Raw genomic sequence first — 72,089 nt, 5'->3', positions numbered from 1 at the left:
GTCCTTGATAGGATGGTCTAATTGAGAGACGTAACATCTGGGTCTGAGTAACTCAGCAGTCTAGTTGCCCCAGATGGCTAGCCCAGTGGAATTTGGAGGACATCTGTTTTTTAATAGCTGCAGTGAGTCTCCCATCCAAGAAAAAAAGAAAAAAAAAACCTATCCACTTGCCTCCTGTTTGGCATCCTTCCTGTTCCCACATTAGGTTTCTTCCCGTGTGAAGACTGGATGCTGGAGTAATTCTGGGTTAGTCAGGGTAACCAAGATTTTGACAGGCCCCATTGGTTCTAGGGTCACCAGCCAGATGGCCAAATCTGCAGTCCTGTTTCCTTAGGCCACGGACATAGGCTGTGGCACATGCATACTGACTGTCCATACACACAGTGATCGCTTTGTACTTGCCCCAGCAAAGTGCCTGGGTCACTTCCAGGCAATCGTTCAGGGTCAGTACATTGTGGCGGCTGGGTGCTGCCAGGACTAGCACGCAAATGGTTCACCTAGCTTCACAAACTCAGGCATACACAAGTGTCAATACCCAACTGCTTCCAGAAACTCCCCCCTTGTTCTTTGTCTTAGGCACAGGGATCTGTAGGCTCACCAAGCTCCGGCTCTGGGAGGATGTTCGTCTGCCTCCAAATTATACCCCAAGCAGGTGACACGGAGAACACATGAATGGGATTTCTTGACTGAGACCCAGTCCCCTGGAGATTGTGGTGCCTCTGGCAGGCCATTTTACACTCCTACTCTGTTTCTGAAGCTGTGAGGAGGCCATCCACATTCTCTAACAGTGTGCTTTCTGGGTAACTTTGCCGGAAAGTCAGGAGGTCAACACTTAAGGTCTCATCAAAGAATGTAGGAGAGTTTTTGAACTCCTGCGACAACCTAGTCCATGTCAGTTGGCCCAGAAATCCTCCCTCAGAATCTGTCCATTCAAAGGCAAAAATGGACTGGACAACAGGAGGCAAACGAACTTTAAGTCCAGCACAGTATATATACATGTTTCTCTGGAGAAGGGAACTCAGGAGCATGTAGGGATTAGGGACCATGGGGTGAATAATTTCATCCCACTTGGCCTCTCTAAGATCCTGCACTGGTTGGTAGCCCTGGGTACCTGGCTTTAGGACTGGAGTAATGGGGTGGGGGGATCCAAGGAGAATGACAGGGATGAGGATTCCTGCTTTCTGTAGCCTATTAAAGTCTTTGGTAATTGCCTGCTTGGTTTCCCAGCTAATAAGATACTGTTTGACCCATATTGGGGTAGCAATGCTTACTAATTGAATGATAATTGACTCTTAGTGGTGGCCAATCTTGGTGGGTAATTCTCAGACTAGACACTGGAATACTGCTGCGGCAAGTCCTGCAGACATCCCAAAGTTTGGGTGCTATTTTCATGTTCCCGCAGTCATTAAGTCCCGAAGAAGTCACACAGAGGTCTACATTAACTATAAACTTATTGGCCTAGTAGCTCAGACTTCTTATTAACTCTTATAACTTATATTATCCCATTATTCTTGTCTATGTTAGCCATGTGGCTCGTAGCATATTCTGCGAAGCAGTCACATCTTGCTTCTTCTGTGACTGGGACACAACTGCGAACTAGGACTTCCTTCTTTCCAAAATTCTCCTGTTCTCATTAACATACCTCTACTTCCTGTCTGGTTGTCCCGCCTATACTTCCTGTCTGGTTACTGGCCAATCAGCATTTATTTAAAATATAATTGACTGAATACAGACCATTGTCCCACACCATTTACCTGTAGTTTTTGTAATAAATCTCTGCCAGTCAGGGAATGGTGGCAGTCTTGTGTGACTAAGAAAGAGCTTGTCATGGTACCTTATCCCATGTCCACCATCTGGGAGGTCAGCCAGAGACAGAGTCACCTGTCCCATTGCCCCTTGGATGGCTGTCCATTGAGACATCACTGGTCCAAGCAGCTTTGAACTGAACGAGCTGTGCTCCTGTCAAACAAAAATTTAACAGATTTGCTCTTTACTGTTACCCTGGGTACTCAGTGGGGTGGAACCCCAGCCATGTCAGTTCTGGCCCAAATGAAGAACAGGGTGTCACTTTCCAGTGTCCTTTTTACTTTCAGTGAGTGTATTAGTCCTTCTCTGCCCTCTTCTTTTTCTGGCATTCCTGGCTGGCCCTTCTGGGATCTCTCTTATGGTCCTCCCTGAGTGCTGCCAACTACTGCTTGGGTCAATCTTTTATTCTGCTTTTCTTCTACAGAGTCACAGTTGTTATAAACCTTTTAAGCAATATCCAATAATTTGGACCTATTCATACCCCCTCAATGGTCTATCTACTGGAGTTTCTTTCTAATATCTGGGACAAGCTGTATATCAAAAGCAGTACTGGTTGCTCACTGGTTTTCTGGGGCATCTGAGTCTATGGGGGTAAATATCCATGAAGTCACAAAGGCTCTCAAGGAAGCCAGCGGGTGATTCTTGGGGCTACTGTATAACCTCATTCACCATAAGATGTATTGGTGCATTTTCTAGCAACTTCAATCCTCTTACTAGGGCCTGGTGAGAACTGTCCAGAGCCTCCTTACCTTGGTCAGTGTCAGGGTTTCAGTCAGGTTAAACTGAAGAGAAAATCCACTCTATCCAGGCTGCACTGTCCAGCAGCGACCCCTTGCCCAGCTTGGGGTGACTTTTCTACTCTCAAGCTGAATTCTCTCTTGCTCCTCACTGTGAGGAGGGTGGCCAGGAGTCTAACAATCTTTCCAGGTCAGCTGTTGGTTGTAAAAGACTGTCTCTAGGAGACTAATGAGAGCCTGAGATTTTCTAGAGAAATGTGGGTTCTGAGCTTTCCAATTATACAGATCATTGATTGAAAAGGAATATAAACCATGGAAGGAGAAGGGAAAGTGTTGCAGGAGGTCCTTCCGCTCCTCCAGCCAATAGCCGCTGAGATACCAGCCCATTGGGGCATGGTCTCTCTCCCTTTAAAAAAGCAGCCACTTCCCTCCTCGCTCTCTTACTTCCTGCTCCGCTTCCGGAGACTAGACTCCCTTCCTGATTGCGCAGAGGGCTGTTGTCTGGGACGGTGATCTGTAAGTTTTTTCCCCTTTAAATAAATAACCATTATATTAATCATAATTCCAAACTAATGTGGGATTGTTTGTGACTTATGCCTTTGCCTTCATATGGCACCCAACGTTTGGTTTTAGGACCCCCTCCTTCCCCCTCTCGGCTTCCTGCCGCCAGTTCAGCTGCAGCCTGTGCCTTGCGGCCTGTGCTTTGTGCGTGGAGCCAACAGTTTAATATAAATTATCACACAGTGACTTTTCTTACTGCAGTTCTTTATATTTTCCCTTTAGACACCTCAGATTGACTTCAAGTCCCCACACATCCTATCATTTGCCTTCCCATGTGGATTTAAACTCCACAGGCCTACATAGTCTCTGCCCACGTGGTTTGCTCTTTTCTGAGTCATTTTTAAATCTCCCTTGCAAGCACAGCTCTTAAGTGGCGCGAACCCTGCAACCCATCAGGGTGACTCTGTCACGTGGAGGCATACACGGCTTCCGGGTTACTCTTCTTTACCCCTGGATTCTGGGTTTACGGTTCTGTGTACGGAATTGATTTAATTACATTTACTTTGTTGAGCAACTTGCATTTCCCAGTTTTTAACAAATACTAGGCGGACATTGAAACAGGACCCTGTTTTCATTGCGACTTGGCAACAGCGCCACCTGCTGGATAATAGGTAATATGGCAGTTTTCGTTTCCAACAGGAATTTTACTGTTTTGGTTACCAATACAATGGGTTATATCATGCAAGGTTTATATGACTATGGGGATAACTCAATTTCTGGTTACTAGGTTTCAGTATTCTTTTGCATATTCTATCATTTAGGAAGAATATAGCACTCCTAAAAACCATACAATCTTTACTAGAAACTCATGCAGGTCAGGAGATTCAGGATTCAAAAGCTTTGGAATCACAGGTACAGAATGGAGACCAAAAAATTGATACCTCAGTGAAATCACTAGAAACACATGCAGGTCAGGAGATTCAGGATGTAAGAGAGAGAATAATAAAAAGACTTGAAATGATTGAAGAAATTATTGGAGCTGGTGAACAGAGTAAGAAGGCACAAGGACAGGATACAATGCCACTACCAGCTATTAGAACTGGCTTACCCAGGGTTTTAGCGACATACCCTGTAATTCATTCTGACAAAGCGTCAACTTCTAAAGGCTCAAAGGGAGTCAGAGAAGCTAGATGGATACCAATAGCAATGAATGATCTAAAAGAAATTAAGCAAACTATTGTTACTTTTGGCTTGCACTCTGCATATGTTAAGGAAATGATAAGGACTTGGGCTTCTAATGCTAGAGCTACCCCCCATGATTTCCATCAGTTAGTGTCTGCAGTTTTAGATAATGGACCTTCCTTGATGTTTGGAATCTATTTCAGAGAAGAATCCAAACATATGGAACAGCAAGGAAGAGCAAAATGTGTGGAGGTTTCCCAAGATCAAATTCTTGGTGCAGGAGAATATGCTGATCCACAGGTCCAAGCTCTTTATGATGATGAAGTACTGTGTCTATGTCACCAAGCAGCTTTAAATGCTTGGAATAGGCTACAAGATCCAGCAAAAAGGGTTGAATCATATACCAGAATTAGGCAGGGACAGAGAGAACCCTTTATTGACTTTTTGCAAAGATTAATTAAGGCTCTGGACATAGGGGTAACAGACCCAGAAGCTAGACGACTACTTCTTGAATCTCTAGCTTTTGAGAATACAAACATAGAATGCAAAAAGATAATTGGGCCTTTAAAGTTTAGATCAGCACCTATGGATGAATGGATTCAGCATACAATGAATATTGAGACGTTTAGCTATAATGATGAATCTTGGGTAGGAGAAGTGATTTCCAAAGCAATGAGGAGACATCAAACTGCCAGGTGTTTTAATTCTGGTAAATTAGGACATCTGAAAAGGGTTGCAGGCAAAGAATTTCTAGGAATAATATCTCTTCTGGGAATGACAAAAATAGGAGACCTCGGCCTTCAGGTATATGTAGGAGATGCGGTAAAGGCCGGCATTGGTCCAATGAATGCAGGTCAACAACAGACAGACAGGGCAACCCGATATCATCGGGAAACTCCTTGAGGGGCCTCTCGCAGGCCCCCAAGCCAACAGTGGCCCAGTCATTCCCAGTCACAGTGGAGAATGTGCCTCACCAAGAAAATTAAAAGCTCCAATTTCTGCTGTAAAAAGTAATACTGGTCTAAATGATGAATTACGCATGGAGGATGAGTCAAAAAACCCAGTAGGACAGAGTAAACATATATTTTGGCAGACTTCTATTAAGGATCAAAGACCAAAGCTAAGAGTCTGTATAAATGGCACTTTTATTGAAGGCTTATTAGACACAGGTGCGGATGTAAGTATCATTACTCCAGAATCTTGGCATCCGAATTGGCCTCTTCAAGAGGTAGATGTTCAGTTCCTGGGAATTGGAACCCTATCTCATGTAAAACAAAGCACAAGATGGGTTGAATGCATAGGGCCTGAAGGGCAAATAGGAAGACTAAGGCCATATATAGCCAATATTGCAATAAATTTATGGGGCCGTGACCTGCTACAGCAATGGAATACCCAGATTAACATTCCTGTAGTTCCAGGAACTCATAATTCTGGGAAGGATATGATGAGGTATTATGGAAAAGGGTAGTTGCAGCTTGCTTGTTGGCAGGGACCTTGAAACGCCACAGAGTTGTGGTGATAAACATGGCTATAACCGGTGCCTCTGCCATGAGGCTGGAAAGCTAAGGAATGGGCTGGATCTAGCTGGCAAAGCCACGGCTTTAATCCTACCCATATTGGTCAGTAATTTAAAGGCTCATGTGGTCAGAAAAAGAGAGATATACAGTAAAGAGAGATTCAAAGACAAAGAAAATTTCTAAATGATTTACAGTGTGTTTAAAAATATATGCAGGCTAAAAGTTAAAGTTCTTAAAAACAAAAATAAGGAAGAAAGAGAGTAGTTGGGTGTGGTAGTACACACCTTTAATCCCAACACTTGGGAGGCAGAGGGAGATTGACCTCTGTGACTTCAAGGTGTGGTAGCACACGCCTTTAATCCCAATGCCTGGAAGACAGAGACGGAAGGATCTCTGAGAGTTCAAGGACAGTCTGGTCTACAGAGTTATTCCAGGACAAATATATACAGAGAACCTGTCTCAAAAAGCAAAAAGTTAAAAGTAAATATAAACGAAATAAGGGTTAAAATAAAGCTGCACAAAGATGGAAAATACACAGAAAATCTTGATACTGTATGCTATTATGCTCTGTTTGAATTGTTTAAATGCTGAGGAAGGAGCAACAGATGCTAAAAGATATTTGTTTATAAATGCTGCTGAACTAATCCAACATAGATATTTTCAAAATACCTTGACTTTAAAATTTGGATCTAAGGACATGATGCTTTGGAAAGGAGTTTCTTCTTTTGTTTTCACAGAGGATGAGATCCTGTGGATTGCTTCCATCTCAGTATGGTATGATGGACCGCACCCTCCTGAAGGGTTGCTGTGAACACCTTCAAAAAATTATTTCACTCGACTGCTGACTGAGATAAATCTAGCACACAGGTTATACCATGAAAGACCTAAATAACAGCGCCCCCATTCAGCAGGAAGCAGTTTGGAGAGAAATAACTGCACCCATGTTCCCATATATTGTTTATAAATGTTCTTTTACATTTAAAGGGGGATATGATAGAGATATGAATAATTTGCATTAGTATAGATTTTGCTTTATTGATAGAGATTTAAGGTCAATTTTGTTATATGTATATGTATTTCTGATCTTGATTAAGGTATTGCGATTATGTAGTTCATGTAAAAATGTAATGTATATAGGTTGTTAATGGATAATTATCAATAATAGTCAATCTTGTAGTCATGTTAGTTAGATTTTCTAGATGTACATAGATATATTTTAGATAGGCATTCTTCATATCTTTCAAAGATTTAAAAATATGGCATTTTAAGTGTTTTAATAACTTAGGGTTTTTCTGACAATGAGACACGTCTGCTCCTGGCAGCACCAATCTACTTCAAGAAGAAGATGGGCATCGAAGAGACACCTTATAGAGTTTGATAGCCATTTGGGCAAGAAACTGCTCTTGCCTGGACTATTACATAAACTGGACACAGAGAACCCACAGAGAGAGGACTGCTGAACTTGCCTAAAGGCTGAAGATGGATGCCCCAATGGTACAGAGGAACTTTGGATGACTGTCCAGGCAGCGAGATGTCTCTGTGACTTCTAGAGTTTTGGAAGTTTCTTACTTCTTGTTCGCTTAGGTAATATTGTATCTTTCTGGAGTCTTTGATGGAGTTGAAGAATAGTTAGTTATAGTTATAGTTTTCCTTAGTTATGATAAAGATAAAATAGATGTAAATATTGTAATTTTTACTTGATAACTGTTTTGTTATATGTAATTTTGCTATGTTAAAGTTAAAGCCTTCCTTTTTTTTCTGTTTAAACAGAAAAAGGGGAAATGATGGAGGAAGGTCATTGGTTAAAAAATAAACTGCTTGGCCCTCATAGGTTAGAACATAGGTGGGTGGAGTAAACAGAACATAATGCTGGGAGGAAGAGGAAGTGAGCTCAGACTTGATAGCTCTCCTCTCTGGGGCAGATGCGATGAAGCTCCGACCCAGGATGGACATAGGCTAGAATCTTCCCGGTAAGCACACCTTGGGGTGCTACACACATTATTAGAAATGGGCTAGTCCAGGTGCAAGAGTTAGCTGAGAAGAGGCTAGATATATTGGGCCAAGCAGTGTTTAAAAGAATACAGTTTGTGTGTTGTTATTTCGGGGCATAAGCTAGCCAGGCGACCAGGAGCTGGGGTGGCAGGAACACAGCCCGCAGCTCCCACTACAGGAAAGGGGAGGAACGTGTTGGTTTAGGGTTCACTGGGGGTGCCTCCCTTAAAAGGAGGATGGGGGAACCTCTGCCCCAGGGAGGTTCCTCCTAGAGCCCCCAGAGTCAGAATCACTCCATGTGTGTGGAGGAGAGAAGGGCCTTGAGATAGAAGAAACTACCTTCATGACAGTATGGCCAGGGGATCTAGTTTTCCTTCCTTGGGAATGACCCAGGGCAGCACTGAGACAGGGAGAGTCAGTTTCTTCTGGAGGACTGAGATATCAGACAGAGGTTTGGGTTTCTCTGGGCAGCCTGGCCAAACCAAGAGGATTCAGGAGCCCAGTGAAAGGACACAAATCCTAAGCCAGGGGAGTGGGTCTTGCATCAGAGAAAACCACTGATCAACATAGGGAAACTGATAAGAGTGGCTGGGATCTCCAGCCACCACTTTCCAGACCACCTGTGCCATCTGTAGGTCCAGAGAACCTTCACTGGGCCACCCAATTTATAAAGAAGAGGGTCAATCAATTTCACAACAAGTCCAGAGTTCTCCAGGTGAAAAACAGATGCCACAAAATGTCCTTGTCCACAAAGCCCTCCATGCACGTCAGCAGTGTCTGGGGCTGCTCACTCCCTCTCCTATAGCCCACAGAACTGACAGAGGCACATTGATGACAATAAAGACAACCAGGGATGGACACAACCCAGGCTTAAACCAAGGAGTCCAGCGACATCTCTCATGGATCTCATTCAAGCATAGCCTTTCCTAAGTGACCCATGCAGGAGGTGCCATAAACAGACCTAACTTGTCAAGAGTTTCTGGAGTTTCCTGTTGGAAGCCTCAAGGTCAACAAGAGCAGAAGCGGGAAGAGGTTCTGGGGTGCACACCTGCTAGGAACTGTTCTTCCCAGTGCTATTGGTCCAGGGGATCTGAGGCCCCCAGTCTCTCTGGGAATTTTGTGTTGTGCGGTAACTTCATCAGAGAACACATGAACACACTTAAAGTCTTTGCTCTCATTGGTCAGCAGCTTCACAGGAAACTCGCTCAAATCATGGAGCCCCAAACCTTGCCCTTCTTGTCTTTTTATGCACAAAATTCACATCCTACTTGGACACACTTCAATTAGCAAGTTCTATTAAAATAATCAGAGCTATAGAAGTCAAGAGAGCAAGGTTAGTACATTTAGGGACTTTCCCAAAACTCTGGATTGTTGTAGAATATTATTTTAAAATGTGTTACTTTTGTTTCTGTTCTGGAACATTTATCTAATGATGCAAAGATGTGTTTGATTAAACAAGATATCTTCTGTAGTGTGGAGGCCGAAAAAATACAGGCCCATTTCCACCTTGTCTGAAATCAGAGAGTTTGGAGATTTGACAAGCATGGTTGTGCGTCCTAACTCAGGAGGTGATTGCTTGGTTCTTTTTTTTTTTTTTTTTTTTTTTTTTTTTTTTTTTTTTTTTTGGTGGAAGAACAGCAACCTTTATTTTGCCCAGCAACCTTGCTTGGTTCTTTTGAAGCTAAGATAGCTGGGTGCCATCCTGATGGGTGGTCAGGATATGCAAATGTACTTCTGCTCCTTTATTTTGTTACTATGAGGTCACCTTGGGAAGGGCATTCTTCAGAGTACTGACTTAGAGCACCTTAGTTACTTAGACAACAGAATGCTAATGATTTGATGTCTCAGAGTTGACTGTGTGAGTTACCCTGTTGTATCACGTTAATAAAAATAAATTTGTTGGGCTGGAGAAATGGCTCAGTGGATAAGAACACACTGCCTGCTCTTCCAGAGGTCCTGAGTTCAATTCCCAGCACAACCATCTGTAATGAGATCTGGTGCTCTCCTCTGGCATGTGGGCATACATGGATGCAGAATGTTGTATACATAATAAATAAATAAATATTTTTAAAAAATAAATTTGTTACATTCTCCCCCAGTTTACGTTGGGTATAAAATCTGTGGAAAAATAAACGTGGGCGAATTTCAGGGTTTCAGTAATCCCTGGAATACCCTCCCAGTACTGTCTTTTGGCTTCTGTCTTGTTATTCTATGCATCTTTGTATTCTTTACTTACATTACTTCAATTCCCACGCCTCTACCCTGTAAGAAGTATTTTTGTCGAGGCTGGCTCTGAACACTGTAGACTGCCGATTTGTCTTGCTGACCGTATCCTTTGCTTACAGAAGCTTCTCAGTTTCAGGAGGTCCCATTTATTAATTATTGCTCTCAGTGTCTGTGCTGCTGGGGTTATATTTAGAAAGTGGTTCCCTGTGCCAATGCATTCAAGTGTACTTCCCACTTTCTCTTCTATAAAGTTCGGTGTGGTTGGTTTTATGTTTAGGCCTTTGATCCATTTGGACTTGAGTTTTGTGTATGGCAATAGATATGGATCTATTTTCATTCTTCTACATGCTGATATCTAGTTATGTCAGCACCATTTGTTGAATATGCTTTCTTTCTTCCATTTTATATTTTTTTTTGCTTCTTTGTTAAAAATCAGATGCTTGTAGATGTGTGGATTAATATCCAGGTCTTCTGTTCGGTTCCATTGGTCCTCCTGTCTGTTCTTATGCCAATACCCGGCTGTTTTCAGTACTGTAGCTCTGTAGTAGAGTTTGAAGTCAGGGATTGTGATGCCTCCAGAAGTTCCTTTATTGTACAGGATTGTTTAGGCTATTCTGAGTTTTTTGCTTTTCCATATGGAGTTAAGTATTGTTCTTTCAAGGTCTGTGAAGAATTTTGCTGGGATTTTGATGGGGATTGCATTGAATCTGTAGATTGCTTTTGGTAAGATTGCCATTTTTACTATGTGAATTCTACCTAACCAAGAGCATGGGAGATCTTTCCATTTTCTGGTGTCTTCTTCAATTTCTTCTTCAAAGATTAAAGTTCTTTTTTGGCTAGAGTTACTCTGAGATATTTTATGCTATTTGTGGCTATTGTGAAGGATGATGTCTCTCTGATTTCTTTCTCAGCCCATTTATCATCTGTGTAAAGAAAGGCTTCTGATTTTTTTGAGTTAATCTTGTATCCTGCTATATTACTGAAGGTGTTTGTGAGTTGTAGAAGTTCCTTGGTAGAATTTTTGGGGCAACATATAAACTATCATATCATCAGCAAATAATGAGAGTTTGACTTCTTCTTTTCTGGTTTATATCCCCTTGATCTCCTTTTATTGTCTTACTGCTCTAGCTAGAACCTCAGGTACTATATTGAATAGATGTAGAGAGAGTGGACAACCTTGTCTTGTTCCTGATTTTAGTGGAATTGCTTTGAGTTTCTCTTCATTTAGTTTGATGTTGACTGTTGGCTTGCTGGATATTGCCTTTATTATGTTTAGGTATGTTCCTTGTATCTCTGCTTTCTCCAAGATCTTTATCATGAAGGGATGTTGAATTTTGTTGAAGCCTTTTTTTTTTTTTTTTTTAAGTTTTTCGAGACAGGGTTTCTCTGTAGCTGTCAGGAATTCTCATAAATCATCATAGCAAGCAAGCTGCCAGACTCTGGGTTTTTTTGTTTGTTTGTTTTTTCTGTTTCTTTCTGTCTCTGAGTAGTACCCCGAAGACTTTGAGGATCAGGATAGAGGCGGCAATGTACTCTGCACTCTGGGTCTGTGTGTTCTGAACAGTCCCTGGAATCCATGGGCCTTTCTAATGAATTGTTTTCTTAGCATTGCCCCAACAGTCTAGTTGATTTGTTTTTCTGTTTGTTTGTTTGTTTTTTGCTTGGAAAGACCCAGGAGGTTTATATTAGAGGTCAGACAGACAGATCTCTGATTTTCCTACCAATTTGTCTTAGGCCCATGGTTTTAATTTTGCTGTGATCAAGCCTATGTAAACTGGAAGAGGTGGCTGATGCTGACTAACACTGTATAGACACTGACCTATTGCAATGTTGTGTGTGTTTCTCACTGGCAGGATGCAGTTCATTTATATTTTCATTCCATCTTGACAAATCTATATTTTAATTAGTTTTTATACCACTTACATTTAATGTGAATATTGATATGTTTAGATATAAGTATATTATTTTTTTACTCTTGCTCTCTCAGCTTATTGTTTCTATTTTATTCTTCCTCTTTTTGGTTATTTGAACTTTGTTTTATTCTATTTCAATTTGTCTATTGCATTTTTCTCATCATACACACACACACACACACACACACACCAAATCTTTATATCTTTTTGACTGTCCTAAGATTGCAGTAGACACACTTAACTTCTCACAGATAGCTTGGATTCAAAGCTTTACCACATCAAGCGGTCCATAGAACCACTGGTACCATCTTGGTTCCTTTCCTCACACTCTGTACTATAGTCTTATGTGTCACATGCACTGAAAACCTCCCCGAAAGGTATGACAGCATTTGTTTTCAACCTTCGATTTTTTTAAATGCCAAAATATCTCTATTTTATTTGGAACCCCTCAACTTCATTCTCCAATAAGGTAAGAATCCTACATGTCACTCCAACCACAGTCCTTGTCTTAGTTAGGGTTTCTATAGCTGTGAAGAGACACTATGACCACAGCAATTCTTATAAGGAAAACATTTAATTGGGGTGGCTTGTTTATAGTTCAGAGGTTCAGTCCGTTATCATCATGGTAGGATGTGGTAGCATGCAGGCAGACATGGTGCTGGAGAAGGCACTGAGAGTCCTACATCCTCCAGGCAACAGGAAGTGGTCTGAGACACTAGGCAGTAGCTTGAGCATAGGTGACCTCAAAGACTGCCCCCACAGTGACACACTTCCTCCAACAAGACTACACCTACTCCAAAAAGGACACACTTCCTAATGGTGCCACTCCTTTGGGGGCCGTTTTCCTTCAACCCACTGCAGTCCTCCTGGCAGCCTATCTTTTAGCCTCATGTCTAACCAAACCTGGATTTCTTCTTGCTCCACACAAGTCCCTTTCTAGACCTTACTAAACTCTAGGAGCCTCTGGCTTGAAAAGTGTGGATTTTTTTTTCTTGTCAATTGGTCAAGAACTATCACAAGAAATTTCTTTGTATTTTGGAGCAACAGCAATAGGATTGGATAAAAAGGTTCTCAGTTGAACTTGTGGTTGTTGACTATATTGTGCTGGCCTTGTACAATGCTTGCAACTCTCAGTCATTTAGATCTTGGAAAGGAGGGCAAAGAAGACCACTATCCCTTAGACCACTTCCCTCTCACATACTACATCTTAATATGTGCAGCCCTGGTGGTGACAACCTTCACGGCCTCATAAGTCTCTTTACACACATATTTTATTCCTAAACAGTACAGATGACATACTTTCCTGTGCCTTTTAACTAGCGAGGGTGACTTTTTGCACACAGAACAAGATATTTGAAAATCAAACTGGGGAGTGTGCTCAATGCCAGGACGGAAGGGTCGTGAGACATACAAACAGCAGTGCAGCTGGTGACGAGCAGCCAACAGTGACTTGAGCCACGACTGGGACATGAACCATCCCTATGGCTGAACCAGGCATTCAGAACACTGCTCACAAGGCAAAGGTATTTCCATGGGCATACTCTCTTCCCGTATTCACTGCCATTCTGCGGTGAAAGCGTTATTCGCAGTCAGAGACGAGGAAGCAGGGGCTTAGCGTGCACAGTGTGCAAGAACCACAGAGCCAATGTTGGTAGGGCTGGCGCGGCCACTTCACTCCTTCTCACGCCGGTCTTCAGACTGGGTGTCATCTACTATCTCGTCCTAGATATGGAGTCAGGATTCAATCCTGGGTCTGGTCTTTTCCAATTCTGTGACCTTAACTGACCTGGACAAGCCTGGGACAATCGTGAGTCAAACAGCTCCAGCCTGTGCAACGCTTCAAGCTTTGTGTGCTGTGGTATCCACACTGCATGCTGTCCCCCGAGTCACTGTTAGAAACCACATTTGCAAATGAAGACGGAAGCTTGGAAGAATCCAGAAAGGTGTTACTGCATGGGAAGTGGGAAATTTTTTTACTTTCCCTTCTAACCCCAGAGCAGGTGTTTCGAACCGTTCTGTTTTATAATACTGTTAGGGAAGCTTTAGTAAAAGGTGAGCCCTTCCCCTAAAAAAAGAAAGAAAGAAAGAAAGAAAGGAAGGAAGGAAGGAAGGAAGGAAGGAAGGAAGGAAGGAAGGAAGGAAGGAAGGAAGGAAGAGCCTTCCAGCCCCCCCACCAAAGATTCAAGAATCACATTTTACGTAACTACATAATTTTTAAAAGCCAGATTATTGTTGGCATAACCAAAATCCCTTCCACTTTTTCAAAGCCGTTTGTCCTATGCAGGGGTTGTGGCCATGCATGAGAAACAGCAGGTGGTGCCAGATGACAGGTGGTGTGGGAGCCGTCCCCGGTGGGAGGCGCGAGCAGGCGAGCAGGCTGGCAGCTGCCGAGATCTTCTCTGAGCGCTGGCGCCTCGCTCTCAGAAGCTCCGGATCCCGGCACGCGAGGGCTGCTTTCTCAGCAACAGCAGCTCGGGCTGTGGAGGGAGGACTCGGGCTTGTTCTCCTCCTCTACACATTGGCTTGACTCTGCCCTGACCCCCGCCAGCGCTGCACAGTAAGTAGGCACTTGTTTTTGTGGTGCCGATCCCCAGCCTCCCCCCAGCCCTTACCTCCCTGTCATCCCCGCAACAACCCTGTTCTCCCTAATTATGTCCCACCCGCAGGATTGGCAGGAGAGATTCAGTTGTGCTGGGCTTTGGAGGGTGGGGTGAAAGCAATGCTTGACTTCAAAAGGGAGCCGGAGAGAAATAAATGTGATTTGTTTATTTAGTTGGCAATCTTGCAATATGGGGGCTGCTAACTTTCCATGAAAAAAAAAAAAGCCCTTGGCTATTGAGGAAATGGAGGTATTTCATGGCTGAATAACAAGATCAGGTTCAACACAGCCTCTTTCTGATTTAGAAACCCGAATCTCATGTACGATCTACATATTATGTAAAAAAAAAAAAAAAAAGGTACTGCAAGAGATACTGAATGTATTTAATTACATTTTTAGAAATCGAGGAAGAAAAGACAAAAATAGCAGTGTGGGTGGTGAGGTGAAGTATACCCTACTGCAGGGGGACCCAGAATAATGGAGTTTCCTTTTGTGCTGAGAACAAGCTGGCCAGTGGGGTTCCGGGGCTGTATTAGCCATAGTGTCTTGATATTTTTTTCTAAGCTTGTATTTTTTGTTTTTAAATGAAGGTCTGAGGGGCTTCTTCTTCTTCTTCCTTTTTTGCTGCTCCTTGATTTGAGGGTTGGTAAACTCGGTGGGCAATTGGCACAGTCTGCTGGTTAATGAAGTTTCCCTGGACAATGGGAATCATGTCAGGAAATGTAGTGAGAGGTTGACGGTTACCACCAGATTGGACGCTGCTGGAAGGGAGCAGTAGTGGACGGCCGTCAGCCCCTCACATTCCTGCCATAACCAGAATCCTGCTGCTTGCCTTAGGTCTAGGAATAAAAGCCGAAGTATGGTGAAGCTGAACGGCAACCCTGGAGAGAAGGGGGCCAAGCCGCCGTCGGTGGAGGATGGCTTCCAGACGGTCCCCCTCATCACGCCCTTGGAGGTTAATCATTTACAGCTGGCTGCTCCCGAGAAGGTAATAGGTGATTTCCTTCCCTTGCCCCCCAGGTTACCCCAACCAGCAAAAGATTTTACCCCTCAAGCACTTTCATTCTCCCGGCCACCACACAGGCTCCCTTCCTTGGAAAATGCTCTGTCCAGGGGTGAGAGCTCCTGTGTTACTGCCGATTTATGGTGTTTGTTCATATCTACATATACAGGCAAGCAAATTAATGTTTTCTTGTTAAGATGTTATCATGGCAGGTGGATACCCATAAGCTTCTACATGGGGATGAAGAAAAACAAAGCCTGTCTCAATTTTCTTAAGGTGTTTCAAATATTGATTGGTACAGATAGGAAGGCAGAGACTTGGATTCAGTCCTGCAGCTTGCACCTGCTAAGGTCGCTCCAGTCCTAGGAATTGGTTATCAAAAGACAAAGTTATAAAACCCTTCTTCAGATGAACACAGTGCATCATGGTAAATGCTGGACCCAAGCCTCACAAAGGGTGGGGAGGGCCAGGGAGATGCAGAGGGAGGGCTGGATAGGTGAGCTACAGTGGAGAATATCTAGATTAGTCCTGAAGGTGAATAGTCTTTCAGGTTCCGGGTGGAACCGGTATTTAAGGCAATGATGGAAACGAGTGTGTGGATCGTGGGAAGCTCGCCTTGACAGCGCTGCTGCAGGAGAATGTCTGGGGAAACGAGGCTGGGAAGCAGCCTCGGGCTGATGGCCCATCTCCTGAAGGAAGAAATGGCGGTGGCAGAGGGGTGTCATCCCACAGACATAGGTAGGAGAGCATGTGTGAGGTCTGCCCAAGAGCGCAGAGGCTTTAGGGGGTAAGCTAGTGCCCATCGTGAGGGGTTTGCAGGTAGATGATCCTGCCCCCAGGCTGGAGACGGAACAATGGATCGTCTCATCTGTTCGATTTTTCTCATTGGCATCTCCAGGAGGGTATTGTGCGTCTTAACCACTTGGCTCCATCCAATCAATGGAGAGGAACTAAACCGAGATGAAGAGCCAGCTGATTGGCTGGGGCTGAGTCATTTGTTTTGAAAGCCCAGAGGTTTTTGATAGAAGAATGTGTCAGGGTGGGTGGTGGAATTAGAGCAGTTGAGCTATCCTGAGAAACTAATAAAACCTTTTGAAAAGAGCTTTGAACACCATGGCTGCTAAGGAAGTGTGAAGAGACACACTGAGAACTCGCCTCAGGCATGTCAGACATACTCAGTTTTTACTTCATGTTAGAAGCACCAGGCGATTTAGAAACTCCTATTATTGAGGTCACCCCCACCCCCAGCCAAAGCAATTCTGACAGAATCTCTGAGATGAGATCCAGCCATCAACCTAAATGCTATCTCCCCACAGGAACCCCATGTGCAGCCAAAGTCAAGCAAACTCGATTTTAGACCCATAATACACCTGGGAGTCTGGGATTGCAAACTCGTATTACAAGCCCAAGGTTGGGGGACTCCAGATGCACAGAAAGCTCAGGTGGGAGTGTCTGAACCCCATCTAGACCCCAGTGCAGGTTTCTGAGGAAAAGACACGTGTCTTGAGGTTCAAGTTAGTGGCCATGTGCATGTGTCTGAGAGGTGGGTAATGACAAGGAACTGTGGGAGGCCACCTCCCCACAACCTTCCACACAGTTACAGGCCATCTAGAGAATAGTCTGCCCCCTCTCCCTTTACTCTCCTAACTCCCGCTGAGAATTCCTTCCTCCCACCGAGCAACCAGTCCAGGCATACCAGGGAGTCATTCCAAGGCCAGACTAATCAGCTCTCTCATACTGTGTGTTGAAAGATGCAGGAGTCCCTGCAGAGGCACACCGAATGCTCCCTCTGGGGCTCCTCACTGCCAGGTGGGTGTTAGCTTCCTCCTCTGTGGAGTGAGGAAGCTCCTACCTCAGGCTGTCAGAACAAAATCAGATATGGCCTCAGATGCCAAATGGCACAAAACCAAGAATAAAAGACGAGGATAAACATGTTCAAGTGCTTTATAACATGCTAAGTACTCTCCCAAGCACACGCATGCTCTTGCACACACACACACACACACGTACACACACACACACACACACACACACACACGCAAGCATGCACTTTTGCTTCAGTCTCTCACTAGTAAATAGACCCTGGTAAGGGAATAGCTATCTGTCTTGATCCAGTGTTTAAGGAAACTGTACCTTCTCGAAGCAAAGGTCAATGAAGCATCTAGATGCAGAACCTGGGCGCCTGGGCGGCGTTGTTCCAGAACCTTCCATTTCAGGAGCAAGGCATGAACTCGGTCTGTGCATCCACAGATTTGACCCGTTTCTGAGTCAGTCAGGAACTCACAACAGGGATCAGCTGTGTCTTAGGCCTGCGTCTTCTCTGAGTCAGGAATTGTCTTAGTGGTTTTTCATGCTGATCACTTAGATTTTATTACGATTTGTTTCCGTTTTCAGGGCAGGATGTTAGAGCTGGTGTATCACACATGCTAGACAAGTGCTCTTTCATCGAGCTAGGTCTCCAGTGCAGATTTTATGTTCTTTACAAAAGCGAAGTCGATTTCCCCCCTGAGAGCAGAACAAATGTGTTAAAGGAGAATCCGATTCAGAGGCCAGTTTCTCTAAATGACAGCTACCATCACGAACTGCAAGAAACATTTTCAGGAGGATTCAAATCCTTATTTATGTTTTCTAAATATTTTAATTATTCCTTAATAATTTTATGTACATATGAAATGTATTTTAATCATACACCCCCATTTCCATTCCAGCTCCCCCCAGATCTCTCCAAAATGACTTCCTCCCAACTTCATGTCCTCACTTTCTTCTTCTTTTTTTTTTTAAAGCTCAGATTCCAATTAATGTTGTCCATATGAGCATAGGTATAAGACCATCCACTGTGGGCACAGGGAACCTCCTAGTGGCCATGCCCACAAAGAAAAATGACTCCAGCAACCGTCAACTGCCAGTCCCACTCAGCTGGGGATGAGGCACCATGAGCCCCTCCCTCACCCATGCTGGAATCTTGCTCAGTCGGTTTCTGTTGTCATAGCAGAAGCCTGGTGCTAGACACTTTATAAAGAAAAGAGCTGCAGCTAGGCCAGTTTCCCAGACTGGAGGCCCAGAAAGCACAGTGCCAGCCATGGCTGGTCTAGGACATGGCTAGGACATCATGCTGAGAGCATGTGGAAAGGGAAGAGATGGATCGTTTGGTGAGATAGGAGGCAAGAGTCTTCCTTGGTTCTCTGAGGAATGAGTTCCAGAAGAACCACACTAATTCCTTCTGAGGGCAGTGCCCCCAGTGACCTCATTATCCTTCACTAGACCCCGCCTCTTGAAAGTTCCATAGCTCTCCCGAGGACCCAGTTCCAGCACATGGTCCTTGGGGAGACACTCTATCCATAGTGGTAGCCTGTGTGAAGGCATTCCCTGGGTCGCACAGGGCGTTCATGTCCGTGATTTTAGTTCATCTTCCAGAAGCTCTGCGAGGGTAGTTGTTAGTGTACACATCTCACCAGTGAGGAAACCAAGATTCAGAGCAGTGAAGTGACATATCGAAATGTCACAGGCAAGAAGTAGAATGCCAGATGCCAGAGCTGATGCCCTAAAGAATTATCCTTCCCCAAATGCCAAAAAAAAAAAATGCACACACAGAAACCAAGACTCAGCAGCATATCTAAACATCACAGACAAGGAGTAGATTACAGGATTGAAGGCCTAGTGTCCTGGAATCCCAACTTTCTCCTGCAACTTTCCATTCTCTCCAAGGTGCTGGCTCTATTCCTCCCTCAACATAGTCTTCTTAGCTATGCTGGTTTGATAGGGCAGTGTTCATCTTGCTTAGCCAAGTTCTGACAGAATGCCCCTTGGAGACGTCCCCTGACCACCGTCAAGTCCAGCTGCAGTTATGACAACCATACTGAAGGAACTGATTCTTCCATCTGTTCACCCACCCAGAAAATCCTGCACCTAGCTAAACGTACACGGCCATGATAAGACGAGGAGGAGTTTGGTGGGAGATGCTAAGAGATGGGGAGAGAGGAGGTGAGAGTGAGGAGATGAGCATCAGGTAGGCCCCAGCATGAGGAAGGGATTTAATTCAGGAAGACAATGGGACCTGGAGTTCCATTCTATGGGGTTTATGCTGGAGGCTGTGGGCCACCCACAGACGATGGACAGGGTCAGCCCTACAATGGTTCCTAAGAATTTTCTCTTCACTTCCATTCATTCTTCTAGGGAACAACAGAACAGCTAACCCCAGTCAAGGTGGCCAGGCTCCCTGAAGGTACAGGGAAAAGAGCAGAAGCAGGAGCCTGACTAGACGCCGCAGCTGGGGCGTGAGGCAGCAGTGCTGTAGGACTGGCACCATGGCGATAGTAGCTGGGTGGATTCTCACCAAGACCCGGTGCTGCGGTGGCTTGTGGAGAACTTATCCTGCCTCTTTTGCATCTGGTCACTTAGCCTGAGGTCACTGGCTCTGCATGACTAATTTTGTCCTGCCAGATAGCAGGAAGAAGAAACTTTTTAATAAGCCTCCCTCTTCAGTGTTTAAAAATGCCTTTTATCTCTTCACCAGATGTGTAAGGAAATAGACTCAGAGCCAAGCAGGCAAGTGTCCTCCAGGTTATGGGAAAAAGAACAGCTCCCACAGGCTCGTATATTTGAATTCTTAGCCCCCCAGTTGGTGGAAATGTTTAGGAAGGATTAGGAGGTGTGGCCTTGTTGGAGGAGGTGTGTCACTGGGGGCTAGGCTTGTAAGTTTCAAAAACCCATGCCCCTCTCAGTTAGCTCTCCCCCCCCCCCCCCCGTCTCTCTCTGTCTGCCTTCCACTTGTGCATGAAGTGTAAACTCTCAGCTACTGCTCCAGCACCATCTCTGCCTACCTGCTGCCATGCTCCCCAACATAACAGTCACGGACTCACCCTCTGAACCTGTAAACCCCAACAAACTCTCTTCTCTATGTTGCCTTGAGCACGCTGTCTCTTCACAGCAGTAGAAAGGTGACTAAGACAATTGGGACCCAGTTCTCCTCTGAGGCCTTCTCACCACAAACATGTACCCTGAGAAACTGTGAGGTTTCTACCCAGGACTCCCACGTTGCAAATGCAGAAATGAGTTCAGAGAATAGACCAACTGTCTCACCCAAAGAAAACTGCAGCTGAATTCTGCACACAGAGATCCTGGAGATGCCAGCAGGTGCATGACAGGGCTGCAGACAGCAGGCGACAGACAGACACGCCTGCCTCGGCAAAGCCTCCAGTCCATCACGTGCTTGCTGAGCTAGCTGCCAGGCTCCAACCACGCCCGTTTCCTTTCTGCTAGTTGTTAAGTCTTTGTGAGTCTTGGGCATGGGTGGCTTACGTGCCTTAGAGGAGAGGAATGGGAAGATTTTGACATCAGTTATTGTGATCTGCCACGCTTCGCAGTTTGTGAAGAATGAAATTGACGGTAGAGCACACGGGCTCGACAATCCTAGAGAGCTGGGTTCAGATCTTTGCCAAGCTGCTTGCCTGCCGTGAGGCTTCTTGCAGGTTGTTCAGCCACTCAGGGCTTCATTGTTGTCGGAGCTGGAAGGTGGGCCCAGTGTCCACCTAACAGCTTACCATCAGAGGAAAAAAAATGTAAAAAGTATCCATGACCTCGCCCAGGCACTGCACAGAGAGGGCACATTGACCCAGTTTCCTTCCTTTCCCTGGACACTCAGAATGTCACCTAACACGGAAAGCATGTGGGAAACTGAAAAGGAGCATGGTGGGTTTCAAGGGTGAGGGCTGGAAGAGCTGGGACTCACACAGGACAGAGGTGGAAGGACTTGGGCAGAGGTGGGGCTGTTTGTTCCAGGGTTGTGTGCCTTGCCCCCAGCCTTCCTGTCTTCCCTTTCTCCTTAACGGAATTGTCAGCCTCCCCGCAGGGAGCAGCTCCACCCCCCCACCACCCCCCGGACAGCCTCCCTGGTCCCCTGCTAGACAGAGAGGCTCCCAGAGGTTTCTGAGAGCCCCCACGCTGGGTGAGGCTCAGGAAGTGCCTGTGAATAGGTTAAAAAGGGGGGGGGGGGAGGATTACTTTACCCAGAGTACAAAGTCTCTGTAATTTAAAAACAAAGCAACTTTAAACAACAACAAAAATTGTCGATGATGCTTATGTTGGTACGTTTTGGAAAAACAACCTCAGTATGTGCTTTTTTGAATGTTATATTGAATATTTTTTTCCATTCTTTTAAAGTTAACAGACAGAGGGATAGGTCTCACTGCGACACTTTAATACAAACATGTGCTCATATTTTGTTTTTATTTATTCTCTACCATCCTCCCAAGCCTGCCCCCTCCTCTGCTAACTCCTTTCTTCCCTCTATGTTCTCCTCTCTTCTGCTTTTTTTTTCTTTTGTGTGTGTGTGCACGCATATTTTGCCTGCTTGTATTTCTGTGCACCACGGTCTGCCTGGTGCCTATGGAGACCAGAAGAGGGTGTCAGGTCCCTGAGACTGGAGTTTTAGACAGTTGTGAGCCTCCATGTAGGTGCTAGGATATCAAGTCCCAGTCCTCTATTTGTTTGTTTGGTCTTTCAAAACAGGATTTCTTTTTGTTTGGTTTGGTTTGGTTTTGCTTTGTTCTGTTTTTTCGAGACAGGGTTTCTCTGTGTAGCTCTGGTTGTTCTGGAACTCACTCTGTAGACCAGGCCGGCCCCAAACTCACTGAAATCCACCTGCCTCTGCCTTCCGAGTGTTGGGGTTAAAGGCATGTGCCACCACTGCCCAGCTAGCACACACACACACACACCCATCGTCTTGAAGAGCAGCCAATGCTCTTAACCTCTGAGTCACCTCTCCAACTCCAGCCTCCCCCCATTCTGCTTTTAGGTCATATGTGTTCTCTATCTCCCTGCCCTCTCCTGTTAGATTCTTTCCTCCTGCTCCTAGGACATTCTTGTTGGCTGCAGAACTTAATGACGCCTTTCAAAGGATATATGACATTATTTATAAAGTTAAACTGGTGACATCGCCTAGCTTTTGTGCTTCTTATTGGTAAGAATGTATCCTATGAGCATAATTTTTTTTCAGTTATACAATGTCCTATAGATATTACCAAAAAATGGGAATGATTTGGGCTGTTGAGGAGGAAGGGCTGGTTAAGTGAACGCTGGTGTAAACTGGAAAACACTGAGCGACTATCACTTTAGGGGGCAAGAGACAATTTGTGGCCTGCTCCATGAGAACATATTCTAACATGGTCTCACATATAAAAACAATATGCATAAATTCTAGTCTCTTTTTTTGTTTTATTGGTACTTGAAAATGGTACACATTTCTGAAGCAAAAAAAAAATGTGATTTTTAAATTCGGTGTGGGGGAGAGATGTGTACACATGTATGCTGTGTTCTCCAAGGCCAGAAGAAGGCACTAGAGCCCCTGGAGTCACTGACATTGTGAACCACTTGATATGGGTGCTGGGGACCAAGTTCTGGCCCTCTGCAGAAGCAATGGGTGCTCTTAAACACCAAGCAGTCTTTCTGACCCCCAAAATGTGATGTTTTGACACATGTATACATTATAGCATAAAATATGCATAATGGAATATTATTTAGCCATAAGAGATTAAAATCTTGTCGTTTTTGACCCCCCCCATGGTCTTGGAGGACAAACGGCGTGTGCGTGTCTCGACTGCTAAATGCTTGAGAATGAGAATGGGGGCCATTTAAAGACTTAAGTCCGTGATTTTCAGTTTTGAAACTTTTGTTTTAAAACGTCCCTCCCATTTAACCAAAGGTGAAACAGCGCGGGCCAGCTGACTTGCTCTCCTCCCCTGCAGAGGGCTGTTAAGCTGGGAGCTGAGCCCCAGCCATGCTGGCCACACTTGCCTTATATTTTGTCTCTAAGAAAGCAAAAACCTGGCAAAGAAAAGAGCCCTGGAGAGAGCCCAGACCTGTGTGGCAGCTTCATATGAGGCTTCTGCTTTTGACTCACCTCACTGTGTGATGTGTGCTAAATGTCTGCCTTCTCTCAGCTCCAGTCCCCCAATGTGAAATTGGTGGGGCCCTATAGACCGCCTCTAGTTCTTTGGGCACTGGCCTCTGCTTTCAGGATCCCAGGTGAAGTCTAATCCAAGGAGAACATGTGAGGTGAGGAGCAGACAAAAAGGGAGGATCTGAGTGAGGACTCAGCCCCACCTGGCCCTCTTCCAGCCTCCCTCCCTCTGCCCTCACCTCTGGCAGCAGGTTTGTGGGGCCCTGGCAGCATCCAGGACCCTCAGGACCAGGATGTGTGAGGTGACTTGATTCATCACTGCCTCCTAGTAGCTAGGTGAGGATTGAGGTCACAGTTCTCCCTGGGCCTCAGTTTCTCTGTCAAGTGTGGATGCTCACCCATACCAGAGGTCACAAGATGGCTGAAGGTCAGGATGGCAGGCTTTCAGCACACCTGGCGCTACCTCCCAAAGGTAATGTTGACCAACAGTGGTGCACACGCCTTTAATCCTAGCACTCCGGAGGCAGAGGCGGGAGGATCTGTGAGTTCGAGGCCAGCCTGGCCTACAGAGCGAGTTCCAGGACAGCCAGGGCTACACAGAGAAACCCTGTCTCCAAAAACAAACCAAGATAAAGGAAAGAAAGAAAAGGAGGAAAGAAAGGAAGCTAAAGCAGCCCTCCTCAGAGCATCCCCAGCATGGAGAGCACCTGATATGCCCGTGGCAGCCCTCGCCCTGCTGCAGGGATGAGCCGTGACTACAATGAAGGTCTATTTTTGGCTTCTGCAAGTCCGACTCATAAAAACACAGTTTTGCTCCTTGTCAGCTCTTCTGTGCTTTAATTTATTGTTCCTGCCAATCCTGGGGACTCTCCGTGTGGGAACCTCTTCATTATTGATAATTCGGGGAAGTATTAGTTTAAATTTTTATGATCTGCACTTTGAGCCATCTGAACCACCATCTAGCCTTGCCGGCGAAGTGGGGGTGAGCGATAGAAACTGGTTGGGGGAAAGGGCATCCTCTGGGAATGAATAATTTATCCCATTTTCCCAGTGCCGGTTATATTAAATTATGTTCATATTAGCAGCTTGAAAGGACAATGGGGGACCAGCGTGTAAGCAGGAGAAAAAACAAAGTGACTTTGTCCATACCCACAATATTTAAAACCCTGGAGCCTCGTTTGTTAAATGGCCATAAACCTTTTAATAATGAACGGGCTAGGACAGTTATTTTCATTCCTCTCCACTCCCACCTCTAGCCCATTTCTTTTACAAATCAAGTTAAGGCACCAGGGCCCTGTCTTGCTCTGTTTTAACTGGGGCCAGGAGGCAGCTATCCATGATGATGCGGTGAGGCTGAGGCTGTTTCTTTGCATTCTTTGTGAAATCTCTCTTTCTTTCTCTCCCTCCCCCCTTCCATGCTCCCTCCCCTTCCAAGATGGAATTGTTTCTGGTTCTACTCCGCGGAAGCCAAGCACTGAGCTTCTTCCTGATACTCCTGATAGCGGCCTGAATCCTGTAACTTCGTAGGAGGGGCTTCCAGTTCTGCCCCCACCACAGCTTCCTCCCAGTGGCCGGCTCTCTCCAGCACTGAACACCTAGGGAGGCTACCTTGTTAACCTTCCTTCAGCTCCTTGTGCCCTTAGGGCCATCTCTCCGTGGTGCTTAGAGTGACTTTTTCAGCCTCTTCCTGCCCCTCCAACTTCATCTCTATCACTCCCCTTGTGACCCTGTTCTCTGGCCACTCCAAGATGCCTGTGTGGTTCTACCGGGCGTCAGCCTCCTGGGTCTCTTTGCTGGTGTATGCTCCTCCCTCCACCTAGAAAGATCGTTTCTTTGAGTCTAAGGAGGCAGGAATGGAAGCAAGAAACATGTCTAGAGCCAAATTGAGGAGAGGTAAAGGGGGTGCAAGGAAGTATCACTAGATAAATGTGTTCATTTGAGGATGGTTTGGACAGATACCAGCTGGAACAAATGACTTGATGGAATGGATTTGGAAACAGAAGGAACGAGAGTCCTGCATTTGATCCGAACTAAACAATGGCATTGTCTTGGTTAAAGACTCCATTGCTGTGATGAAACATAGTGACCAAAAGCAATTTGGGCAGCAGAGGGTTCATTGCGTCTTACAGCTGTGGTTCATTATCCAGGGAATTTAGGACAGGAACTCAAGATAGGAACTGATGCAGAGGCCAGAGAGAAGTGTTGATTTCTGGCCTGCTCCTCATGGCTTGCTCAGCCTCTTTTCTTATAGCACCAGGACCACATCCTTCAGGGTGGCACCATCCACAGTGAGCTGGACCCTCACACAGGCCATTCTGGTGGGAGCATTTTCTCAATTAAGTTCCCTCTTCCTGAATGACTCTAGCTTGTGTCAAATTGACATAAAACTGACCAGCACAGTTTGAATGATGCTATTTTCAGGCCCAGATTCTATAGGCATGAGAGTTCAGGATAGAGGAGAAGGGTTAGGCAGAGCCCTGCAGCTTGAACGTGACCATGGCAAATGTGGCTGTGTAGATCCGAGAGTATCAGGTAGGCTGAGTCTCCATGAACTGGGTAGAGATGTCCATTGAGAGTCATGAGAATGAAAGATGCCCTCAGCATGATGGCACAAGTGGGGACACACAGGCCTGGGCATGTACAAGGACTGAGAGTGACAAAGAACTTGCTCTGTAAAGTCCCAGTGACACCCTAGAATGAATAGGCAGGAAGGAAGGAGAGAGGCCAGAAGCTGAAAGCTGAGAAGGGCTTATCAGAATAGACCGAGGGAGCAGAAATTCTCAAGGAGAAGGGGGACAGCAAGCCTGTGGCACTTAATAGGACTGCTTCTAGATCTGGTAGGAAGATGTCCTAAGTCAGATGTGCACACAACCCATGTAGCATCCCGCGTGACCTAGCTGAGCAGGACGGTACTCTACGGCATTCTGGCTCCTGACTCCGGCCTTGGGTCCAGGCAGCTGAGGGATCTATCCTGGAAAAGACCTAAATGCAAGCTTCCAGTTCAGTTTCCACTGACCATGTAAAGCTTATGGATCTTAAATGATACCCCAGAATGGTACCAGGGTGGTACCAGAGGTGATGGGTCCTAAGTGATATACCAGAGTGGTACCAGGATGGTACCGGAGCTGATGGGTCCTAAGTGGAGCCATGGTACACCAGAGAGCTCCAAGCTCAGAAGAAGGACTGTACGCTGGCTACTTACTCCAGGTAGAAGGGCCTATCTGCTTGAAATAGACTTGGGGCTCTGAGATCTCTTGTGGGGACCTTGACTACTTCACAGCTGTGTTGGAGAACATGTGACCTTTCTAAACAGAAGGGAATAGCTGAGACTGCTCACATGCCAGGCAAAGGCACCTGACCATCCCTTGGCAGGTCCCTGAAGCCGATATGAAATAATTTTTTCATTAGAAAAATTACCCAGGGCACCTAGAGCATTTCATCAACATTCAGAGCAGTACAAGATGCAGATGGCAGGGCTCTGGCCCCAACACTGCCCCCCTCAGCACCGCCAAGGGAGATGTGTGCATATTTAAAACAAATACCTTCTGTAGTGGTCAGGTTCATTCCACGTTAGCTCCACACTTACCTGAAGACATCAGCGAAATCCACAGTGTCTAAAAGGCCTGCTGGGGTCCGATTTCTTGTGTTTAACATGACATCTGTGAGACGCGCCATGGGCTTGTGGTGTTACCCTGCTCATGCGCCACCCTGGCTCTCCCCCCCCCCCCCCCCCCCCCGCGCCCCCGGTTGTTTTTGGAGTAGCAACAGTCGCTGAGCTCCCTCAGCGCTTAAGTCCCTACTGCATCGTGCAAGGGAAAACGGCACTTCAGGGAACCCATGGAAACCAAGGGGGCTTTTTCCCACAGGCTATAGTGGTGCCTTGTATCTAATGCATCTATCCTAACTGAGTGACATGCTAATGTCAAGACAATGTTTCCTGCTTGCCTTTGTCTAACTAGATACTATTGTGGTCATGAAGGGAGGGGAGGATCCCACCAGATCACAAGTGCGGGGGGGGGGGGGGGGGGGGGGGGGGGTGAGTGAGCACCTGAAAGGAACCCAGGGAGCTTCTGATTCAGGAAAAGATAAGGAGAAGGAAAGAGACACTAGAGAAGCAACCTCTAGGTGCTCAATGTGATGGCAGGAATATAGGCCCTTTCTCATATGCACCAAATGATGAAGAAGGTCTTAAGCTCTTTCGGGGGCTCTGAGCAGGGTGTCCATACAACGGAGAGACAACAAGAAGACTCAGAGTAAATGCTCCTTCCCATTGGCATCTGAGGGAAAGGGGCTCGAGTTGAGACTGTTGGCCATGGCTGTGGAAGGGATAGGCCTGCACCAGTAGGTGAGGAGTGGGCCCAGGCATGTGAGAGGGCAAACTATTTCCCTGCTGCTATCTTGAGCCAATGCACATTTCTCACCGACGAGTTTTTGTGAGTTTTTGTAAGTCAGTCTTAGCATAGTCAGGTGTAGTTGGCTTGCTCTATCCCTGGATCCTCATCCAAGCTCACTTGAGCTGTTGGATGAATTCCCTTCCTTGTGGTTGCAGGACTGAAATTCTCATTTTTCTCATTGGCTGTCAGATCTGGCTTGTGCTCGGGTCCTAGCTCCATGGCCCTGTCACAGCATGTTAGGGCCTCTTGTCAAGGCCCCTCGTCGGTCTTTCCCCGTCTCCAGGGTTGTGTGATGTTGTTCACTCACGGAAGGGTCTCTGCGGAGCAGTATGCGAAAGAAACATATAAAGAGAACAGAACCAGCATTCCCCAACCCCACCCGCCCACCCGGGGCAGGACAGGAAAGCCCTACCTGTGAACATACTGGCTCAGGCTGCTATCAGGAGCATCAAGAAGCTCAGTGCATTGTGGGTGGAAACAGTCCCCTGTGACAGTACCAGGTATTCTGTTTAGTATGAGACAGGGAACGCATAAAGGGCTGTGGGGTGGCCAGAGTCTGTAGCTTCAGGTGGGGCCTCACAGCTCGGTCAGTTTCCATGTTGTCCACGGTGCCTTAACACGTGGCAATAACTGCAAACTATTTCTCAAGTTTCTTTTTCTTCCTTCTGAGTCCACAAAGTGGGGTGGAGGTCCATAAAAGCCGTGGGAGGTGGCAGCGCACCTCAGTAAAATATGCCGCCAAAATAGATTTCAGGGAAAGGAGACGGTGCAATGGGCTGAACAAATGCCTTCCTTTTTCCTTGTGCCAATCCCCAAATTATATTACAACTAAGAATGTGTGCGGAGGATTAACCAAGAGGTTATTAATCATAACTTGTTTCTATAACCCAGACTGTGGAAGTGGCCTAAACACTTGCCAACGGAAGATCAGCTCCAGACAGCTTTAGAGTCAGCTGAACCCTGGTGTGATGGCAGCGTTGTTAGTGGGCAGTGTCTTTGTGACCTTAGGCAAGTTAGTAATCTTCTAACTATAGTTTCCTCATTGATCAAACAAAGCAATTCCTATCTTGTATTATCTTTAGAAGGATAAGGTATAAGGAACGTGTGGTAAAATTGAAAAATGTAATAACTTTTAATTAAAAAAGAATCAACTGTAGAGCCAATGAGGTGGCTCAGCAGGTAAAGGCACCTGCCATCAAAACCTGAGCTCAGTCCTCAGAACTTACACAGTGGAAGGACAGCCCTGACTCTCCCGGTTGTCCTCTGACCTCCACACAAATATCTCTGCAAGTCCATGCCTTCCCCAAATCCACATAGTTTTTTTTAAAAAAATTAAATATCAGATGCAGCATACCTATATGAAGCACACTGCATCAAAAGAAGGTGCCATAATCGGGGCACGGCAAAGCCATTCCAAACACGATTCCATAGCAGCTGTGGCCAACTGCATTGGGCCTGTCAACAGCCAGTCCTGGACCCAGGAGGATCTCACAGAGGCCCCACTCCTCCCTGTTGAACTATTGGTGAATAGTTCCACCGACTGAACCGGTGGATTCTGGGAATGGTGACCCTCTTGAGTTGTGGATCAAACAGTGAGCCCTCCAGCATCCTAGGACCAGTCCAAGCCCATGGGTACACGAATGGTCCTGGCTAAAATAAGTGGGTAACAAAACAAAAAGACATGAATGAGGGAAGGGACCTGCCGGGAAGAGTGAGGTATGGCAGGGCGGGAGGAGGGAGACTAAGCAGATGGCGCTTCAGTCAGTGACGGAAATCGTCAAAGAACGCATTTAGTCAACACGGAAGAGAGGAAAGGGCAAAATGAAAGGTTGAGAGCCTAACTCAGTGGTAGAGCACTTGTTGAGTAGATGTTTGACTCTGAGTTACATCCCTAATACACACACACACGTTTGTTTACATTGGAAAGTGGAAAACTGGGAAAGAACATGAATTGTCTGGTAAAGTGGTCTATAAACCCATGATCAATGATTCTCCTTTGTCAAAGTGGGCTATGCATTTCTATGGACAGGAACACCCATAATACACAAACATCTGGAGAGGTCTAATCAACATCGTCACCATGCTTGCTGGAATGGGGGTCATGTGTTTGGAAGGGGGCTCTATGTCTGAGATGGAGAGCAAGTCCTGGTGGCCAAAGGGAGGGGGAGGGGAAGGGGAAGCTCTTGTCTCTGTGCTAACATTGGTCCAACGTTGCAGGTGATCGTGAAGACAAGAACAGAGTACCAGCCGGAGCAGAGAAACAAAGGGAAGTTCCGGGTGCCGAAGATTGCTGAATTTACGGTCAGTTCCTTGGCAGGGCGACAAGAAGGGAAGAAAGGAGGGGCTTGCTGGTGGCGAGGGACAGTGGGGAGGAGGGAAGCAGTACAAGCTACTTCAGGGGGGATTCTGGAAGTCACATGGGCTCTGCCACTGAGATTCATCACAGGACAAGAGTTCATCCCAGGTTCTTGAGCTTCATCAGATTTGATAACTGATAAAGGCTATCTATCTACAGCCTCTCATTTTTTTCCTTGCCCCCTTCTTCCTGCATTTTCTTTACAGTCTTCAGGAGATGTGTCAGGAACATATGAAGAAAGGCAAATTTTAGTCAGAGGCTTTGACCATAACACACAGAAAACCAGGAAAGAGAAGCTGACAGATACAAACTAGTGGGTTGGATTTTTTTGTTTTTGTTTTTGTTTTTTTGAAAAGAGGTAAAGTCACTAGGAGTGGACAGAGCAGCAGCAATTCATGCTGCATGCAGAGGGGGTAGAGTCACCAGGAGTGGACAGAGCAACAGCAATGCATGCTGCATGCAGAGGGGGTAGAGTCACCAGGAGTGGACAGAGCAGCAGCAATGCATGCTGCATGCAGAGGGGGTAGAGTCACCAGGAGTGGACAGAGCAGCAGCAATGCATGCTGCATGCAGATGAAAGAAGCTAAGGTTAGCACCTGGGGAGTTGCTTGGGAACTGACAGGAAGGGAAGCCCAGCATATGGCAGGAACAAGGGTGCTGGGGACCGAGAGAGAATAGCTTGTGCAAGACCCCAAGGTTGTAGGAACATTAGCACCAATAGGAACAAGGGCAATGAGGCTGTGCTTTAGAAAAGGAGTAGGGGAGAAACAGATAAATCAGATGTGGGTAACATGCATACAGTCTCAAGTCTTGTGGGCCATGTGGGTGAAACTGAGGTTGTATGGGGAAAGCTATAGGAGGCGCTGAAGGACTGTCAGTAGAGGAGAGATGTGGATGAATTTGGGTTTTAGAAAAGCTGTATCATCTTTCACATAATGACGTGTGGTAGTGAGACTTTAAATGGGAGACTATCACTATAATTGTCGAAGTGAAAATCAACAAGGTTAGTAAACAGATAGCGAAGAAAGCAGAGCCAAAGACTGAAAGTGAGCACGACCCTCGGTCGTCTGGGGCCTGGAGTGGGCTCCTTTCTGCCTTTGACAACCTCGCTTTACATTAAATCTCTATCTGAGTGACTGCGGGTGTGAGCCTGGAGGCCAGCTCCCTTGCGAAGGCGGGGACTGTTCACTTACAGTCACCTTAGCTTCTGCTGTGTGGTGTGGACCTAGTGAGCGTGGGACTGGCTACCTGCAGGAATGAGCACAGAGGGCTGAGGGGAAAGCAGGGATTGTGGTGATGATGTGGACATGTCTGGCCTTGGGGCAAAGCTGACTTGTCCTGGCAGCAGAGTTCACAACAAAATGCCCAGAGTCATACATATGAATGCTTACAGAAGAGCTATATATGAATCAAAATATTAGACAAGGTTAGACCTTCTTCCTCCATCTTGATTTTATAAATAAAACCATATCTCTATAATAGACTATTTCACAAATTCTCAGGTTTACTTTTTCGGGCTGGCAAGATGGCTCGGCAGGTGACAAGCACGGAGACTTAAGTTTGTTTCTTAGACCCACATAAAGGAGAGAGAGACAACTCCATAGAGTTGTCCCCTGACTGCATACACTTATCTTGGTATGCACACAGAGAGAAAGAGAGACAGAGAGACAAGACAGACAGAGAGACAAGACAGACAGACAGACGGAGACAGAGACAGACAGACAGACAGACAGACAGACAGACAGACAGACAGGGGAAGACTGGTATAACCCCACCTCCATTAATCAAAAGGGAACTATGGCTCAGGGAATGATTAAATCTGCTGGCCCCGCTACCAATGTCAAAGCCAGTGTCAGAGCAAGGCCTGTCTGGCCTTTCTATCCAGCCATATTGCCAGCGGTTCATTACTGCCAGATAGAGCAAGAATGAGTCAGGTAAGAGAATGAACAAGGTTGTCTCTGCCGGGGTCCCTGTCTGCGGAAGGTCCCTCATGCAGTTTGGCCCAGTTGACCCTGGTGGGTCACAAAAGGCTTGTGGTTCCCTAGCAGCCTCTCCTGAGCACTGTCAAGTGTAGGTGGGGACAAGCTCTGCCTTTTCAGAACCAAAGAGGAGGGGGTGAAGCAAATTCTCATTTGCTTATGTAAAGCTTGAAGTGTTAATTAGCCTGGTTTTCATCTTTCTTCAGAGAGCTTCTGCTGGGCTTTGCAGAGGCTGCATCTGCTGGCTGGAAGGTGGTGCGGGAGGAGGGTGAGGAGGCTGTGTGGTGATTAAGAAGAGTCTGAGGGTCTTCCATGAGTAAGCTCACTGGGGCTCAGGGATCTACCAAGGCTGCTGTGGGAGCAGACTCGTGAGACTTTTGCCTGAGAAAGGAGGTTTGAACTCCTCTGGCTGGACCCAAGGGGAATCTTCCAAGCAGGCAAGAGGCTGGGAAGATGTTCTGAGCCTAGAGTCGTGGTGGGTGGAGGAGGTAACCTTGCAATCTTAGGTGTCCCTGGAGTTATGGATGGAGACTTCAGCTAGAGAAGCAGAGCTGGGGGTGCAGCTTTGCAGATAGCCTTAGATAACTTGGTGCTGACCAGCAGTTGCTGCCTACCCCAACCCCACCCCACCTCATGAACTCTCCGGTTCTTGCAGAATGCAAGGAGAGTGTCCACAGGCTAACGGGAGCAAATCCTTCCTTCCTGGGACCTGGGGATGCTGCTAAACTGCCTTTGCTGCAGAATGTAAAAAGATGTTCTAGAAAGTTCTGGTGTTGTCTGGTGTGTGGATGGACTGGAACTATGGAGGAGCTGGTACTGTGGAAGTTTATGGTACATTGGAGAATGGGTGTCGCAGACGTGGTGTTCTGGGTGGCTCTAGCGTCGTGAAGGTGCTGGTGACATAGAGGCATTCAATGCACATAGGGCAGGGCTCCATGGGGAAGTGTGGTGCTGCCATGGGAGGCGCTGGTGACACAGAAGGCAGTTACATGGAAGGACTGGGGCTCTAGAGGAAGGTCCTGGTGGTGGAGAGGGTCCTGGGCTATGAGATGATGATGGCAAGGAGGGCGCTGTGATGTCCAAGGCTTCTGGTGTCACGGAGAATATGGTATTACGGAGAGATGGATGCTGGTAAAGGTTCTCCTGCTATGGACAATTCTGGTACTGTGAAAGCAGCAGTACCTTAGAAGGTCTTGGTGCTAAGGGAAGTAGTGATCTTGAGGAAGAGACGGGTGCTGTGGCTGTACTGGTACCAAGAAGGATTCTGGTGCTATCAGCAGTGCTGATGCTAAGGATGGCACTGTTGCCATGGAAGGCTGTGGTGCTGCGAAGGGTATTGGTGCCATGACTGGCACTATGAATGATCACGGTACTATGGAAGGTTATTGCTCTATGGAGGCCACTAGTGGTATAGGAGGTGCTAGTGCCTTGGAAGGACTAGCGCTGCAGCCGTGCTAGGAGCATGGAAGATGCTGTGCTGTGGCAGGGACCCATGCACCAAGCCTGTTTGTTCCAGAGCTAGTCCATTAGTGGGAACTGACTGTTGTGTTTGGAAACCATTATATTATGGGGATGAGGGGCATTCAGAGCAACACCGGGGCTTTGAGGACGCAGTTCACGACCCCGGAAAATTCCTTTAGCCTTCCAACATTCTCTAGTTCCTCATGGGTGAACACGGGGCACACTCTTGAGATGACAAAGAGCTTGAGATTCTGGAATACTCTGGGTACTTAAGCAATGCCCATTTATCCTCTCTGTGGTTGTGGCCTTTGCCCTTCTGTTTGGTTCCCAGCTTCCTGTCTAAGAAGCTGGATTTGTCTCTTAGTTGGGCTCTGAGCCTTTCTTTTCCTTCCCATGGGGATGTATCTGGGGAGATATGGAGGAGTCATGAAAGGCTGTAGCCAGTTTAATGTTAAGGTTCGCTGGTGACCCCCACTTTGTAACAGTGTCCTCTAGAGTTAGGTCTTTTCCTAAGAGGAAGCTATTTTTCATTACCTTATATTAAATTTGTTCTTTGACATCTTCATTCCAATATGTAGTACCTTCTTTTTACCCTTAACCTCCCTTACTTCCTCCGTCCTTGCTGTCCTCCCTACAATATAGCCATGATCTCACAGCAGCCATCACTACCAATGGTAAGAAAGGTTGGCCCCTTGGAGTCAGTACTGGACACCCCAGAGACACCAAATTTTCAGCACAAAGGAGATTTATTACCCAAGAGGGGCAAGCAGAGATGGGGAGGGTGCCTCAGGATTGGACAAAGGCAGGCAGGAAGCAGCAGTCATATGTGTATCTGCAGGAGTGGGTTTTAAGGAGAAAAGGGGGAGTCTGCGCTAGAGTGAGTTGGTAAATCCTGATTTGATGTTAGCCAAATAATTAATTTTGAATTAATTTTGATTGTTGGACCTTGGCGTTTTGACTCGGGAATGAGTCAGTGGCCAAATAAAGGAAAGGACCTTGGGGGCCAGCTTTAGGAATATAATCTAATAGGAAGGCAAATGAAAGTGGGGCAGGGCAAAGCCTGTAGACATCATGTCTACCTTGCTCAGGACTGCTAGAGCCCTTCACCTACGATGGACTGTATAATACCAGGTTTATCAGCAGCCAGTCTACACTGGGGAGGGACCACATGGCACATGGCCCTACCCTCCCTGCTGAACTATGGGATATTGATGGATCCCAGGTAAGGCAGACATTCTCTTCATTTGTGATCCCCCACCCCACTGAACTCATGTCCCAAACCCCTGGTCACACAAATGGCTCTTGTTAAACTCAGTGGGTCTCAAAACAAAACAAAACAGCATTGTTTGTTTGTTTGTTTGTTTGGGGTAGGCTATTTTTCAACATGTTCCAACATGAATGATTATAACATGTTTAAAAGGTGTTTCTTTAGCCCGCCTTCCCTCCAGCAGCCTTGTTGCCTAGATACTATTACTATCCCAAAACAATGCTCAGGAGAATGGAAGAATAATCCCAAAGTGGTTAAGCAGAAATTGTTGGACCAGACAACCCATCTGCTGGCCCTGTGTGTCACAATCCCTGCCACACCTCCATACCATCCTGCCATGGCCGTGCGCCACCAACTTCCTCTCTTCCTTCACTTTCTCCCTCTTCTGTGTCCTCAGGATGTACTGTGGGCTGGCTCAAAATCTGTTCCCAGAAGACACAAAGGGTTAGGAGAGCAAAGTGCTTCCCAAGCACTCATCACAATATAGAATAGGCACACACACACACATACACACGCGTGCGCACACATACATGCCACCTCTTGTGCAAGCCTCTCATGTCATCTTAGCTTGGTCTAGGGCTTTCTCTGGATTCTACATAGGGTCATGTTGGATCTTCATTTCCACTTGGTTTCCCAGGGATGCCTAGTACATGCCGCCCCCCATCTCTGATCTAAGAAAATGCCTGACCTATTGCTGTGTTTCCAGTTCCCAGGACAGAGCTGGGTGCGAAGTGATTGCGTGGGTTGCAGTGTGGACCAGTTCTCTCAGGCGGTCTTCATGATCTTGGCAGAGCTTGCTCTAGGCAAGCTTCAATTGGAGGGTGCGCGGGTATCTGGAGGAAGGTCATAGGATACCTGTAGAGTAGCCCAGGTGAGTAGAAGCCAGAGCTGTGACCAGCATCAATCAAGCCTGTTAGACAGAAACATTAAAAGATGAGATGGGGGAACCACATGGATGAGAGGCCCAGTCTCTCCTGAAGAGCCAGCATAGGAGGCTCTTATTAAAATCAAACAACCGCAGCAAACAAATCAAAACTGAAATAAAACCTTTCCAATAGACATTTCAGACCCAAGTATTCTCTAGTGTTGATTTTCTACTGTTTGGGCCATTAGAGTCGTTAGGTTTCTTCCCTGGTTCCAGTGGCGTCTGGCATGTTCTGTCTGCTGTCCCCTACAGAAAGGCTGCTCTGGGCAGACAGGCTGTAAACCCCGGGGACAGCTCTTCCATACTCAGAGAAGCAAGGCTGCTCACCCTGGGCCCCACTGAGAGGCTGTGAATCTGAATGTTCCCCCAGATCCTAAGAGTGGTCCCGCCCCAGGGAGTCCAGTGCTGAGAAGCCTGCTCTGGGCAAGCCCCAGTTTTTCACCTTCCTGCCATCTTTTTTCTTCCATACTGTAAAGTCAAGTGATGTGGTCTTGACCTTCTGCCTCAGGCCTCAAGCCTTCTGCATTCCTGCCAACACCAGCATGGTAGGAGACATGGAGAAACAGAAGAACCGGCCACCCTGTGTCAGCTGCAATGTCCCTAGGGGTGTCCTTTCTGCACCCCCACTCCTCATCTCCTTCAACAGCGCCTTCCTGACAGCTCCCCTCCCTGGCCCCTTTGTCTCCCGTCTCAGCCCCTCCCACATCCTCTTCATCCTTGTACCCAGAAGGTCTTGCTTAAGTGTGCAAAGATACTCTTAAATGACTATATATAAATATATATTATTATATAGAAAATAAATGACTATATAATAAATGAGCAAACAAGCAAAACCCCTGTAGCTGTTTGAGAAACTCTACAATGTCAGCATCATGACACTGGTGGCCACATTGTCAGCATCTTCATCTCAATCCGGGCTTTCTCTGTCCCCCAGAGCACCTCACCAACGGCATCATCCTTCCCTGCTCCTCAGGATATGGGATGGCACTTATAGCACAGCCATTTGCAGCTACCAATTTTTCAGCGAACCACAGGGACTTCCTTTCATGGGTGGGATGCTAATACTTGCTGACAGCAGCAAGTGGAGTTTTAAAATGTTACTTTAGTATCTGTTGTCTTGGTTTTTATTGCTGCCTTTTTATTTTGGGCAACATTTTTAGGCACGTTATTAAAAACTGCCTGCTGAGCTCAGGGCAGAGTCATTATCCAGCTCGGAAGGAATTTGCACATGAGAGCTCTAGATACCAAAGGCTGCTGCCGTGGCGTCTAAAGTTCATGGCTTCCCTATGGTTGGGTCATCATTGAAAATGAGAATAAAGTGCTGTCTCTGTTTCTGGTTGGATAAGTGTCTTGCTAGAGTCACCTTCGAGGGGCATGTGCCATTCAAACAAACAAACAATTAGAAAAACAGGAAGATAAAAAAATACTAAAACCAAGCAAAACGTATACACTTACAAAATCAGAACAAAACACGGAGTCCATTTTGTATTGATCAACTAACTACTCCAGGACATGGGAAGAGAGAGAGAGAGAGAGAGAGAGAGAGAGAGAGAGAGAGAGAGAGAGAATGATAGGGAGTTGAATATGATCAAGGAGGAGTTGGGGGAGAGACAATATGATCACAATATATTGCATGTAAAATTTTTAATTAGCAGATTTTAAGAAAGAACATGTGCTACTACTAATTAATAGTTGGGCATCAAATATGATTTTTTTTATTTTCCAGAGAGAAAAAAGATCTTCTGAGGAATAGACCAGAGTAGTTTGTATGAAGCAATGTGGGAATCAGTGGCTCCAAAGCCAGACTCCCAGGCCGTTTTTAGCTGCTGGCTTCTCAGTCTCTCTGACTGGAGCAAACCTGTGTGAATAAATGCAGAGATAGAACAAGCAACTGCTAATGAATCTAGCTGAGGACAACCCAGACTCTTGTGACTGTTTGATCTCCAAGGCACACATACAGTGGGGAGCTGGAGCCGGTTCCCTCCCAGACCTGAGGGGCAAAGCAAGAGCTGTTGGAAGTTTAGGCTGCCCACCACAGAGGGAGTCCACACCAGATAAACCAGAGCCTCTGATCAGCTCCCTTCTCTGCCCTGAGCTGCCTTACTCCGAGATGGCTGTATGGAGAGTACTGTGGAAAACGGGTAACGCTGGAGATGGTGGGGGTCGGCATCTTAGGGAACAGTGTATGAGTGTTCCTGGCTGTAAAGTGGGACCCCAGTTCCTGCGCTGTAGACTCGCGGCTCCATTCCAGGGAGTGGGGTCATTGGGCTGGATAACGCATCCTCCCTGTTGGGTGTTTGGGGAAGGCTAGACCCTTGGTCTTTCCTTGGAACTTCCGTCTTTTCTGCACCCCTCCACTCAGGATGAGCAAAGTCAGAGTAACCCTACCTCCTTTACCATCCCATGTTTGTTCCACGGTGACCCAGCTCAGATCTTCCCTGGCCCCTCCCGCCTAGAACTTGTTCTTAGTTCTTTGAGTCCCCTTCTCTCCTGGGTACCCTTCCACACCAGGTGGAAGCCCTTCCCTCTGTACCCACACTTATTTCCCTGATAATATCACGGCCTTCCCTGGAGCCCTACTGCCGGGGTGAAATGCTGGGGTGGTCCCGGGGGCCACAGACAACTTCCCCATGCCCTTCATTGGGTTGGTCAGATGAAGCAGAATGCAGAAAGCAGAGCAGCATTTGAAATATCGTTACTTATGAATCATAGTCATAGGCTTTGTTTGCTCAAACTTCTATGATACACCAGTATCTTGCTAACTATTTCCCACTTTCTGTTTGCTGTAGTCAGGAAGTGGGTACATTCTCTTTATGCACAGATGAGGAAGCTGGAGACCAGAATGTTGACTGAGGGTAGCCGGAGTCACACAGCCAATGAGGAACGGAGATAGGCTTTTTGGGTCAAGAGGGCTTTGTGTCTGGGTGTGCTCACGTGTGTGCAAGTCTACGCCAGCACCCTCTTGTCACTATTATCTTCCAAACTAGAAAAGACGCCATATTTAGGAAGCGTCCTAAATTAAACTAAACTAAAGAAATTGCTAAGTTAGTTGAATTTTTAACTGCACATCCCTGTTAAGTTTCTTCCTCTTCCATGAGTGCACCATTTGCCCAAATCCTCAACTGCTCTGGTCCAAAAGGGGAAAAAAGAAAGGCAAAGAAAAGCAGACATTTCCCCCACCTGCTTCCCAATCCCAGCCCCACAAGGCAGGAGGCTTTGCTCTCTGATTTTCTGGGTCTCTGTGCTGCTGCTGCTAGTATAAAGAGTAATTATATCAATTTTTCCCCTAAATTTACAATGCTTAAGCTCCTGGAGCAGTCAGTTGAAGACAGGCCTTAACAAAGTGACTGTGTGCAGCTTGTCCTGTCACCACTGAGCTCCATAATTACACAGAAACTAGTTGTCATGGCAACTGCCATACAGCCCTCCCTGTTCTCCCTCGGATGCTGACAGTCAGGAGTGCCTTGACAGGAGGGAGTTTCTCTACGGAGGCTTCATCTCTCACTTGGGTGGCCATCATTAATTCATTCTAATTCCTCGTTTTACTGGCAGGCCAGGGTTCAAATGTTAGTTCTACAGCTCATTGGCTGTGGGGCCCAGGGCCAAATCATCATGCTTCTGGAAGCTTCGCTTTTCTTCTTTGTAAAATGGGGTGGCAACACCCGCTAGAGAGCGGCAGTAATAATGATGTGTGTGGCGTGACTAGCAGGCTTCCCTGCATGCAGTAGTGCCTGCGAGATACCGAACAACTTCTTGATCTCCTTTACTCTTAGGTCGTGAGCTGGATGTGTGTGTGTGTGTGTGTGTGTGTGTGGTGTGTTAGGAGCATGTAGAGGGGAGAGGCCACAGACATTGCTAAACATCCCATGATGCACAGCACTATCCTCTATAGCAAAGACCCATCACCCACAAGGTGCCAGTGGGACGGAAGTGAGCAGCCTTGCTCTGTGGTCGGTGTCAAAACAGGATCACACCACAGTCTTGCCACTAAGATTTTCCTGCTGTTTCTCTCTCTTATTCTGGTGCTCACAAATAGGGTGGGGTTAGTTAACACACGTGCTAACTCAAACTTTTAACTCTAGCATTTATATGGTAGCTGGGGGAGGAGAATCCAGAGTTCAAGGACAGCCTGGGGTATATAAGATGTTGTGAAGGAAAGAGGGAAAGAAGGAAGGAAGAGAGGGAGCGAGGGAGGGAAGGAAGGGAAAGAAGCCACACCCCAAGTTTGAGGATGCAGTTCAGCAGAAAAGAATTTATTTTCCTAGCAGGACCCTGAGTCCCAGGTTTAGTCCCCAACACTGGAAAACAGCAATGGCAGACAACAATAAATCCAACAAAGGGGCCGGAGAGATGGCTCGGTGGTTAAAAGCACTGAATGCCCTTCCAGAGGACCGAGGTTTATTCCTCAGCACCTACATGGTGGCTCATAACCATCTGTAATTCCGGTCTCAGGGGCTCCATTGCCCTCTTCTGACCTCTCTGGGCAACAGGCTTGCAAGTGGTCCACTGGCAGACATACAGACAAAGACCCGCACACATAAAATAAAAAGAGGTTTTGAAAAACACAGTGAAGCCGAAGAGCAGGAGATGGCTGGAGGGTGCGGGACCTTCGTGAGGATGAGATGCTGCGGGGAAGAAACAGCCGCCTCTTCCTTCTTTTCCCTGCTCCTACCTGACTGTGAGAGGCAGATGTGATTGCGTCATCCCTCAGGAAGACCGCTCCAGATGCTTCAGGTCCAAAAATAGCTGTATATTCAGGGCTTGCGTTTCTTCAGTCTCTGCTTGCCTCCAGCTCTTCCCGCCCATCCAATCCTGTTTCAGCATCCTCCTGGCCTCTGTTCCCCCTCCCCACATCAAGTGTTTTTCTTTCCTTCACTTCTGACGGACACCTATTTATTCATCTGGTAACACTGGCTCAAGCCTCAACTCCTAAATTCGAACATTCTTGAGAGCCGCTCCTGTCTTCCCACTGGCAGGTTAGGAATGGTGGTTTCCTCCTTAAGACCATGTCTACCACCAGTCTCGCCACCTTTGCCCCTTCCGTGCAGCTATTTCCTGGCATACAGCATTTCCATGATCCTAAGGCAGCTTGGCCTCTCCAGGACAGAACTGTCCAATTCAGTTTCCTAACCCATGGGGCTGCATGTTTAGGAGCTATGGATAAGATAGTCAGTAACGTTTTGAAGCAAAATAAAAAAATATTTCTTCTTTTTATGTGCATTGTCTATGGCATGTGTGTGTGTATGCATGCTTGAATGAATGTGAGCATGTATGTATGTGAGAGTATGTGTGTATTATGGTGTGTGTGTGTATAACAGTGTGGTGTGTGTGTGTGTGTATAAGTATGTGAGAGAGTGTGTAAATAAGTGTGTGTGTGCCTGCACAGGCAAAGGCCCAAGGTTAATGTCAGGAATCTCCCTAGATCATCCTTCCATCCTCTGAGGCAGGGTCTCTCAGTCAAACCCAGAGTTCACTAATAAGGCTAGCTTTGCCAGCTAGCGTGCTCTGGGCATCCCTTGTATCTGACTTCCAAGGCTGGAACTACACAGCCACCTGGCATTGACATGGGTTCTGGGTGGATCCAAATTCTGGTCCTCTTGCTATGAGATAAATGTTTCAGCTGTGGAGTCATCTTCCCAGCCCATGGGGTTTTGCTTTGTTTTGTTTTGTTTCTTGTTTTTATCTTTTAGTATGAGAAACACCACACACACACACACACACACACACAAACACACACACACTGTATGAAGAAACAAACATAAAGCTGAAATGTCAACCCCCCTTTTCTCCCCCTCAATGTCCTTTGCTCCTGAAATACCCATTGTGTGGGTCTGTGCCATTCAAATTGGAAAGTTCTAGACATGTGTGGCTAAGTACAACTGGATTAACCAATGAATGCTTTAGGTAGCTCCCTTACTGCTGTGGCAAACACCTGAGGAGAAGCACTTGAGGGAGGGAGGGTTTATTCCATGTTACAGCTGGAGGGAATACACCCACAGCGGTGATGAAGTCTTGGTGGCAGGAGCTGGAGGCAGCTGGGCACATGGAATCCACAGGTCAAGGGTCAGGGGTGGATGCTGGAGCTCAGCTCACATCCTCCTTGTTAACCACCCAGAGGCTTGTTTCCAAGGTAACTCAAGAGTCCATCAAGTGACCATCAAGATTAACCATCATATGAATACAATTCAGACTTTGATTCCATAGTCCTGAGCCACAGTAAGAGTGTTCAGAAGCCACAGGAGCGGAGAGCAGCCCGCACCGCAGCGCTCAGGCCTGAGAGTCACACACGCTGCTCAGGAGTCCTCTCCTAGCTTCTCCCTCAGACCTCTGCAGGCAGCGTTTGGACTTATGTAAGCACGCATGTGTGCATCTGATGCCTCCCTTCGTTGTCTCAGAAGCGAGCGCTTTGCGTCTTCTGTGACTTGTTCTCTTTCTCGTGATAACACACCTCAGAGACCTTTTTCGCTGTACACTGAGCTCTCTCCTGTTCTCGTTGCTACTGCAGCCTGAGGCTGTCTCATAATCTCTTCCAATTATGTTGCTATTGTTCTGCCTTTCAGTCTTGTATGCTAAACATTACAACAAAATTCATATTTATTATGTCTACAGACACACACACACCACATACTCCACACCACATACACACCCCATACACACATACTGCATATACACACATACACACACATACTCCACACCACATAACATACCACACCATATACACACACCACACCACATACACATGTACTCACCCCACCACATACACACACCACACCACATATACACACCACACATACTCCATACCATAACACATATACACCACACATACACACCATACACACACCACACCACATATATACACATACACATCGCACCACACACACCATACCACATACACACCACACCATACACACACCCCACCACGTATACACATACCACACACACACACCATACACACACACCACACTACACACACCCATACTCAATACCACATACACAGTCCACACCACCTACACACACCACACCACATACACAGTTCACGCCACATACACACACACCACATGCATACACTCCACACCACACACACACACACCACACCACATACACACACCACACCACACACACACACCACACCATATATATACACACCACATACACAAAGTATAACATGCACACATATACACACACCACATCACATACACACACATGCTCCACACCACATACACACACACCACATCACATACACACACATGCTCCACACCACATACACACAGCACACCATGCACATATACACACACACCACATATACATACTCCATACCATACACACATTCTCACACCACATACAGTCTAAATGCTTCTCCTTCAAATTCATATATCGAAATCTTAACCCCCAGATGATGGTATTAGGAAGTGGTGCCTCTGCGGAGGTCCTTAGATCATGAGAGTGGAACCCTCACAAAGAGGATTAGTACCTTTACAAAATAGTCCTGAGGGGCAGAGAGATTATAAAAGCCAGAGAACTAGAACACACTGAGAAATAGTGTCTTCATGCATGACAGAGAAGCTGTACCCATGAACTCTCAACAATGTGACTGCCTAGACAAGATGTGGCTCCAACTAGCATGCCAGTGTGCAGGGGCGACATCTCAAGGCGCCACCTCTAGATTGAGAGTCACAGGTAATTAATGGCTACTGAGAGGGGGAGAATCAGTTCTCTCCAGGGACGAGCCCGATAGGTTATCCAATCCCAAGTGGTTAGTCCTAAATGCAATACATATGTATGTATGTAGTGTATATGTGTATGTATGTGTGTATGTGTGTGTATATATATATATATATATATATATATATATATATATATATATATATATATGAGCAATACTAAATGGACCCAACAGGGTATATTTATACAGTGTGTGTGTGTGTGTGTGTGTGTGTGTGTGTGTGTGTGTTGTGTGTGTAGATCAGGAATTTAAGAAAGACTGGGGAACAAGGAAGAGCTGGAAGGGGAGAGGAGGAATGGAAATGATATAAATACAGTACTCAAGTATACAATTCTCAAAAATTAAAAGGTTTAAATTAAAATAAGTAAATAAAATGATCCTGAGGAGGCTTGCTGTCCCTTCCACAGATGGAGAAGGTGCCATGCATGAGTCCAAATGGTCTCCACTAGACAGCCTCGGCAGAGGCCTTGAACATGGGCTTCTCAGTCCTCAGACAGCAGAAAGAGATTCTCATTGTTTGCAAGCTCCCTGGCCTATAGTATACACATGTGCATGGACGTACACCTTACACACATTCATATTTATAGGGCACAAGGACATACAGTCATTCCATTTTTATAGACGTTTTCCAATTATCTACTTCCTCCTAAAGATGCGGCTCTCCTCACATTGCCAGCACCAGCTTTTGACTAACTTCAAAAACGGTACCAGAACATAGGTAAAGATAGTGTATTTTACCAATAATGTGGGTGGAGATGCTATTTTATTTTTAACTCTACTTAACATTATCAGTAAGACTGATCTTTCCATATTTTTGCCTAACATATATTAATCATGCAGATTAATTAGGTTCAGTATGATATTTACATACATGCATATATGTGTCCTGTCAAATCCAATCTCTCTTCATCTACCCATCTCCTAGTGTCTGTGACAATTATCCTTCATCCAGATAGCCTGTCTCTCTTTCTGTCTCTGTCTCTGTCTCTCTCTCGTGCTCTCTTTCCAGTTTCTGCAAATGAGACAGAACATGTGGTACTTATTTTTCTGTCAACACACTGTCTTCTAGTTCCTCCCATTCTGCTGCAAATGGCGTGATTTCATTCTTCTTTGTAGCTGGCTAACACTACTTTCTCTAGATAGAGAGCATGTTCTTTCTCCACTCATGGCTGGCAGCCGCTTCAGCTGATCCCACAGTTTAACCGCTGTGAGTAGCACCGTCATAAACGTGGACATGCACATGTGTGGGGGAGATTTGGATGCTGGTTTTATTCCCCGGGGCTGTGTCTGAATGGCTGACTCACACGGCAGATCTATCTTTAGTTTTTTGAAAATCTTTATACTGTTCTTCATAATTGTGTTCATTCTTATTTTTACCGGCAGTATAAGCAGCTCTGTTTTCTTCACCACAGTGTGTGGGTTTATTGGCTATTTGGCTTTTGATTCTTTCCTGAAAGCTTCCTGTGCCATTAGGCAGGCTATGGCTCCCACCTAGCCAAGTCCTGCACCCCGAGCTACAGATGTCATCTTTCTCACTTGTCTTCTTTTGCTGCTTCTTTTGCTGCAGCTTCCGCCTCCTCCTCCTCCTCTTCTTTTAGGATACTATAGGATTTTCCCTTTCAATTTAACTCAAATTAGTCATCAACCCAGAAGTGTAAAAGAAAACGCGTCTCCCTCTGTTAAACCGAGGCCTTCTCCCACCCTGAACACTTTTGCTATTTTGGGTTTCATGGTTTGATCCATCTAGAATTTGCCGCTGCCTGAAGAGTGGGTTGGACATCGTGTTGTTGTTTGTGCTCGTATCTGCACCGAGCTATAATACCCCTAAGCCCTGTCATCTGTCTGTCTGTCTGTCTGTCTGTCTGTCTGTTCATACACTGTTTACACTTCTTTGCCATCAGGCAGCTGGTTTCTTATTGTTGCTAGTGATTTGTTGGCAGGTTTAGTTTGGCTTCCTAATGCCAATGACCCATCCCTCTTCCATATTTTGTTTCTTTGTGTTACCTTTCCTATGTTAAACTCCTGTGGTCCTTCTCTTTCCTAGTTACCTTGATCAGTAATTTCAGATATGCTGTTTCTAGCATTTTATCACTTAAATTGTAATGGGTTTTCCCCCAAAATGTCCTTTCTGAGTTATGGAGATGATCATATGTTTTCTTTTCTTTTTTTTAAATTAAAACTCTTTGTTCAGTTTCATGCATGTGTACAATGTGTTGTGATCATAATCACCTGGTGACCCTCGCGTGCCCCACTCCTGGTGACCCCTTGTTCCTCACCACTACTCCCTCTTATCTCACATCTTTTTTGTGCACAGAAGTGCAGCTGCCCTGTGATCATGGTTGTAACAGCCAGGCTGTATCTGGAAGACAGCATTCTGCAATCTCTTCCCTGTTCTCTACTCTCACCGTCTTTCCTCCCACTCTTTGATGCTCTCTGGGCCTTGAAGGTGATTATAAAGATGTCCTACTTAGGTCTGAGTGCTCAACAGTCACTTATGCTCAACACTTTGACCAGGTTTTAGTCTTTGCAATAACTGCCTCCCGCTACAAAAGGAAGCATCTCTGGCCAAGACTGAGAACAGTACTAACATAGGTATAAATACAAATATCTATAAGTCAGTTTGACAAACATCCAGGTAGGATCTGTGGTTTCTACAGCAACCACAGACTTTGACCAGGCTCATAGTGTCAAGCATGATCTCCTGGAACAGGCTTTAAATCCAATCAGAAAGTGGTCGTGCCACGATGGCACCAGAGAGTATTTCCTGCCTGACAGGTCTGTATCATAGCATGGAGGGACCACACTTGGTCCAGCAGCCTTCACAGAACCTTCCATCACTACATATAAACAGAGACATATGCAGAACACAGCACATTCCATCACTACATGTAAATGGGGACATATACAGGATATGTAAACAGAGATATATGCAGGATATGTAAACAGAGACACATACAGGACACAGCATATTCCATCACTACATGTAAATGGAGACACATATAGATCACAGAGCCTTCCATCACTACATGTAAATTGAGACGTGTGTAGGACATGTAAACGGAGACATGTGCAGGACATCCCCTATCAACTACAAGTCCTATGTCTTGTCGTTTGTCTTTTTTTATTCACTGATAAAATTTTGACAAATATGGTATCTATTACCAATAGATTTTCAAATATGAAACCAATTTTTACACATTTTGTAATACACACCCTCATTTTATATACTACCAACTTCTATTGCTATTGTGTTATTAAAGAATATTGTGAGATATAATTTTCTTTCTGTGTGTGTTATCTTTATCAGCTTTGTTTGAATGCTATTCTGCATTTGGGGGAGAAATGGAGTTCATGTTTTTTTTTCTTTATTCTCTGGAAAAACAGAGTACAAAAATTATGTTTATCTTTCTTTCAGGATGTTTTTTTGTAAACAGAGACAGCCCATAAAAAAAATCACCTGTATTAGCATTGTCGGGGCATGATAGGTTTCAGTAGATATATGAAGAAATAAATTAGCAAACCCAGTTTATACCCAGCTGTCTCTCTAAAGCTCTGAAAGGTTGTGTTTTGAGATGTGCCCATTGTCTTTCCCCTGTGCCCACTGTAGCTCCCTTAAGCAATTCTTCCCCGAGTGGCCCCATTCAGTCGGTGCATATTTACAGAGTGCCTACCCTGTCCAGTGCCTTGGGGTATATGGTGTGGGTGGGTGATTCTTGGGAGCACAAGCCCTCACCCCCAGGATGCTGCCATGAAGAGAAAGCTCCTGTTTAGTTGATCTTTTTTCTATCCTGGAATATTAGAAAACAAGAGACTCCATATTTACAGATTAATTCTTTAGGGATCCATTAGATCTAAAAAACATCTAATTCCAGGCTGCACACACCTACAACAAACTGTTTCCTGTGCCTGTGTCTCTGCTTCTGGCCTCTGATGCGGGTCTACAGAGTGAAACCACAAGGGCCTTTGGGTTCGCAGGGCACAGACCTGCCCTGCTGGTATGGTTCACTTCTCTTTGACTTCTGAACTTTAGGTCTCTGGTTTGTAAGATGGAGTCCCTGATCTTATTTTGTGGGACGATTAGACAGAGTAGATGCACATGAGGTCATGAAATACAGTTTTTGGTGTTTTCTTATTGTTTCCTGATTGATATGGTGTCCATCCAAACACCTGGTTCAGTCTTGGACCATGGCTGGGGCAGCTGTGGGATTCAGTTATATCTGGACTGTGTTTGAAGCTCGGAGCTGATGTCCCTAGCTTATGGATTTACTCCTCTTGGCATCAACTTCCATCTAAACTGCCAGAGTGCTTCTTAGGACTCGAGTGGAATCAGGTTGGTGAATCTTGGGTGCTTGGCCACCGTTCAGCTCTCTCATGTTCCCAACAAGCTTTCTAATTCAAGTTCCTTCCTCTGCTGTGCCTGTTCACCACGGCACATCCTTCACAGTGGAGCTCCTGCCCATGACTTCAGGCTGAGTCTCTGCCTGCTCTCCTCATCCCCCCCACCCCCTCCTGCCAGGCTGGCTCAAGAGTACTGTCTCCAGCATTGCCGTTTCTCATCTGGCCTTCTAGCTGTCAAGGCCGTCCTTACCCCTACACCCCATGTGCCTGGCAGTGAGCTTGTCCCAAATTAGACACCCAGCCTATGTCTGCGATCCGGTATGCAGTCAGCTCTGAGTTATACAATCACATGTGAGTGACATTTTTTGCCATTTCCGTTCTCCAAAGATCCCAGGGAAATGGTTCGTTAAAACAAAAACGAGCCAGGAAAATCAATTGCATTTCTCAGCTGTAGAAGAGGAGAAAATATGAATTTCCTAAAAGACCCCAGGGCAAGGCACTGTAACTGGGAATTGGAGATTCCTTTAATTATTTTCATTCCACCAGAAAGGTTTAAATCTTTTGGATATCATTTATTCATGTAGTCTTAACTACTCTAAATCAGTGTGCTGATCTCCTGATTGACACATATTTGAGCATTGTTATGAAGTTCAATCTGACGTTCTGATTTCTGATTATCATTTCAGGATGATTAGCAATCTTTTCCTTTTTATCATTTCCTTCTGGCTATTCCACTAGAAACCTTCTTGCAGCTATTTGAGGTACATAGTATATTGGGGGGGGACTATATTCGCCCTGGAATAACAGATTGCCAGAGCTTATTCCTCCTCCCTCTGTAACGCTGATCCTACTGACCACCCTCCCCTCTTCCAGGGCATACCTTAGCCTCTGGTCACCCCCATTCTAGTCTCAATTTCTGCGCCATGAACCATTTTTCACTCCACACAGGAGTCACATCAGTGACCGTTGCCTTTCTCTGCCTGGCATTTCACTTGACAGACCGCCCTTCATATGCTACTGCGCATGACAAGATCCCGTGCTTTTCTATGGCTGGGTTGTATTCCGTTGTGCATAAATATCTTATTGCCTTTCTTTGCTTGTTAAGAGACACCCAGATTGATTCCACAGCCTGACTGGTAGAAGCATCACTGCCGTGAGGACGAAAACACAGCGTCTCTTCTTCATGGTGGTTACTGCTTTAGGGGATATGCTCAACTTTTAGTGGTGCCTCAATATTGTTTTCCTTAGCGGCCACACTAATTTATATTCCCGCCCTCATTTTGTTCATTATCTTCAACATCTATATTATTATCATCATTATTATTTAGAACGGTCATTCTAACTAGGTATCTAGCTGGGGTTTTGACTTACATTTTCCTCGCGTACCCATCAGGTGAGCATGATCTCTGACTGCCACTGCCCATTTTATTTTAATGAGTGTTTCCAACCGAGCCTGGAGATCAAACTGCTCAGTCATTCACCGTGGTTCATGAAATTCAGGAGCAGGTGCATTTGCAAAGCTGCGAGCCTTCCCGTGCAGCCCCTTCGTTCTTTCTGGACAATGCCAGTGATTGACAGTTAAATACCCGCACTCCAAAATGGCTGCCTCAGTACAAAGAGAGAAAGAAGGCCAGGAGTAGACTTCAGGGTGACAGAAGCTGGGGCCGGTTCCACCGTTTGCTACTGATGCCATTTCTGTCAGATTTCATAACTACCTTGTGACAGGGACATTGCTGGAATCATTCTCTTGGGATAGAAAACAAATGAGAGAGAATAGCCACTTGTTTGGGGCCAAACAGGTCGACTAGAAGCCATCTGTACATCTTGTAAGCAATCAGTTTGTTTTTCTTTTCTGCGTGTTATGAGCATTATCACAAAGCTATTTCCTTCTTTGGTCAAATGACTAGAAAACACTGAGTCAGCTGATTGCCCATTCATCTCCAACATGAGACCTGTTATCTTCCCTGCATCCAATTTTTCATTTTTGTTCCTTCCTTTGGATTCACTGAAATAATATGATTAACCACACAGACGGTTAAGGAGCCTTTGTCCAGCCGTACTTGGGACCAGGAGTTTTCGAAATTGATTGTCAATATTTACATATTTCTGCTCAGATGTCTTAGGGCTGGGAACCATGTCTACATATGAAATCCAGTTATGTTTCATGCATACATTGTGCAGAGCCTGAAGGTCACTTTATAGAGTATTCTGACCAGGTTTGTTTGCATCTTGACCATAACCTGTCATCTGAGTCAGGAATTCTGCACTCATGGTATCACCTCAGTGCTCAGAATGTTCCGGATTTTAGATTCTAGGATTAGTGATGCTTGACCTGTGGGAATTGTTCAGACACAATGGAGGAACTGTGCAAAGTGCTTGGGCAGAGAGTGTTGTAAGGTATGCTTTCAGTGACCGTTAGGAGCTACTAACCCATTATGGGGCATGATAACAAGATAAAGGAGAAAACCCAGTAGTGAAGAGCCGTGGCTGTTCTTAAAGAGGACCCAGCACCTACACAGCAGCTCACAGCCACCATTTGTAACTGCAGTTCCAAGGGACCTGACGCCTTCTTCTGGTCTCCTTGAACACACCATGCACCGCATGCAGGCAAACACCCCTGCACATAAATAAATTTTAGAGATGACAGAAGTACTTAGGTGGCATTTATTTACTTGACACAGACTTACTTGCCAAGCACTCACAGTAGCAAGCCTCGGCCAAATGCAAGAAGTGCTGGAATAATATTCAGTGTACTCTGGCTCTCAGGGAGCCGTTTTGGCAAAGCCTGCTTTGGCGCAGGCAGACATCAAGCAGGCTTCCTCAGCCTGGAGTAGCGCAGAGCCTGCATCCCTTTGGGGGCCTCATTTTCCATATCCAAGAAGATTCCCTGGCCCAAGCCTCACTTCCGACCCCTCAGTCTGTCCGTAGCCTTCCAAACACAGTCCTGTACAAAGACCACCTCAGAGTCTCCACTCGGTGCCATGCTGCCCCCTCATCCAGGGCTTCAAAGTCCTGAAACCTCTGTGGGAACTTGGATTGGACGGACATTGCCCCGTGTTCCAGGCCCACAACTTAATGGCACGATGGACTCACAGGTTGGCTGTGTGCACAACCTGGAGTCTGCTAGATGACTTCCTTGTTCATGAGGAGTCAAAATGGTCTTCATTATTCACAGACGGGGAGAGTCAGTGAAGCCACGGGTCTCACACATGCCCAGTGAAGCTGTGAGAAAGTTCATCAGGGCTGTGACACACCCACCCGACCTTCTCCATGAAACAAAGTCAGCTGTCCAGTGACTGCAGGGGCAGGATGTCAAGGTGTTGGTTGGTGGTAATGACAGTGACAGGATCCAGGGCCTCAGGGTGTCATGCTCCACTGCACTGGCAGGTAGTGTCATAACTAGCTGCTATTTTGCAGATAAGGAAATAGGAGCTCAGAGAAGTGGTGCCATTCACTTGAGGTCACACACTGCTCAACGCTGGAACAGATGGTTGAGACTGTATTGGCCTGATGCTAAGCCTTCCTCCCTCCTCCTTTCTATGGCTTCCCTTTCAAACAGTTGCATCCCAGCCTGTGGGTGGGCAGAAGTGAATTACCACACTGCCTGTATCCTAAACGCTTGGTAGTTTTTCATCTTCTTGGTAATAATTTAAAGTCATCGCCAGGCAGTGTTAATAGAGCCCATGGCCCTGCTGCTCAGAGCAATTCTGCCTGCGTGATGGGCAGATCAGTAGCCATGATCACCAGCTCCAGAGACGGCCAGACTGTAGTCTGCTGGGCTTGCTGAGTCGGGCGTCATCTGTGACGACGCTGGTCAGAGTGCTCGTGTTTGCTTGTCCTGACTGTTGTCTGAAATCAAAATGGTGACCTGAGGAAATGCATGTTCAACAGTCAAGGGAGGGATAAAAAGCAAAGACCAGGGGAGTTCCACCAGCATGGGTTCTGGGCTTGCAGGGGGAGCCCCTGGCTTTGTTTTATTAAGAAAGGGACAATGGGAGCTGGGGAGACGGCTCAGTGATTAAGAGCACTGGTTGCTCTTGCAGATGATACTGGTTTGGTTCTCAGCATCCACATGACGCCTCACACTGGTCTGTAATTTCATTTCTAGGAGATCTGATGCCTTCTGGCCTCCACAGGCACTGCATGTACATGGTACAGATATATACACTCAGATACACACACACACACACACACACACACACACGGAGTAAAGAAGACAAGGGTGATGACAGCTTTATCTGACGGTTATTGGCGTGGACTTAAAGCCGTGTGTGTAAAGCTCAGGGCTTGACTTTATTGGCTGCTCAGGCCAGGCCTCCTCACTTCCTCACTTGCTTCGCTGTGATGCGCCAAAGGTCTGCATCTATCTGGAGATACCTTTCGGATATGTGAGACAAATCCCTTCCGTCAGTTTCCTGCCTTGCCACCACCATAATTGATGCAGGTGTCTGTAGCTCCGCCTTGTTACTGGGTCTATACTTAGCCTTAGACCAATCACACCGCCTGCCTCCCTCAGGACCTTGTCCAAAACAGACTGGAGGTGACGTCTGACTTTCTAGCCCCTGACTGCATGCTTTGGGAATCTCTTTGCTTGTAAAATAGAGATTAAAAAGCCATACTTCACAGGACTGCTGAAAGACTAAAGTGAATATCAAGGAGGTAATGAATGTATTATTTGGTCTGCTCTCCCACGACTAGGAGTGAAGAAAAACACACGGTGTATGTATGAAAAATCAGAAGATCTGCCTCTGTAGGGACGCTTTTCTGTCTTTGTCAGTATGTTGTCTGGAGAGAGCGTATGATGGGATGGACCCCTACAGTCCCCAGTGTGCCCTCTGCCTTCCTCTTGGCCCTTATCACATATTCCTGCCATCAGCGCCACACTTGTTCAGGAAGGTGACCTGGACCAGCTGGCTAGTTAGACACAGGGAACTACTCTAGAACTATTTCACATTTAGCTGTCCTTTGTCGTCATAGACAGACACCATCGCGTGAATTAAGGCCTCTCAGCTTCTCTCGCCTGTAAGAGGGTCTCCGCCAGAGCTCTCGATATCCCCTGACCCGGGCTAAATTACAGCTTTAACTTAAGATGAAAACTTCTTTAGAAAGCCAGAGATTTCTCTCCGAGCTGCAGAGGGTCCGGCCCGCCCCCTTTGTAATCATTATGCCAATAGCACATTAAACTGGGGAATGAGTGGTTGCTTTGGAACGCTCCAATCTAAACCGTGTCTTTTCCCTTTCAAGGATGCCGCAAATATTCATGAATTCCTGGTCCTTGCCGCAGGGCCACGCTTTCACACCATTCTCTGCCCATGGGGAATTTCCCCTGAGTTCTGAAAGAGATCCTTCAAGCATTGCTTGGGTGAAGTTTGAGGGCCACAGATGTTTCATTTTCTTCTACTTTCAAAAGGCAATTTACTTAGCAGATTTCACCGGGGCCCTGGAGAGAGATCTTCTGTAATGGGTTTGAGGGGGGCTCTGCGGGAAGCTGGTCAAACATCGTGATGACATAGTAATTTGGTTTGGGAGAAATGATAGGGCTTACCTGATGTGACGGACTTAAGAATCATTAAACAGTTGCCTCTCAGGGCTGGAGAGACGGCTCTGTGGTTGAGAGCATTTATTCTCCATTCTTGCAAAGGGTTCAGGTTCAGTTCCCAGCACCCATAGTGTGCAGCCCACAAACCACCTTTTATAGAAATACCAAGGTTCCAACACCCTCTTCTGGCTTCAGTGGCACCTGCACACAGAACAAGTAACAAACAAACACACACATGTGTAAAAAATAAATAAAACTGAAAAAACCCTTTATCGTGCTTAATAATTTATAATGGTGCCATAAACCTTGCCAATGGAATCTTGGGGAGGGAAGCAAAGCCCAGAGGCAAAGCCAATTCCCTGCTTAGGAAGTGGCTCCAACTAAAGACATGGACAGACTGACGGGCAGTAGATAGGACCTTCTCCTAGATGCTTACTCCAGACCTGTCTCGTCATTTTAGGGCTGGCATTTCTGTCCTTTATATTCTACAGAGATCATTCTGATGTATTCCCTTAGATGCCACTTTTGAGCATGTACCGTTTCATGCCAAAGCCAGGCAGGTGGCCTTTAAGGTCTGGGCTCATCTTTCAACACTTGTGCAAGTGTGAGGGGGCAGCGAAACCCTCCTCTCGTGGAGGTGCATGACTCTTCCTGCATCCAGCCGTCTTGCTGGTCCTGTGCAGCCAATGTTCTCCTCTCCATGGGTGAGAACAATTTCTGCAGTCCAAATACCTTGTTTTATTTCAGCCACCTTCATTCTTCAATCCCCTTTCTTGGCAGAAAATTTGATTTTTAAAAAATCAGTTCGGCAAAATTGATTTGGGGATTTAGTTTCCGCTCCAAATCCTAACGAACAGAGCTGCAGCATTGTTAGGCAAGTCGGTGGAGGTTCCGGAGCCAGCAAGGCTAGCCCACATGTCCCTTTAATTCCCAGAATGGTAAGCAGCCATTCCTGTCTACAAGGTAGTCAGCATTGGCAACAGGATTCTGTGGACACAGAGGTGTCCTAGTTAAGATTAGGATTGCTGTGATGAGACACTATGACCAAAGAATTGGGGGGAAAGGGTTTATTTAACTTACACTTTCCTTCACAGTTCATCACCAAAGGAAGTCAGAACAGAAACTTAAACCAGGCAGAAACCCAGAAGCTGAGGCTCATACAGTAGAAGCCGTAGAGGGGGCTGCTTACTTGCTTGCTCTTCATGCTTGTTCAGCCTGCTGTCTTATAGAACCCAGCATCACCAACCCAGTGGTGATCCCTCCCACGACCAACTGGGCTCTCACCCATCAATCACTAATTAAGAAAATGCCCCAAGGATCACCTCCAGCTGGATCTCAGGGAGGCATTGTCTCCACTCATGGTCTCTACTCTCTAGTGTCTCCAGCTTGAGTCACATACACATAAAACCAGCCAGAAGGGACACATTTCTGCTCCACACTATAGGCCTTTTCTGTGAGGTGGAAGAACTCCCTGCTGAATCTTCTAGGTCCTTATTTCTCCTTTTCTACATGCCCCAGACACACACACACACACACACACACACACACGCTGGGGTGGCGGTTGGGAAGCAGTCTATATAAAAAAGCACTCATAGAGTAAGTTAGAGCATCCTCTCCCCCTTGGAGAGAGGTGCTTGTTAAGTTTAGCCTCTGGGAACTTAGATTTTAAGAGTGATCCACCATTCCCAGAACAATTGGGGGCCTCTTTGTGCCTCGATTTACACACAATACAGTGTGTGCTGCACACTGGCCTTCCATCTGGCAGTCTAAAACTCAGGGAGGTGCTCAGCTGAGGGTGACATCATGATCCCCAGGCACCGAGTCTCTAATGAGACGTGTGACATGCTGTAATGTTGGGAATGTGTCCTGGAGAAATGGGTCTGTGGTTAAGAGCACTTACTGCTCTTGTAGAAGATGCAGGTTCAACTCCCAGAACCCCCATGGCAGCTCACACCTGTCTGTAACTCTCCTACATGCAGGCAAATAAAAACAACAACAAAGTTTAGGTGGAGATGAAGCACACCTTGCGTGGCCCCATCCCCAGGAAAGCTTTGGGAGCTTGTGCCTGGCTGGCCTCGGCCATGGGTTCTTACTCTCCTGGTAACTTTGATTTTAGCCTTTGATGGTGATAAGCCACAGCCAGACACACACATTATACCTAGTCCTCTGAGTCCTCCTGGCCAAGGTCTTGGGGATCTGTGGGATTTCCTTCCCCTGTTGTGTTTCACTTCCCAGTGCCCCGAAGATGGTAAGGAAGGCTTTCTCAAAGACCCTGTGCTTTGGAGACAGAACACAGTGTCTCAACCCTCCCTCCATCCTCCCTTTCGCTCTCCGAGCCCCATTGACATCTCTTCCCATTCTTCTTGTCTCGTCGGTCAGGGTCGGGGTTACGGGTCTTAACATTTCTGTAGAGAAGGGACCTAGCCACCTACTTGGGAGGTCGATCCCTCATCCTCCACAACTGGCCGTAAAGAACAGTACAGGCAGAAACGGGCATAGTGACGAGACCCACAAGGGTTCTGGAACCAGCTCCTCAGAGACACTGAACAATAGCGCCCTCTCCTCTTTCCTTTCGAGGCCAGAAAAAGTATTCTGACTATCACAAGCTATTGACAGCTCTGGGTAGCTTGCTTCCAGACTGCCAGGGTCTATGTGGACTAGGCTGATTTCCAGGGGTAGGGTGGGATGGAGGCTGTCAGAACCTGCAGGCGGGAACCCGGCACTCCACCTGACCCACTTCCACAAGATGGCAGGCCCTGGGGGTGAGACATGAGAGGAAGGTTTTCAAAATTTCCACAGTGTTCAGAAGGGTCAGTTAGGAAGAGCCCTCAGTGGGCCTAGGAAGAATGGGCCAGGCAGGGGAGGCAGAAGAGCCAGAGAGGACAGGAACCACCAGAGAGTCCTCAAAGGACCCCCGTGCCTCAAGGAAGCTCAGAGAGAGGCTGGCCCTGCCCTTGAAGGGAACAAGAGCACACAGGGTAGTGATGGTGCCACATCCTGGGTCCTGGTGTCAAAGAAGCCACTGAGCCACATTCAGGCCTGGTGGGGCCCAGGGCGGAAGGAATAGAATTTCCTGGAGCTGATCTGGTGCCTTCCCTCTCGTGGCTCTTCCTCTCCCACAATTCCATGTTGTTTGTATCGGGGCACTTAGTATAGACTTATGTAACATCTTAGAGCCATCTTACATGTGAAGTCAAGGGTTCTCAGGTAGCCTGGAATTAGCAAATGAGGTTGATCTCTGTGTCCTCCCCTCAAGAAACCCTGAGGGACCACAGTGTGTCAAATGGGATGAGAGAAAAGAAACCACCAGAATCTCTGCTTTGGGTAGGATGCTGAAGAGGAACAAGAAGACAGTTGCATACGACAAGTCGTTTTGTCTGCCTCTGACACAAATCTGTAAAATGGGCACAGAGCTAGCCCATGTGCCAAGGTCATTTCTGTGAGACACTGAACATCTACCCTGATCCAGGCCAACAATACCACCCTCAGCCAAGAAGAAAACTGAGGTCCCCAGAGGCAGGAGAGCCACCCAGGTGCAGACAGCTCTGGGGTTTCCATCTAAATGGCCCGGCTTCAAAGACTCTTGTGTTCTCTCTTCTGCCTGGTACCAAGGAGCGTGCTGAGGAAGCCAGAACTGTCTCGGTGGCCTCGAAGAGGCTCTGAGCCCCTCCTGTTCCACTGCTGTCAGAGCCTCAGGGCCAATCCAGGGAGAAGGCACCAGGGGCCACGATTCCATCTCTTTTGTGGGCAGCCGCCACGCACATGTCACGTACATATACATGTGTTGGGCAACTCTGGTTTTGTGTCACCACGAAATTTAATTTCCCCAATGAGAGCTTCTGTGGCCACAAGGTTTCCAGGGTTTATTCTCTTCATAAGGAAGGGCCATTTGGTGGGTACTGTGGCAAAGAGGAGCAGCAGGCCCTGCATGCTCACAAAGCCCCTGCTGCCCCAGCACCAAGTCTTCTGTGTCAGCAGCCCGGCTGGGCAGACAGCGAATGGCTTTTGTTCCTTTCCACCCTGGCTAACGTCTGTGGTGGCATGTGCTCCGAGAATCAATGGGCAATTTGCCTCACGGTAACATGGTGCTTCATTGCCTTCCTGAAGGCAGGTGAAGCTGCAGACGGGGGGATTAGCAGAGCATGCCAGTTGGCAGCTGAGAAAAGGATGCAGACATGTTCCGGGGCTTTGGTCAGGCTCTGGTCTTTCAGTTACCAAGAACGGTGTTGGTTGTGCCTCCATTTCCAGCTCTGTAAGTGAGGCTGATGACTGAGCATCTACGATCAGCATGAGGCTTAAAGGGGAGAGCACATGCATGTCCCCTGACACAGTGATGTGTGCATCATTGAACAACTCACTGGGTTTGGAGGCATCACCTCGTGGGGTCTTCATGCCATCTCGAGGGTGTACTGACTTACCGCCAGGCCCTCCTTCCCTTCCTGCCTTCCTGGAGGCTGGGGAACAAGGAAATGGGGGCCCAAAGCCAGCCTAACAGCAGATGCCTGTGATCTGGGCAGTCAGAAGCAGGGGCAGGAGGGTGAGTTTGAGTTCAGTTTGGGCTACAATGTAAATTTTGGGTCAACTGAAGCTACATGGGGAGATTCTGCTAACAGACAGACAGACAGATGACAGACAGAGGGGATGTGAGACATCACAGCAGAGAGGGCTTTGTGCCAAAAACAAGGACAGAGCTGTAAAGTGGGGAATGTGCTGTGCGCATGATATCTACTCTCCACGGAGCCAGATCCGGAGCTGGAAGCTGGGGCTGTAGAAAGGGGGGCTGAGTAGTCTCTGTGTGTGTGTGTGTGTGTGTGTCTATTTCTCTCTCACACACACACAGTACAGAATTGTGTCACAAGGAACTGGGTTGTGAAGTGGTGTCAGGATGCTTACAGTACACCACACACACACACACACACACACACCACACACATAGCAAGAGAAGGTGATGTGTGTTATGTTGGGCCTCAAGGCTCAAGAGTGTGAAGGGTGGGGCTGGGGATGAGGAGAATGACTTGGCACACCATACATGGTGACAAACGGCCGTCCTCCTGAGTATCCGGGTCTTTTGAAGTAGTGAGGAGCTTGGCGGGTGGTGTGGAGAATAAGCTTTTGTAGCTCCCATGCTGGGCACTACTGGAGGACACTATTATTTCCCTGGAGCTGTCCTGATAAATGGGCCATAAACCCTGTGGTTTAACGCAGCAGAACTCATTCTTCACAGTTACAGAAGCCAGAAGTTCAAGACCAACATGTGGTTAGGCCCTGTCTTAGTCAGGGTTACTATTGCTGTCATGAAACACCGTGATCAAAGCAACTGAGTGCAGAAAAGGGTCATTTGGCTTACGCTTACGCATTTCCCTGAAAGAAGTCAGGGCAAGAACCTGGAGACAGGATCAGGTGAAGGGGCCATGGAGGGGAGCTGCTCACTGACCTGCTCCTCACGACTTGCTCAGCCTTTTCTCTAATAGAGCCCAGGACCACCAGCTCAGGGATGACAGCTCCCACAATGGGCTGGGCTGGGCCCTCCCCCATCCAGCACTAGTTAAGAAAATGCCTGATAGACTTTTGCCTGCAGCCCAATCTTACGGAGGCACTTTCTTAATTAAGGCTCCCTTTTCCCTAGTGACACTAGCCTGTTTCAAGTTAACATGAAGCTAGCCAGCACAATCCTCTAAAAAGTCTTCTTTCCACCTGGCCTAGCTCCTGGGGCTCCCTCCAGGGCCTCCCATTCCTCTCTGCATGTCTCTCTTCATATGTGTCTCCAAGAAAGCCATGTTTCCTAGACTGTAATACGCACCTGGGTTAGCCACAAGGCCCTCCCCTATCCATCACTAGTTAAGAAAATGCCCTATAGACAATATTTCTTCAATAAAGCCGTGTTTCCTGGACTTCCATACCCACCTGGGTTAACCACAAGGATCTCACCTCAAGACCTTTGACCTAATCATACCTGCCACACCCATCCTTCCAAACAAGGTACCATTTATGGCAGAAGATGTGGGCATGCATTTCAGGGTCCAGTCCCCTCCCTGCTCCAGGGATTCACGTGCACCATCTAACTGACCCCCCACACCTCCTCTTGTGGAGGAGGAAAGTTTCCATGGGGATCAAAGCTGGAGCCCACGGGGCAAGACCCTCATCTGCACATTTAGCGCCATCTGCCCTGGGTGCAGAACTACCCCTGACCTGAGTTTCAAGCCAGCATGCAGTAGATGAACATGTGCTCAGGCCACACTTTCTGAGGAGCAGAGCAGACCAGCCCCCGGGGGGCACATTGCATAGTTCAGCTCCTGGGAGTATGCTGCCCAATGAGCTGTGCATCCTTGGGGAAAGCGCATGACCTCTCTGTGCCTAGTCTGGTCTAAAAGATAAAGATCCAGTAGCTTCTACCTCAGAGGCCATCAATCAAACAGAACCCAACTCCGGAAGTGAGAGCTGACCCACGCTGCCTCCCAAGGGGGACAACAGACAAACAGATTCTTTCTGATACAGAAGCATCTCAGAGAGGAAGAGTGGATGGGGAGGGGCTAGTGTTGCCTGAGAACTTGAGGGGAGATGAGCTCTCAGTGATCTGGGGCATCTAGGATAGATTGAGAAGTTAGTGAGTTCGGAGGTAGGAACTGGTGACCAGACAGAGGAAAGGAGGCAGGTTGTGTCAGGGCCTGTCCGCTCTGCTGAGCACACATAATGGTGGAAGGGCTCTTTTCTGCAAGGAAGCAGCTGGGAGGCTGGGTGTCTGACTCTGGCCAGTGGGTGGGGGAGGGGCTGGAGATCTGTGGAAAGTCTCGGGGCGGTGCTTTCTCCTGGCTGGGATGGCATGGGCCTCCAGGGCTTCATGGCCCTCGTCCCTGTCACCTCGGCAATGTTTCTTATAGCCCCCCTGTCACAAGGTACCTCTGGGCCCCCAAGTTCTTTGCAGACTCTCTGGGCAGTCTGGAATGCTCTGCCCAGAATCACAGTGTCTGGCTCCTTCCAGCCCACCCCATCCTCCATTTGCTCTGCCCCACACCCTGCCCTGTGCCATGCTGGGAGGTTATTCATTCAGGGGCTGAGCTGATACCTGACTGCTCACTGCACTGTCCTAGTGGCCTGCCTGCCTCACGGCGTTTGGCTCAGAGAGGACGTCTGTTTGTGACGAGGAAGTCAGGGAGTGAGGAAATGAACACAAGAGAGGGACAGGTGTTGGCAGGTGGTGACGATCAGGTCACACAACGCGCTGGATCTAGCGCAAGAAACGTGCAATTCACCGCTAGTCCCAGATCGTTAAACTCCAGGAACCAGGGGCCATAAGTCCGTAAATCCCGACAGTTTCTGTGTGTGGAGAAACGGAAGGTCCTTCCCCGCAGGCCAAGGCTCACCTTTCCATGGGGGGGACTTAGCTACAGGCTCCAGGTTCCAAAGGCCTCTGAATTCCACAGATCTTCTCGAAAGGGAGAGGTTGGCCCAGGGCATCCAAGTCTCTGTCTGCCTGAAACTCTCACTGCAGGTCAAGTCAGAAATCCCTAGCTGCGAAGCAAGTCTCTGAGTCAGCTCATTCCACTCTACTGCCCAGGCTAGTTCAACATTTGAGATCTCCCTAATGACCAGCCTTCTCACTGGCCTCCCCCTTCTCACTGGCCTCCCTGCCTCCAGCCCTGCCCCAGCCCTGCCAAAGCCTAATCTTGATCCAACCACTTGCTTGAGTAAAACTGTCAATAGTTCCCTGCCACCCTTGAGTTAAGGCTCCGTGCTGAGTATGTCCACTCCCCACCCCTCCGCTCCAGGCCTCTTCCTTGTTTGCCTCCTCTGAGTCAAACCTCCCCTGCATCCAGGACGGCCCAGACCTTCTCCAGCTGCCCTCTGGGAAATGCACGCTCCTCTACTGAGAGCCTTCTGCCCTCCCACTTGGTGTTCTCTGCAGTTACCCATAATGTCACATCCATAATTTCACATCCCCTACCGCAGGTTAGTCCCAGAGCCCCCTGTGCTGACAGCCTCAGTCACAGAGAAATCCCTACGAAACTTAAGGAGAAGAGCGAAGGCTTCCAGACAGCACGCCCTCCATTTACCCTGACCCGAGCTAGCCTGATGGGCAGAATCGCACACACAACCAGGCTACTCCCCAGCCTCCACTCAGCATTCCCACAAGCTGCCCTATCCAAGCTCTACACACAATGTCCTTCTCCCTGCCTGCTCTTAGGAGCTGGGGACTTCAGACATCCTGTAGCCTGGACTCTACCCCAGAGATTCTGAGGTCATTACCCAGGTGGAGCCAGGAGATGGGGCTTCTTTAAAACACTTGCCACGTGATGTTAACATGTGCAGCCAGCTTGAGATCCAAATCCAAACAGCTTACAGGAGGGGCCAGTCTTCCCATGGGTGTACCTTACAGTCCACTGGAAGGTTGAAAACTGTGCCCATGTCCCGGGCCCATTCGCTCCTTGTCCATTAAGTTGTGTGTCATAGGAGAGGGAAACCTGGACATCAGCATCCTCAGGTCCTTCAGATGCTCCTAGAAGTAGACTTGAAACCACTTCCTTCCTTCCTCCCTCCCCTTTTCCCGGTGACATTTTCTAAAAGCCCCTCCATCACACAGTCGGCCTTGGTGACCTTGGTGAATCACACCTGCTTCTCTCAGAGAAGGTTAAGAACGGGAGAGCCCTGCTGTGTCTGGGGAAGCCAACCCTGGGTGAGCATGCTGGGCACCTTTCTCTAACCTGCTAGAGACCCCTAGCATGGGAGCACCCACCCCAAACATAAGTTCCCTGGGGCCGTGACTGTCTTTAGACATTTTGCCCTGCTGCTAGGTTTGCCAGAAGGCTGGGGTTCATCTCAGTCAGAGGCTGAGATCACACGTGGTTACTGGGGTGGGGGAATTTCCCAGGGCCCCCTTGAGCTGCCTGTGACTGCTGATATTGGCTAGGTGAGCCTGTGGGCCATTGCTCTCTCCTTTGTGTGCATGACGTCCATAGCCATGTGGTTGCCACAGATACTGCACAGATAAGTCTTTGCATCCAGAATGTGGGCAGCCCACTTAGCTGGGCCCACGGGATGCTAGCAGCATTTTAGAGCTCTCTGATGGAGTCACCACGTACAGGAATGGCTCCCACCCCGGAGTCTGCATGCTCCCTTAGTTCTAGCATTTCAAACCCGAGGTAAAAATTTGCACACTGTAAAATTAGTCACTTTAAAACAAACTATTCAATGACATTTAGAATATTTACAGTACTGTGACCATCATCCTTGCCTAATTTCAAAACATTTTCATCACTTAGAAGGAACCTGGTATCCATTATCAGTCATTCCCCACTGCCCCCCACCAACGCGTGTGTGTGCAAGCCCTGGCAATGTGTTTCCTATCGCTACAGTTTACTCTATTCTCGGTATTTCATGGTGACCTTTTAGACATGACTTCTTTCATTCGGTGTGATGGTTTTGAGGTCTGTCTACATCTGTCAACATGTATTTTATTCCTCTTATGACTGAGTGGTGTTATGTGAATACACACCATCTATCAAGATCAGGGGGTGCCTGGACACAGGACCCCCTGGGGTACCAAACTCCTCTGATGTGCAATTCCTTCCCGTGCATTTGCATATGGTCATTGTACATCTTCTGTGGGTGTTAGCTCTCCTCTGAAGTTCTTATAAAGTAGTCCAGTATAAATCCATGTTAGTAATTGCTATATAGCCTTATATGGGGAGCATGATTTAAAAAAAAAAAGGCTGGTGTGTTCAGTAGAGAAAATTTTACTCTTCTTTTCCACAAATTTTTGGTTTCTAGTTAATTAAACCCATTAATGTGGAATCATTAAATATGGGAGGCTGATAAGATGATATTTGGTTATTCTGAACTGTTTCTGTCTTTCAAGTCTTGGACAATCGGAATTTTTTTAGTTTCTATACATCTGTAATGCAGACATTCTCTGGCCAGCGCTTTTGAGTTCTTGGGACTGGTGAGTGGTGATCCTGGGTGACCTGCTTTCCTAATAAATTAATATTAATTTGGGGGAGCATAGCATCTCTCCAGGTTCCGTTTCCATGGGCTTCTGCGGCTTTTCAGCTCTATGCCCTGCTGAAGAACCTGAGTCAGATCTCAGCATCATCTCATCCTCCTGCGCGGTCGCCCTAACCCTGCCTGGGAGGCTGGCGCCTGCGCAGTAGACTTCAGCCTACCTGGGAGGCTATCCTGTGTGCAGTGGACTTCAGCCTGCCAGGGAGGCTGGCGCGTGCGCAATAGGCTTCAGCAGAGGCCTTGGGTAATGGAAAGAGTAGCCAGGAGAGCGCAATGCTTCCACAATAACTTAAAATGAGATTTCACACCCATGCGAGTGGAGAAATCTCTTGTGGACTGTGTTCACCCAAGGATTCGGCCTGATTCTCTCCTCACTGTCTTTCCCCTTCCAAACTCCTCCCCTCCGGTATTTAAAGGGGTCATCAGGCAACTCCGCTCATTCGGAGCATCGCAGGTTCCTGTAGTTGTCCCCATATCTTAGGGTGAAAATGTGGATTGAGAACCCCTCAAAAAAAAAAAAAACATTGATTTAATTTGCTCCTAGATCAAAAGGAACTTTCTCTTCCTGGGAGGAACTGAGCCCAATTTCTAGGCCAATTAATTCAATTGGCTAGCATTTAAAAATAATACACACTCCCAAATTTTGACGAGAACTCGGCAGACCCCAGTATCACGGGGGAGGGGTGCCTTTCCTTTTGTACACATGCGGTGTTATGGACACAGTGTGAGCCTGTAATTAACCATTTACTCCTTTCCAGTAAGTCCTGGCGTTGCTTTGGTTTGGCCTGGCGGGTACTAAACAAACAAACACTTGCTTGTCGCTCACTGCCAGGAGTCGATCCTTTACACTGAGCTGGTTGTTTGGTGATGACCACATGCTTTTGGGGGTAGAAAAACTTAAAATTTCCAAGTCTTCTTATAGCTGTGTGTCAACCATGCAATAGAAAGCCTTTACAGTTTTAAAGGCTGTTGTTAGTACTGCCAAGGAGAAGAGGCATGGCTTCAGACACTCCGGGAATGACTGAAGCAGTCAAAAGGGGTCAGGTTGTGAGTTCATGTCGAGGCAGATTTTCCTGACAAGCTGATGTGCAGTATAGGGGGACACAGTTAAACGTGGCCGGAAGGAGTGTGTTCACTACTGACCACGTGGAGCTGCCGTTTCCTGCAGCAGGAAGAAAGTTTGAGTGGGAGAACAGTGGATGGGGCGCATTCAAGATGGTGTCAGGGGTCCAAACAGAGGCAAAGCCAGCAACTGGTGCCTGACATTAGAACACCATGCTGACCATAGGGGTGGTGTGGTGAAGGAAAGCAGGAAGCCCAGGTTGTGATGGCGTAACCACGCCCCCACCCTCGTGTTAACAGGATGAGTAGCGGGAAAGCATGTGTAGAGTCAAGAAAGAACTTTCTGGATTCTCCTAGGAGGGAGAATCTGAAGCTCGTGAAGGGCAAGTTTTCGCAGGGCCATGCTAAATTTTAGTTAGTGACAAAGCCAAGACACATTCAATTCCCTGGGTGCTAGGCCCCTCTCCTTCCCGACGTTCCACCCAGCCTCTTGACTCCAGGTGCCAAAGGCAGCATGTGTGGCCTGAAAGCGCATGCGCTGAGTCTGTGTGACGCTCAGTTCTGTCTTCTTTCAGGTCACCATTCTTGTCAGCCTGGCCCTTGCTTTCCTCGCCTGCATTGTGTTCCTGGTGGTTTACAAAGCCTTCACCTATGACCACAGCTGTCCTGAGGGATTTGTCTATAAGGTAAGGGGCTTGGGGCAGGTGCGCAGCCCTAGGTGATTGGCAATAACCGGAGACATTAGCAAAGTCGTCTCTTCCCTGGTGGCCATATTTGGGCATAGCACTCTCCCCAAGGACTGAAACACAGCTGAAAGGGAGTGATCATGGTTTCCTGAAGGATCAGTCTCAGACAGGCCCGAGAGCGCTCTAGGGAGGTCAGGAAGTGGGCCACCTCCAGACTGCGCATGAGCAGTGAAGGATGCCCACTGACTTGACACTGGCTCGCTGTCTTCGGAAAGCTCCACTTCCCGTGGATCTTCTGACCAGCTTGCTGATTCCTTACCTCAGGATGTCCCTGAAGAGACACTAGGCAGAGCGCTTCTGAGCTTTCCTCCCAGCCTGTGTCCAGACCCCGATCCTCTGGGTCCTTTTCCTCCTGACCATTGCTTTAGTTGCCCTCCTTCCTTCAAAGCGTTGGGTGACCTACGGCTCTTCTTATTCCTTTGGAGAATTATGTATGCCCAAACAGTCAAATAGTTTAGCACAAAAATAAATAATAAATAAAACAAGCCTATGGGGTAAGGGATTCAATACATATGAGTTGCAATAAAGTTAGCTGTTTTAAATCAGAAACAGGTGATGATGTATTTTTTCTTGGTTTTTGTTTGTTTTTTGTTTTATTTATTTATTTTGGTTTCTCTGTGTAACAGTCCTGGCTGTTCTGAAACTTGCTTTTTAGACCAGGCTGGCCTTGAACTCACAGAGATCCATCCGCCTCTGCCTCCCGAGTGCTGGGATTTACCACTGCCTGGCAGTGTTAATTTTTATAATCACCGTTTACTGAGTACTTATTTTCTGTCAGGCTATTTACTAGAAATTTCCATAAACATCATCTCTACGAAGCCACACAACCGTTCTGAAAATGGGATTATTTTTGTCCCTGTTTTCCATAAGAAGTAACAGAAATTGGGGGTATTTAGTTAAGAGGGTTTCCCAATGCCTCACAGCTAGGAAGCTGTTCCAAAGTGGGGGATCAAATGAGAGCCGTTCCAACTTGAGAGCGTGTTCTTTTGGTGCCGCTGTGTGTCTCCATGGAGTGATGCTCCTGCTGGATAAAAGCTGAGGTTCTGTAAGCACGGAGACAGTGACAGCAAGCGTCGGAGACAGCTGAATAGACCCTGCTTTCTCCACACAAGGCAACCCTTGAGAAGTACGACAGCGAGAAAAGGCTGTCTGCTTCGTGACATCGATTCCCCTCCAAGATAATATTGGCAAACAAAGGAAGAACGTTCTCCCTGTGCGTGGAAGTGGGGAGGTGAAAGAGGCTTGTTTCTAAATTCTAAAGAGATAAACATTTAAATTATCAAATATGGATACTCAGAGAGGAGGAGGGAGTCAAGGACGGATGCAATATTCATCCAGAATTAGCTCATTATGTATTTTCCTTAAAATACATAAATTGTTGACTTGTTTGATGGATAAATAAGAAAAAGTAAACCTGGCAGATTGAAAACAAGCTAAGCAAAGAACCTAGTTCTGTATCAAGTGGACAGACTCAGCCAAGAAAGCTAGTATTTCAAATAGCCACAGCCTACAGAATCTCAGTAGCTTGTGTGGCTGCTCCTCTGCTCACTGTGGGGACGACAGGAGAACCCTGCATGGACTGGAACCATCATGAGTACAGAGGGCCTTTTAGGGCATCTGACCTATCCGTTGTCAGGACTCTACACGGACCTACAGCTGGCCAGAACCGCCTGGAACAAGGCCTACTTTGTAACAGTGACCATTTTATGCAATTTATTGGCTACTGTGCTAGATCGAGAAACAGAATTATCTAGGTACACATTAGTACCATCAGACAGTTGAAAATGTCCAGGGCAGGGGGCTGGAGAGATGGCTCAGAGGTTAAGAGCATTGCTTGCTCTTCCAAAGGTCCTGAGTTCAATTCCCAGCAACCACATGGTGGCTCACAACCATCTGTAATGGGGTCTGGTGCCCTCTTCTGGCCTTCAGGCATACACACAGACAGAATATTGTATACATAATAAATAAATATTTAAAAAAAAAAACAAAAAAAACGAAAATGTCCAGGGCATTAAGACAGCAACATCCGTTCAATGCACAATTCACTATGAGTGCTAAAACTGGTAGTATTTTATGATTATCCTAAATATGGTGGAATAATACAAATGCATAATGCAAATTCATATTAATGTTAGGAACCAACAACCTTGATAAGAGAAAAGAAATGCAAATATTAAACAAAGGACAGGAAATTGTCATTATCTGTGGACGGTGGCCCAGACAGTCACTGGGACCAGGTAAGAGGACCTGATGTCGTGCTACCAAGAACTACTGTTGCCATATGGTCATCAAGCAGATGAGTCTGATCTTACCTCAGTACCAGTAGGTGTATCTTCCCTGCTCTGAAGATGGCAATGGTATAATTGGGGAAGGTCTGCTGAGGCCAAGCCCAGGAGCACTGTCTCTTGTGGTGTGACTGACAGCTGGAACCTGAAACTCTGGCGCAGGGCAGCAGTGTCTCCGTGGGTCTGTGGGTCCGTGGGTGCCAGCAGCCCACCCGGCTACTCTTGACTTGTATTTCTTTCTTCCCCAGCACAAGCGCTGTATCCCGGCCTCGCTGGACGCTTACTACTCAGCCCAGGACCCCAGCTCCAGGAGCCGTTTCTACACAGTCATCAGCCACTACAGTGTGGCCAAGCAGAGCACTGCCCGGGCCATCGGGCCGTGGTTGTCGGCAGCCGCCGTCATCCACGAGCCCAAGCCGCCCAAGACCCAGGGCCATTAGAGGCCCGCCTCAGCCAGGATGGGGGTGGTGGGTGGAGAGGGGAACCCCCCCGACTGGCTAGGCAAAGCTGAAGCTACAAGACAACACTGTACTGCTGGGGTACGGGGTGGGGGCGGGGCAGGATGGGGTCTGGGGAGAACTCCCTGAAAATATTGTGCACAGGAGTCGTCTGAATCGATCTTTCCTTTTGTCCTTTCGTATCGTTCCTTCGTACCCAAGTCAGGCTCGTGTACAAAGGCATGTTTCGTGTTGATGTTCCCATGTAAGAAACTTTCAAAGCCCCCGCTTATTCTTTGTTAGGATAATTTAGAAACAGGAAGGGGAGCCAGAGAAAATGAATAAAAGGCACCCGAAACAGGCTCCGTATGGAAGACACAGCAGGGCAGGAAAGAGCACAGTCTCTCTGGGCTTCTTAGACAAGGCACCGTGGCTTCAGTGTGGGTGACTGAGTATCTGTGTGGCAAAGGGTGGGCCGTTTGATTTGCCTGTGGTCTGCAGGAGAGGAGCACAGCATGGCAGAGAAGGCTGAATTGGAGAGAAAGGTGACGCTGGCATTTCTAAACCAGGAATGCCTAGAGTACCACTTAGTGGTGAGTTTGCAAGAGGAACACAAAGCCACGGGGGAGGCATCCATGCTCCACCCAGGGCAGCCCGCGGGGCCTAGGCTCCGGACGCTCACACGACAGCTGCTGAGAATCAGCAAACGCAGACGTGGGTAGATGTTGTCTTTCTTTTATTTGTCTAGGTGTATCCCTAGACGCTGCCTGTGTTCTCAAGATGGCAGGGGTGGAAATGGAGAGAAAGGAAGAGGGGTGGCAAGGACACAGGCGGGTGGCCCTGGGCCCAGCTAGAAGCACAGGCACCCAGGTCTCACATGTTCGCTCTTTCCCAACGTGCTCGTGACAGCAGCAGCGACCATGGGAGCCTAGCCAGGAAATGCAAGAGACAGCCAGGAGGAAATCTGAAAATTGGGCCTGCAATGGTGGCAGGTCATTTCTAAAAGAAGCTGGAGAAGATGGCTGTCTTTGGTTCACTTCGTTGTGTTGACAGAGGATGTGCACCCAAACTCCCCAGCTGGGTTCCAGAAGCACCTGATGGGGGTTGTTGGGAGCAGGAGGGGCATGGCCAGCATTCTTAGGCTTCCCACTCTAGGGCACAGGGCATGCTAGCCTCTTGCTTCTCAGGAGAATTCCAGGAAGGCCCTTTTCTGCGGAGGTGCTGGCTCTAGGCCCAAGAGGACCAGAACTGGCCAGGAGAATTGTTCATTTGACATGTGTTTCTGTTTCCCAGTGCCTCTCCAACAGGCCATGTAAGAGTGCTTTTTGTGGCTTGCTTTATTGCTGAAATCATTTTACACAGCAGCTGGGTAACAGGAGTAGCGTAGCTCAAGCTATCCTGCCAAACACGCTCATCTGATCTGTCCTCCCTCCTCTCCCCACCCATCCTCTCATCACCTTGAGTCACCTGTAAATTCATTCGTCATCAGAAGCGGATCAACAAATCGTCCCTAGCAAAACCACAGAGCGCTTTATAATTTTGTGGTGTATTTTTGTCAGTAGGTAGCAGAGGCTGAAGTATTTTTTGGTGTAACTCTTGAGATTTTCTGACAGGAAAAAAAATAATAAACATAGATGTGTCTGAGCATCCTGACTGTCCTTTACAGCTTCTCCTTCTCAGAGCCTGATGGAGAGGCTGGGGGTACAGGAGAGGGGATTGGGGGGCCAGGAGCAGAGTGCCCTGTTAGGTGGGAGGAGGCACTGGGGGCACTGGGTGGGGGATCTCCACCTTAAAGTAACCGTTGCCTTAAGACCTAAAGATGGTGTCATATGGCACTAGGTCCTCACCGGGCAGAGGTCCAGATGTGTTGCTAAGGAACTAATAGGATGCTGAAGTGTGACATGATACAGAGCGTGTAATGCCAAGAGGCAGATAATGCTGAGGTCATGGTGTGCTGCCGATGTTCTGATTGGCTCTGAAGGCCTGACATGATACATGATGCAGAGATCCTGATGATGCAGAGGGTCTGACGTGATGCTGAGATTCTTACAAAAAGCTGACCTGAGGTTACAGCCGTGCCGTCATACTAAAGCTCCAACATGCCCGTAAGGAGCCAGCATGCTGGCGAGAGCCTGACTCTGTATTTGCTACCCGATCACATACTGAAGTTCTGAGATGATGCTGAGGACCTGGATATGATACTCAGTTTCCAAAAGGATGTTGCAGGCCTGACTCAGGGGTGAGTGGCTGACGACATGATACTGAAGTTACAGCACTGTACTGACGTCCTGTTACGTTACTGAAACGACGCTGAGCTCTGACCATGACAGCATGTCTAGATGTCATACTGACGTCCACACATGATGGTCTGTCCTGTCGTATACTGAGGACATAAAATGATGCTCTGGGTCCACATGGTACTGATGCAGTAACATGATGCTGAGGTCTTGGTATTACGCTGAGTCCCTGATATGATGCTGGGGTCCAGCACGATGGTGAGGTCTTTACAGGAAACTGGAAGCCTGATATTATGTCGAGGTCCTGACAAGCTGGTGAGTTCCCGACAGGAACTGAAATGACGCTGAGGTGGTATCTGATGCCGAAGCTGTAACGTGGTACTGAGAACCTGACGGGGCACCTTGAGTCTGACATAATGACTTGTGTTATACCAGGGGCCTAACGTGAAGCTGAAGTACCTACATGATACCAAAAGACTGGCAGGATATCTGAAGTCTGACATGATGTTGAAGTCATGACCTGACAGCAAGGAACTGATAATGGTCCTGAGGTCCTGATATGATAATGAAGGCCTCACATGATCCTAAGGATGAGATGTTTTGATACTGTGTAAAGATCTGACATATGCTAATATCTTGCAGTGGCACTCAGGTTCAGACAGGTTCTGAAGGGTTCATATGATGCTGCAGCCTTGGCATTGCACAGAAAACCTGACACCTGAGGCAGTGCCTGGATGAGAGGGCCCACCTATGATGCTCAGAACCTCATGTGGTCCTGAGGTCCTAACGGGACTGTGAAGTCCTGAAATCTTAGTGAGGCTCTGACGTGATGCTGAGGCTTATACCTAACACTGAGGTGTGGATGTCACACTGACATGTTTCTGAGTACATACCATGGTGTTATTGGTGATTATATCATTTTCAGAGCTGGACATGGTATCTGAGCCTGATACGCTGGGTTTCTGGTATGATGCAAAAGACCTGACGAGAAAATGACACGATGCTGAGATATTGCTATGATGCTGAGGTCTTGATACAGTGGGTTTCAGACATGACAGGGAAAGCTTGTCCTGATACAGAGTCCTTGGCGTGATGCTGAGCATCTGAAATAATGCTAAGGTCCTCCCATTCTGCTGAGGTTGTATGTTGATGCAAGGCATGATGCCGCCATTCTCGCTTTGTGCTGAGGTCCTGACTTCATGCCGAGGGCTAACATGGCACTGTGGACTGGCATCATGCTGAGGATTGTCATAATACCGGTCGTCTGCCACGATGCTGAAGGCTTGCAATGAAATTAAGTCCTGACATTTTGCTGAGGTCCTGATAAAACGTTAAATGTCTAACATGACGCTCAGGTCATGGCAGAGAAGATCTAACATGATATGAGAAACTCTCTCATGACACAGGTGAAAACGTGATGTCAAGGTCTGGAACAAGACTTCGATGCTGAAGACCTACTAAGCTGCTGGCATCCTGACATAATGCACAGGTTCCGACATGACATTAGACTAACACTATTTTTCTGAGGACCCGGCGTGAGGCTGAGGACCTAATAGAATCCTGATTGACAGACACAATGCTGAGGTTCTGCTATGACATTGAGGTTCTGATAGAAGAATCTGACCCTAACATACTAACGAGATCATGCATGATACAGAGGAAATAGCATAACGCAAGGGGAATGGGTAAAGCTGATATTTTCACGCAATGCTCAGGAACTCCCACGGTAACAGAGATGCTAATATCCAGACATGTTGCTATGGGCCTGCTAATAGGCTCATATCCTGATATGTCACTGAGATCACAGCATCATAGTGAGGACATGTGATGCTAGGGGCCTCACAGGATGCAGAGATCCTGGCATAATTTTGAGGCACTGGCATGATCCAAATTGCCTGACGTGTTGCTAAGGTCCCACATAATGTTGAGGTCCTGTCATTGTACTTAGGCCTGACATGATACCAAAGTCCT

At 47.1% G+C, this 72,089-nt stretch overlaps 1 protein-coding gene across 1 annotated transcript; it reads left to right on the top strand.

The window, feature by feature from the left end:
- Positions 1-14,216: 14,216 nt before the first annotated feature.
- Nsg2 (neuronal vesicle trafficking associated 2) lies at positions 14,217-69,526 on the top strand. Its single transcript, XM_057776436.1, has 5 exons — positions 14,217-14,431; positions 15,311-15,461; positions 29,985-30,068; positions 64,989-65,099; positions 67,693-69,526. Exons 2-5 carry the CDS (start codon positions 15,333-15,335, stop codon positions 67,882-67,884), a joined length of 516 nt encoding a protein of 171 aa, XP_057632419.1. The 5' UTR covers positions 14,217-14,431; positions 15,311-15,332; the 3' UTR covers positions 67,885-69,526.
- Positions 69,527-72,089: the final 2,563 nt, after the last annotated feature.

The sequence above is a fragment of the Chionomys nivalis genome, chromosome 7 (assembly GCF_950005125.1).
Source record: "Chionomys nivalis chromosome 7, mChiNiv1.1, whole genome shotgun sequence".
Classification (NCBI taxonomy): domain Eukaryota; kingdom Metazoa; phylum Chordata; class Mammalia; order Rodentia; family Cricetidae; genus Chionomys; species Chionomys nivalis.
The sequence above is the reverse complement of the archived record's forward strand: the minus strand, read 5'-3'. Positions and strand labels throughout refer to the sequence as shown.

Excerpts from the sequence above, each read along its gene's own strand:
- Nsg2 (XM_057776436.1), top strand. The coding sequence starts at position 15,333 with ATGGTGAAGCTGAACGGCAACCCTGGAGAGAAGGGGGCCAAGCCGCCG. Across the intron at positions 30,069-64,988 it reads CGAAGATTGCTGAATTTACG|GTCACCATTCTTGTCAGCCT; the intron begins GTCAGTTCCTTG and ends GTCTTCTTTCAG. Across the intron at positions 65,100-67,692 it reads CTGAGGGATTTGTCTATAAG|CACAAGCGCTGTATCCCGGC; the intron begins GTAAGGGGCTTG and ends TTTCTTCCCCAG.